The sequence below is a fragment of the Lotus japonicus genome, chromosome 1 (assembly GCF_012489685.1).
Source record: "Lotus japonicus ecotype B-129 chromosome 1, LjGifu_v1.2".
Taxonomy (NCBI): Eukaryota; Viridiplantae; Streptophyta; class Magnoliopsida; order Fabales; family Fabaceae; genus Lotus; species Lotus japonicus.
This window is the reverse complement of record NC_080041.1, coordinates 24,200,955-24,273,043: the sequence shown is the minus strand read 5'-3', so window position 1 is coordinate 24,273,043 and position 72,089 is coordinate 24,200,955. Positions and strand designations below refer to the sequence as shown.

The 72,089-nt window shown below is 40.8% G+C and overlaps 1 protein-coding gene across 1 annotated transcript; it reads right to left on the bottom strand.

The window, feature by feature from the left end:
- Window positions 1-15,558: 15,558 nt before the first annotated feature.
- On the bottom strand, window positions 15,559-52,995 carry LOC130730614 (uncharacterized). Its single transcript, XM_057582672.1, has 3 exons — window positions 52,784-52,995; window positions 20,747-22,556; window positions 15,559-15,663 (listed from the first exon to the last, which is right to left on the bottom strand). Exons 1-3 carry the CDS (start codon window positions 52,993-52,995, stop codon window positions 15,559-15,561), a joined length of 2,127 nt encoding a protein of 708 aa, XP_057438655.1.
- Between the last annotated feature and the right edge of the window lie 19,094 nt (window positions 52,996-72,089).

Here is a 72,089-nt window from a genome sequence, read left to right as displayed (position 1 = left end):
TCGAAAATATTAAAAATAACATCTATCACCCTATTTAATTTCTTATCCTATTTAATACGTGATTGTATATACTATCTTTTCCTCATTAACATGCAATGACCAAAGGTTTGTTCCTTATATACCTTCATCTTGACAATTGAGATTATTTTTTTCTTCTTTTTTCTAATGCACAATGTTCTATATCTTTTTTTTTCATCAATCTTCTTCAAAAATGTCTTTGGTTCAAAGGTTTGTTATTTCTGATCTTATACCACATGCAATGGTACAATTAGAGTTGTTTTTGTTATATTCACTGTCAATGTTTTTTTTCTTTGGCAATTATATAATATGACTATTTAAAAATTTCTATTGTATATTCATATTCACTTTTTTTTTTTGGAAGAAACACAAGAATTTTAATTTCCATCAATTAAAATTAGTTTTTGCAGGAAAACAAGGATGAATACCACTTGATAATGAAATTTTAACCAATGATAAGTATTCGTTTGCATAGTATTCATACAAATTAGCATTTTTCTTAAAGTTTACAAATGTGAAATCCATGCCGCTACCGGAGAGAACCAAGTGCCAAGGGCAGAGGAAAAATAATAATGAGTGTCCTGGTTCTTTGAGAGAACCAAGTTCCAAGGGGAGATTATCTCATTAAAGTCACCGATAGCATAAAATTCACAAAACATTTTACCATTTATAGTTGAAATTATGACGCCAATAAATACCTAAAGCCAATGCAATTAAAATTTATGTTAATGACTGCAAATAATTACCGTGCTAATCTTTAGTATAAAATTTATATTAGCTTTCCGGAAAATATATATGTTGAAAACCGACACAAGTAACCTGTTTAGCCAAGAAATCAATATGGTTGAGATCGTTGAGCAAGGCAAGGAGCCTCCTTGATGGGGAAAGAACCCACCCTATTGTCAAGGTGAAGTCATTTTCGATTAAAATGTTAGTGACCATGAATTGATGGCAGAACATTAAGGCGTGCATGATTGACTTTACTTCTGCCGCGAATGCCCAGCCATGGCCAATGTTTTTGGAGAAGTAACCCAATATGACATTATTGTGGTTATGAATAACACCTCCAATACCACCAGGCCCCGGATTACCAGAGGAAGCGCCGTCTACGCTGAACTTCAACAACCCAGATGGAGGGGGGACCACGAAACCACTCTTGACGGTTTAATTGATTGACACACAATTATATTGCTGAAGTTGGAGAGGAAATAGGAGGAGTCATAGGGGCAGTCCTTCCAGACTTTCTTGGTCCACCATGAAACCTTCACAAGATGCGAGTCCCACACCTCTAAAGCCTTGAAAACTCTTTTTTTTGAACAACTTTTCATTTCTGCTAATCCAGAGAGACCAAACTCAGGCATAGGGAGATAGGTTCCATAGCAAGGGATCGGAAATAGCAGCAAAATGGTTCCATTCATTAGCCAATGCTTCAAGAGAACCCAAGATAACCCACAACAAGCCTTCTCTATTCATAATGGAACTCCACAATTGCCACACAAGGTAGCAATGAAGAAAAATATGATTGCTAGAAAGAAACCTTCATCATAAATTTTACTATTGATCTTATGAATTCCAAAATAATAAGAAAATAAATTTTGTATAATTTGAAAGATAAATCATTACTAATAAATGTGCATTATATTTTTAATTTAAACTTGGTGGCAATCACTTCTCAAATTTTACCTAAATTGATCATATGTAATTCGAAATGAATTAATATAATTATAATATTTTTTTGGTACAACAGAAAGATAAATTACACCTTCTAATGATTGATCTCTGGACCTCATTCTCTCAACCCATATGTCTTAAGCGCTTACCACTTGAGTTATCCTTCGGGTACTATAATTATGATATATAATATTGAAAACTTAATTTGTTTTATAATTTCAAACAATATCATTAAATTTTGAAAACTTTAAAATTAAACAACCACATTGTCCACCCATCATAAAATTGACTGCGTGATGATAAAAATGTGAATAAAGTATTTTATTTCAATAATGTTATTAGGTTAGATTAGGTTTTCTATCAAAAAAAGAAGGTTAGATTATGTTTATTTTTAAAACACGAACAAAATTATTCACTATCAAACTATATATCTATCTATCTTATATATTAAAAGAAGATTTTTTTTCTAGAAAATCTATGACACGTTGTTCTAAAGAGTTTGATTTGGAGTTAATTGTGGAAGTTTGTGTCTGCACCTTAAATCACAGTTTGAAGATTCTGTGCAGATTTGTTGCTAGTTTGTTTCTGAAACAACTTCCTGTTATTATGTGTGGACTCTGTGTTCTTTCAAGCCCAACGAAGACAAGGCCTGGAAGACTACTACTTATGAAGACCCAATACCTAGTTGCTAGGTGCTGATCGTGTGTTTTTGTATTAGGATTTTATTGAGTTCATACTGAGTGTTCTCTTAGCAGCTTTATGTCATTGTTGTAAGCGAAGAGTGTGTTAGTTGTGTGATCTTGAGATCTGTCTTTGTACTCTTGATTAGAGTTCAATCACTGGCAGTGATTGTGAGTGAGAAAGTGAGAGGGGCTCTTATACTTTGGGGGAGGACTAAGTAATAAGCCACGGGTAGAGATAGGTAGTTGAACTAGGGCAGTTCTGTTTATAGGATTAGGTATTTACTAGGCTAATTTGCGAGCTATGACATTGAGTTTATAGGATTAGGTATTTACCTAGAATTTTTTCAAGATCCTATTATTAAAACTCTCAAAAGATGAAGCGCTTGGAAGTCGACCGAGAAGAAACTCGATTTATTTCGAAAGCAACAAGCTAGAGTTCATAAATAAAATAGGTTCACTATGCTAATTTGAAATTTATGTTGTTGAATTTGTATGATTAGGTAATTACCTAGAATTTCTCTGAGAAATTAATCATAAGATCTTCAAAAGATTATGTACCTGAAAGCCGATTGAGACTGGATGAAATCCTTTTTTCGTTTATAGATCTGATCCTTGTCATTCAGTTATGACAAGGATCAGATCTTTAAACGAAAAAAGGATTCCATCCAGTCTCAATTTCTCAGAGAAATTCTAGGTAAATACCTAATCATACAAATTCAATTACAGAAATCTCAAATTAGCATATTGAACATATTTTGTTTATGAACTCTAGCATGTTGCTTTCGAAATAAATCGAGTTTCTTCTCGATCGGCTTCCAAGCGCTTCATCTTTTGAGAGTTTTAATAACAAGATCTTGAAAAAATTCTAGGTAAATACCTAATCCTATAAACTCAATGTCATAGCTCGCAAATTAGCCTAGTAAGCCCCTTTTATTTGTGATTAAAACCCATTAAATATCAAATTAATTCCGTAGTTATCTTCGAAAAAGTCATAATTGAATTTTGTTGATTATTTTAGTGTCATTAATAACTATTAAATGCAATATTAATGCATTTATTATTTTTGGAAATATGAAATTATTTAATATATAAATTACTAAAAATCATAAAATATATATATAACATCATCTAGCTACTAATTATAGTATGTGAGATAAAGTTAATGATGAAAACCATAGAGTGAGGGGGTGACATTTGTCGGAGTTGTTTGTTTTTTGTTTCGGATATAGTATATAGTATAGGATAGGATTCTAACAATTTTATTTTAATTTACTATAATTTATAATTTAAAATTAATTTAATATTTATGTGTAAATTCAAACTATAATAATTTTAAAAAATATTTTAAATAAACTCATAAGTATTATATTTATATAATATAAGTAAAGTTGACTTGAACAATCAATAATATAATACAATATTTTATACAATAATATATAAATATAATAAAAAATAGAATCAAATATATAAAAGTAAAATATATAAGTAAGAATTACTTGATAAAGTAATAAATTTTGTATTTAATATTCTAATATATTTTTTCAAAAGATGAATGAATATATTAACAAAGTCTGGGTATAAAACAACTCAAGGCAAGGAGTAAGTACCAACTGATACTGCCTGAACTTTAAGAAGAACCCACCTCCAACCCACATAATGACTTAGACAAAATCCCAAGAAAGAGCCTCATTAAAATCTTACTCGGAAAAAACCATTGGGATAAAAACCAAGCAAGGAAAAAGAGTACCACAATCTCGGGATAGCCATTCTGCATCTAAAACACAAACTAAAATATTAAAATTATTCGAGCTCATCACATGGAACGAAACATTGGAAAAAACGAGCCATGTACATCAATAACAGCAAACGTAAAACAACAAGAACATCAAACAACAACAACAGCAACAACAACCACTTATATACAACAGCAATCAGCAACAACAACAGACAACATCGCAATTCATACAGCAGCAACAACAACCAGCAACACATAACAGCAACAACAATGACAACAAAAACAGCAACAACAAAAAACAACAAAGCAAAACTAGCACACCAGCGGACAAGTAGACCATCATCATGGAATTTTTCCAATCATCATAGAGCATAATCATGCCAAGCTTTGACCTGCAAACAAAAATATAAAAGCGAACAACAACTCTTTACGACGATCCCAAACTATTGCCCTGAATAGAACCAAACCGGCTCCACACAAAGGCACCTTTTTTTTGCCAACTCGTCCGCCTCCGCATTTCCCTCCCTCAAGATATGAATTACCCTGATACAAGTCACAAGCGGCATAAAATAATCAATCATATTCAAGTCATTTGTAAGCTTCCGAGGTCTCATTTTTTCACCTCTCACCCAACCAACAACTAGTGTAGAGTCACTTTCAACCTCCACAGAAGACACCATAAATTGTTGACAAAACAAGAGAGCATAGAGGATAGCCAACACCTCCGCCTCATCAGCTCTCTGAACCTCCACTTTTCTGGAAAATTTACCAAGCACTTCCCCCGCCCCATTCCTCAAAATACCACCAATGCCGGCACGCCCCGATTGAAAAGGCCCATCAACATTAAATTTCAGATTCGTACCTTGGGGTGGTTTCCAAGGTACAACAGGACGTACCCTCTCCTTACCCTGAATATCTATTTTGGTAAATCCTTGAGCAAATTGATCCACTCCATATGGACAGTCCTTCCACCAAGCCTTTATCCAAGTAAAAAGCTTCAACATATGAGACTCCCGTACCTCTTCTCCCGCTTAATGACAAAAAACGAGAACTCCATGTACCCAATTTTGTTGTCAACCGCTCCAAAAATGGATTCCAAAAAGCTAACCTTCTGGGATTACCTCCGAGAGGCGAGCCAAGGTATATGAAAGGTAATGAGCCCACCTTGAAATTCCACCAGTTTGCAGCTTCCTGGATCACCACCAACGGCGCATTCACCCCAAATACTTCAGATTTGCTAAAATTAATTTTTAGGGCTGAAGCAAACAAAAAAGCTTCAACCGCCAAGGCCAAGTTCTCATACTGATACTGAACACAATCTGCAAATAGCAAAGAATCATCAGCAAATTGTAAATGATTTAAATAAATGCCTGGAGCCACTTCCACCCCACATGGATTATCCTGATCTAGCAACTGATTCAGCATACACGACATTTCATTCGCCACTATGTTAAAGAGAAGAGAGGATAATGGATCACCCTGCCTCAACGCCTTTTAAATAGAAAAGAAATCAGACGGGGACCCATTAACCAAAATCGCCAAAGAAGCTGAGGAAATGCAACACTACATCCATTTGATCCATCTGTCTCCAAAACCCATCTCCTACAAAAGCTCCAAAAGAAAACCCCATTCAACGCTATCATAAGCTTTTGAAAAATCAATTTTAAAAAGCAAACCTCCCTGTGGTCTTACAGACATAGAATGGACAATTTCAGTTACAATCAAAGAGCAGTCAGCAATCTGTCTCCCGGCTGTAAAAGCAAATTGATTCTGAGTTAGAAACCTTTGAAGTACCAGACTTAGGCGGACAGATAAAACCTTGGATAACAGTTTGGACACGCTCCCAATCAAACTTATGGGTCTGTAATATGATATCTCTTTCTGATGAAATCCCTTGGGAATAAGTGCAATGAAAGTAGAGTTCAACCCCTTCACCAGTCGACCTGTATGATAGAAGTCATCAAAAAATTTAAGCAGATCATCCTTCACCAGGTTCCAAATTTTTTTAAAAAAATCCATGCTGAAACCATCAGGACCAGGTGCTCTATTTCCATCAAAATTCTTAACTTCCCAAATCTAATCCTGTGAAAAAGCTGCTTCTAATAATTGATTTTCAGATTCTGATACCTTCTGCAAGTTCTCATTCTAAAACCGAGGCCTAGCTACTTCTACCACCCGGAAATTTTTTGAAAGTGATGCCGCATAGCCTCTTTAATCTCTGCTGGAGCTGTTAACTCTCTACCCTGATATCTTAACTGAGTAATGTTCTTTCTCACAACTCATGCCTTACAAATACGATGGAAGTACTTTGTATTCCTATCCCCCTCCTTGAGCCAATGCACCCTTGATTTCTGTCTCCAAATGCGTTCCTCCTCACGGTATGCTTTCCATAAATCCTCCAGAATGCCCCTCCGCTCCTTTGATAAAGTGTGTGACCCCCCTGCTCTTCCATATCCCCCATTAACTTTTGCAATCTTTCCTCTAACGACACTTTTTTCCGCCCCTCATGCTCCCCTACCCCTTCGCCACTCCCTTATTTTTCCCCTCAACCCCTTCAATTTTTGTTGCAAAACATAACCCGACTAGCCTTGGTATACTGAAGAACGCCACCAAGACTCCACCACCTCATTAAAATCGTCCTCCTCCACCCAATGATTGAAATAATGAAAAGGTTTTGGACCAGCATCATGCATACCAAACAACAAAGACACTGCCCTGTGATCAAACACATTCCAGTCTCGAACATATTGAGAAATATTTGAAAAGGATAAAATCACCTCATCACACACCATCCATTTGTCCAGTCGACTCCATAAGCCATCGTTTCGACTCGAGAACCAGGTATACTCCCCATTCATAAGTGGTAAATCTGTTAAGTTTCTATCCTGCACAAACTGTTGAAAAATAGCATCTCCTGCATCCAGAATTCCACCTGAGGACTGTTCTGCAGCCAACAACACTGCATTAAAATCACCACCCAGGAATACCATACCAGAATGACCCAAAACATGAGTCTTTAGTGCCTCAAAAAATACTCTACGCTCCGCTAATGTATGTGGTCCATAGACATTCCCCACCAACACTGTATGTTCAGAGTTCAGTATCTTCAATGTCAGCAATATAAAGCTGTTATCAGTCACAACTGTCAAGACTTGGCAACTGTTTTCCTTCCACAGGCACAAGAGCCCTCCTGCTGCTCCTACTGAATAAACCACCACATGACGCATATGCAAACTTTGCGCCCACTTTTCTATTGTTTTCTGTCGCTGTTCATTTAGTTTAGTTTCTTGAAGAAAAAGTAATTTTGGTTTCGGCTGCTGAATTGCTTTTTTCACAATCTCCCTCTTCGTTGTTCCTCCTAGCCCACGTACATTCCATGTGAGCCATGGTCCCGACATATCAATTAAGATGAGGGTGGTTGTCGCGAATTTGAGCTTCCAAACCTCTTAAAATTAGTGCTTCAGAACCGTGTGGTTTTAAACCAAGCTGCTGTCCAATCAACCAAACTCGTTGAGCGCGATTTGTTACGCCATCTTCTCCTGTCACTGGCTCTAAATAATCATCTGGAAAAGCTATGGGTTTGTTTTTGCTGCCCTTCGGCCGTCCTCGCTGTGAGCTTTTCTTGGATGAGTTTGTGTTTGGGGAATTGTGGGGCGTTGGAGTTATTGGATCAGACGGCATAAGATCAAGCCCTTTCAGAGGCGTCAGTGGCACTTGGGGAACGCACAGTTGAGGTAGAAGGGCGATGCCGGGAACGTTTTGCCTCACTATTTGATGTGGCGAAGTCCGGACGTAGTTTCCAAGGGATTCAGAACCGTGTACGTGAAACGCAGAGGTGTAGGATGACGACAAATAAGCTGGAGACCTCAAACAGTCGTTATTTTTGTGAGAATCCTGAGGCAAACACTGCCTTATCAATTGTTGAACTTGAAACCGGTCCCAGTAAGTTGAGTAAAGTGGCCATCTATATTTTTGAGTCATATCCTGAGTGTTAAATGAATATTCTGTAACAGAAAACTGATTATTTGAAATAAAATCAAGATATTTAAAATCAAAAGGGAATATATGATTTTGAATTATCTTTATATCTCCAGCTTTTATATTTCTCTTCCAAGCCTCAATTTCCTCCACCGTATACCCCGTTTCCTCCAAAACGTGTAACTGTTCCATGAAATCCGCTCCTGCGCTGATGGCTCCATTGATGATGGTAGGATTTGAAAAAAAATTCCGATCACCCATCTGGTCTGCTTCCAGCCGTTCATGGCTTTCCGTCGCCGCTGGTGAGACATGCTCGACCTGACCTAGGTGTTGCTCGCGCCCTGTATCGAGGAGGTCAGCCCCTAGATCGTCGGTTGAGTCTGTTACCTATTGAGAATCTGCCACCTCCGCCATAGTTTGAAACCCTTCTAATTTTTCATTCCGAAAGACTTCATCCTCTTCTCATGAGTCTACCTCAACAACAACGTCATAGACTTTGTCAAAAATATGATCTGGTTCACCTTCATCCTCAACGTTGATGTCGTCGTTATTTTCCGAATCCTCACCGAAGTCAGTAGCATCCTCAGAGTTTTATATCTTCACCGGCGTTGATGGCATGGTTTCCATCTTTCTTCAGACTCATCTTTCTCTACCAGAATCACACATGTTATGCCCTCCATATCTACTGACATAGTAAAACACTAGAGAAGCGGATGATGCATACAGACAAGTATGCGAGCAAAATCTGCCCGATGACGTTGTTTGGTTGCAACATCCAGGTTCACATATCTCCCAAGTCTATTTCAAACGGATGTAATGAAAGAGTACGACCATAAACCCATTGGAACCTCCCATAGACGAATCCACACCAATTGTGCAACCCCAAAGGTAAGCGGTGTACATGGAGTCAACTTCGTTAACTTCTGTTCTAGAAAAAAGCTACATTCTGCTAAAGTATCCTCCATCTCTTCTTTACTCTCAAACTCCAACAGAACCTCATCTGCCCCAATTGGGATGAACCGAAAATTATACATGCCGATCCGGGCAAGCTCATCCTGAATCACATCAACTGGCTTAACTTCAAGAGTACGAGCCTGAGCACATCGTTGGTACAAAAGATGATCCAAATCAGTCGTTGAGAAGCTCAAATGTTCTATTCCTGACTGGCGTGCATCCTCATATATATGACCACGAGGCTCTTCCTTTGTTGGCATCTCTTTTTTGTCGGGACATGTAGGAATATGCTGGATCTTTGGCCGCCATATTTTTCCACGTACCGGAGTTTGTACAGGTTTTCTCTCCGGTGTTCCCCTCTTCTCCTTTGTGGTGGCTTGTTTAATGTTTTCCTGTTTCACGACATGATAATTTCCCTCCGGCCGCAGCCCATTGAACATTTGAATGGCTTGCCATGCCTCATCATCCCATTCTGAAATCAAGCGAATCCGTAGCGTAAACGTCGCTGGATTTTTTTCTTGAATTGAATAAAGACATCTCTCACTCTCCCTGCCTTTCCAAAAATTGATTTTAGTTTTAACAAGGTGATCCTATCACTCAAGCCATCAACATAAACCGAGAATGACATCCCCTGTGATTTCAAATTCTGTTGATCCTGAGATACCTGCTGACGTTTATTGTTTTCCTGTTCCAGGACCTTTGGTGTGCCTTATTGTCTCCGTTGATCACGGCGAACATAACCTGGCTGTGACCACCGCTCACGTTGAGAGCTTCCAGCCTCCCTCGTCCGACGCCATGGCCATGTTGGTCGCTGGAAACTTGTTGGGAACCTATACCTCCCATGATGTGCGTTGCGGATATGGCCTGTCGAAGCATGCCCCAGTCGCTGCCATTCTAGATCTGGCCGCTAGGAATGCCATTGTCCATTCCCCCAATTCGACTGTCGTTGCTGTGATCGGAGCCACCGTGACTAGGGCTCCCATACAAAGCTTCTCTCTCTACTCCCTCTCTCTCTCATCTCTTTGTGTGCTAATATTCTAATATATAAATATAGTATAGAAATAGGTAAAATTGAATTTACCGAGTAAAACATCCTATATTTATTATACAAATATAATTTAAAATTAATGAATAAAATTAATATTTTATAAATATGGTTATATATTAATGATTAAAAAATATGTAAATGATGGTTATACATTCATTTAAAAGAAAAAAAAATGGTATCATTAATTTTTTTTAATTCCACTTAAGTAAGAATTGTTGTAAATAGAATGACCATCATGGGTCAATGGGCCAAGCCCATGTATTTTGTCTCTCTATGTTAACCTAACTCTATAAATAAAGGAGGCTACATCAAGTAGCTACTCTCCTCATTCGCACTATTCTCTCTTATTTTGCTCTCTTCTCTCTTTACTTGCTTCTCCTCTCTATGCTTATGTTAGTTTCAACTACCATTCGCGCCCTTTCGTTTCTAGACACCTACTGTTGAGTCAGAACAATCCTCTAACCAGGAGTCGCAGTTGGAGTCAGATCCATCTGAAGAGACATCGACAGAGACGAGTGGACCTCTAGTGGAACCCAAGGGCTTACCGAAGAACGTGGTGAAGGAGGAGGAACTTCCACCACTACAAGGAGAGCCCTGGAACACGAAGGACCCAGATGAAGATGAGGTGAAGGCCTAGAGCTTCTTTCGACTGGCAGTTGATCAGTACTTTCAGGAGAAGGGCCAACTCTATCGAGGTCTGAGGAATCATAAGCTGAGGGAGTTCACCAATGAGCCATTGCCAGATGACGACTACTCTACGGAAGAAGAAGAGGCAGAGGAAGAGGCTAAGGAGTAGGGTTGGGTGGGAGTCATTCACTTTCTTTTGGGTTTGAGAGCACCGAGTTTGGGCATTGAACTATTTCTTTTGCTTTCGTTTCAAATATTTAAATTTGATGTAAGTTTACCGTGCTTTTTTCAGACACATGTTTCATACTCTTCCAGATGATTATTTAATTCAGAAGTTTTGCGTTATTAATTATTTCCGTGAGTTTAAAATGGTTAAGTTTCAAGAATTTCGTAAAATTGGTCTCTTGTTATTAATTCAAGATTAATTAATTAACCGACGAAAATTCCTTGCGAAATCTATAATGTTTGGTAATTGTGTAACACTCGAGAAATTGGGGCGTTACATATAACATCAAGGAGAAATTCATGAGTTCATGTGCTTAGAATGATATGCTTGAATTGACTAGTTGAACAAGAACCCAAAGCATGTTATTTTCTGAATTGTATTTTTATTTTCCTTTTTCCTTATTACTACTTCGACATATCTCTTTTTTCAATAAAAAAACCTTCATACTTGTAATTCAGGTTCCCTGTAGTACGAATGTCCTGCACGATGCTGGGACAATAGGTTCGACAATCGCTAGACAATAAAACAGAACTTAAAACAGAAACAACAAAACACGGGAATTGTTAACCCAGTTCAGTGAAAAACTTTCACCTACGTCTGGAGGGTTTGCACCCAAAGAAAGGAAATCCACTATCTCAAGATTCAGGAATTACAGACACTCATGAACACAACAGTTCATAGTTCACTTCCTAATCTACCCAGTGTATTTCTACTTAGAATCTCAACCTAAGTATGAGAGCCCCTCTCACTTTCTCTCAATAACTGCCACAGTGATTGGTGAACACAATCAACAATCAGAGTTTGAAAGCAATCAAACACACAGAACCCTTCTTTGCTTTATAGAATCAGTGAGCAAAGAGGATTCACAAATCCTAAAACACTTGATCTCTCTCTTTATAGCTTCGATAATCTTCAAGTTTTAGGTCTTCATCCTTTTATAGACTTCAGAAGCGGTGGCATGGGCTCTAGGGTTAGCATGGGCTGAAGTAACATATTGCAGCAACAACAATTCAAAACGCAATCTTGATAGATCTTGTTACTTATTGCACAAGTAAAGATAGAAACCAATCTTTCAACAAAGATTGTTTCAACAAATAACAACCCATAAATAAAACCCTTATGAAATAGCTACTTGTTCTTCAAGTAACACGGAAAAACATATCTTCAAAGGGCCCACAACAGAAACTCAAGTTGAGGACTGATGCCCTAGCTTCACAGAATCAAATGCCACAACATCTGCTTTGACAATCGGCTGTTTTGACAAAATGCAAGATAACATGTACCAACAATCTCCCCCTTTGTCAAATTTTGTCTAAAACAACACACAAACCAGAGAGGATAAAAATAGAGAATCAATTCTCCCCCTTAAGCAGAGCCCCCTCAAATGATGCATCCATACCAACAACTAGCATAGTTGAGACAAAACACTTAGCAGCAAAAACACACAAACATAAGTACTATCAGAAGCTACTTGCACATAAGCTATCCACATAAAACCCGAAGAAGCAACTTGAAACAAAACATAGCCATTGTCCTGAACTTGTCTTCAAATTAAACAGACCAAAGCTAACAGTAGCAAAACACATAGTCTTCACAGCAAAACACATAGTCTTCACAGTAGCAACATAGGTCTTCTCAGTAGCAACACAAATTATTACAAACCATAGCATAAAGAATCTTCAAACTTCAAACTACTCCCCTTTTTTAGCAAAAATTTGGCAAAGAGGCACAAATACAGCCAAAAACAAAAGAAAGTAGCAAAAGAACATAACAATCTAGTATTCAGAACTGGATTACTCTCCAGACTCTTCTGCACTTTCCTCTACACTCTCATCAGACACTTCCTCCTCTGCATTGCTCCCATCATGAGCAACAGCAGCACTTTGCTCACCTCCTTGGCGTTCTTCTTCTTGTAGCTTGAGAAGCAAATCATCAACCTTTAGCTTCCTGGCAGTGCTCACCCTAATTGTCTCCCGCAAAGCCTTGGAGACTTCCTGTAATTCAGCAATGATGGTCTGAGTGCCAGATTCAGTCACAGGAGGGGCAGATGTCCTGTTGGTTGGCATAGCAATGTCTAGGACATGTGGCTCCATAAACAAGCATTGATCCAAGGTGATTGGAACTCCACGAGACATAGCCACTTCATCAGCCCTGAGAATCTGAGGATGCTGCTTGAGAATGATCTCAGTAAGAAGTGAGGGAAATGAAACAGACAGCTTCACAGCACAAGTATCAGCATGCTTCAATGTCTGCTAAAAAACAAAAGCACCAAAATCAAATGCAATAGACTTGCCAATCCTATAGATCAATTTGGCAAGGGTTGCAGAAACACCAGAGGTAAGCTGAGTAGGAACCCAATTCACAACACCAATCTTGTTAAGGATTACATACTTCACACTGAGATTTCCAGTGGACAACAATCTCTTGCTGGGCCACTTCTTCACATGTCCAGCAGTAAGTTCCTTGGCAACATCATCCATGGACACTTCTTCACCAGCAAAATTCAATAGCACTTCTTCCAAGTGCTTGATTGATCACATCAGGTGAGAACACAACACATTCAGCCCTCACATAGACTTTCCTGAATTCATCACTCTCAGGAAGTCCAACATCCACAAAGAGATTCACCAAGAACTCTCTCACAAGCTTCTCATAGCATCTTCCAACATTCTCAATAGTCTTCATCATACCTGCTTTCTCAATAAGAACAATAACATCCTTACACTCAAGAACATCAGGACCAACTTCCCTTTCCTTGGTCATTCTTCTCTTGCACACAAACTTCCACTTCTGAACACTCTCTTATAAGTGAAAAGATACCCTATCAATGGGAACAGCAGGAACATTTTGAGGAATACGCTTACCAGAATATTTCTTTTTCTCAGAAGGTCGAATGTCCTGGACATCGGCTTCAGCATCTGACTCAGAGTCTTCAACATCAACTGGAACCTTACTTTTCTTTTTCTCACTTGGAGTCTTAACAACCTTTTGCTTTCCCTTACCTTTCACAGTCGCTTGTCTAGACTTGTAAGTCACAGGAGAGGATTTGGATCTCTTTGGTGGAGTAGGAGTGACTTCAGGAGTAGAGACCCTTCTTTTTCTTTTCATTCTGGCAGCAACGCTATCAGGAATGGACTTAGCCAGGGGAACATCATCAGAATCATCATCAGAGATGTCCTGAACAGGGGCTGGAGCCTGGGTTGGCTCTGTAGAATTGGTATCCTCAGAATTGCCATTCTTTGGATCAGCATCCTTTGAAGAAGGCAACACAGAGACATCAGGATGGGTTGCATTGCTTGAATCTTCAAGAGAAGTGGAATCCTTTCCAGGATTTTCTTGATCAGAAATTTCCTGAGACACATATGTCTCAACATCGGGCACAACATCAGGAGGCGATTTCACAGGAGAATCTTCATCAGTAACATCCTCATAGAGAGGGACATTGGTGGGTTCTTTGTTCTGAACCTTGGACATGTAGGTCTTTCTTGCTGGGTTTCTTGTCTTCGTCTTTCCAGGAGCTTTCTTTGACACAGAAGATGGTTGAGAAGAACCACTCTTCAAACCCATGCATTTAACTCCTTTAGCAGTTCTTTCAATCCTTGCCTTAACAGAATCATTCTTTCCTGAACTTTGAGACATGATGAAATGAGAGCAAAAACAAACAGAGCACAGAATGATGAAGAAGAATTGAAAATTAGAGACAATGAGACTAGAAGAAGATAGATGCACAAGCGGTTGAGGAAACACAATTTGCCTGTTGGAGGTAGTTATAGGATGAGTGAACCATAAAGTAACCTTCTCTCTGCTGATGTCACAACGGCAGTTAATGATGATCAAGAATAAACTAGTCGTTAACACAATGTGGCACGCTAATTGCTATGCCTCAAAAAGGTAAATCCCTAGATTTCCTCTTAATTTTTCAAAGATGATTGCATCAAGGGGTTTTGTGAAAATATCAGCCAATTGTTTGTCAGCTGTAACAAGCTCCAAATTGACAATTTTATCCTCCACCAAGTCTCTAATAAAATGATGTCTAATATCAATATGCTTGGTCCTGCTATGCTGTATGGGATTCTTGGAAATATTGATTGCACTGAGATTGTCGCAGTACAATGTCATGACATCCCGTTCCACATCATACTCCTTCAGCATTTGCTTCATCCACATGAGTTGAGTACAACTACTTCCTGCTGCAATATACTCTGCTTTTTCTTGCTAAACCATGAAATCAAATTATTCCCTAAGAAGAAACAACCACCAGATGTGCTCTTTCTATCATCTGCACTACCTGCCCAATCTGCATCACAGAATCCAACTAAAGAGGAATTTGTATCATGAGTATAGAGAATACCATAGTCACTTGTCCCATTGATGTACTTGATAATTCTCTTGACTTGTAGCAGATGATGTAACGCCCCGATTTCTCGAGTGTCACACAGTAACCAACCTTCACAATTAATTTTCGCCGATTTCATTACTTATCTTGATTAGGTGATAAAAGATCATTTTCTCTTTAGAAAACTCTTGAATACCACGTTTTAGAAACCTCATTAATGTTCCTCCGATTTACAACTTTAACCAGAAACAGCGGATTAATGAAAAACGGTTTGAATTAAATTCATGAACGGATTCGAACATAATCTATCACTGTCATAAAACCAACTGTAAATAAAAGAAATGCCGTGTCCACACCCAAGTGTGGAAAAACCACGGTGAAAGTAAACTGTGTACATCAAATAATCAAAGTTTCCATAAAGCTTAACAAAAATTAAAGTAAGGTTCTAAAATGAATGCTCGCTCTCATAGGGTCCCCCAGTCATGCCATCACTGTCCCGGTCGCTCTGCAGGGTCGTCCTTTGGTTTCTCGTCCTCAACAGCCTGTCTTCTCTTTCTTGGTGTTGGTCCAACCAAGTTGTTGTGTATCCACCGTGCGCCTCCACCATATCGACGTGGTCCCGTAACTTGAAGCATCAGACTCGTCACAGGGCACGAACTCAGCTGGCGACTCCCCGAATCCCTCGTTCTCAAGTTGGTGGAATCTAGCAGGCGGATAAGGCATATCAATGACTCCCCCTTCAATCGTTCGGACCTCCACCAAGTTTCCGTCCCTGTCCATCCCCATGAAGCTCACATCCCCGACATAGACTTTTCGAGTCCCGGAGGAGTCGGCTCTCCAGGCCCGATCGTCAAGCTGACTATCAAGTCTCAGTGTCCAGTGATGGACGTGCATCGTCGTCGTGGACGTCATCTACCCCCCCCCCCCCAAATAACACATAACACAAAAAGCAGGGTCAAGTCTAAAAGAAAAACACATAGCAAGATAAATATAATGTTTCAACTTCCAAATTAAATAATTAATCCTTTCACATTAGGGTTCCTATAGTTAGTAGATCATCGAACGGAACCTCACTTCACACAACCCACCAAAACTTCCATGGCCATCTTCGTGCTTTCGTAGAGGCACGGTTATCACGGTGACCGCAGTCAACCAATTCACGTGGAGCCGGAATGATCCACAAAAGTTCACGGTGACCGCAATCAACCAAATCACGTGAAGCCACACCGGCCCACAAGGTTCACGGGAGACCGCAGTCAACCCAAATAACTCCCTCGCGTGCAAGCCCATCGTTCTCATGGACCATAGTCTACCTGACCTATGTCCGCTAATTAATTTCACTTGCAAATGAGTTACAACATTATTAATTCTCTTTCTCTTTGTTCTTAAGGCTGTAAAGTCAAACCTAGAGTCTTAATTTCATGTCGCAGAAATAAAACAACAATCCAAGCGCCCAAGGGAATTACAGCTGGATGAGCGACCCTTGAACACTTATTCAATAAACAATATAGTTTGCTAAGGAACGCATAACCATCAACGCATAATCATTCACTCAAGCATAGCATATCATGGCAAGTTCATCGGCAAGGTACCATGCGACTCACATCATCAAGACGGAAGGAAAATCCACCGAACCCCCAAGAATTAGGGTTCGGCCGAACCCTCCCATGGCTCTATGGTTTTCAAAATAATTTTCCTTCCTTCCCCCTTGATCATGGCAATCATGGTACAGCCCCAACAACCCAAATATCCACTCAAAATTTCAGAACCAAACATTTAACAAGGATCATGTTATAACAAGTGTAAAACAGCACAAAACTTAACAAATACCATGGCAACTCGCATAGAATCATAGACTCAGATCATAAACCACGTTGGGGATCATATTCAAGGCTGTTCAAGAGAAAAATTCCAGCAAGCAAGCATGTACAAGATATCATGCAAAAACAGTACAAACTCAAGTTGTTTCTCATGGCAATTCATGGCATACTCCCTAAAGAACCTACCCATTCCTAGGACCAGCCCTTACCTTGGGTTCTTGGTCTGAAAAAGAGAAAAGATGCAGGTTCAGAGCTCAGTTGCTTGCTGACCACGTCCCTCTCTTCCCTCCTACTCGAGCTCTCTCTCTCGCAGGTCTCCCTCTCTCTCTCTCGCGCGCGCACAAGGTGGCGGTGGTGGCTTGGTCGGCGGCGGCTAAGGGTGCAAGGGGTGGTTCTCTCACTCTTTTCTCTTCTGTTTTCTTTACGTAAGGAGTGCAAGGGTTTCTGTTTCAGAACTGAATGGAAAAGAAACTAGTTTCCCCCCCTTTACCCCTCTTGAACCCGCAACACACACAACCTAGTGGGCTAGGGTTTCAATTTTCTTTTCAAGCCCGAACCATGCCCAAACCCTTGACCCATCAATTTAGCTCTTAATCTGGTCTAAACTCAATTAAAAACCAAGTCCTTTTATGTAAAAACAGAAGCAAAATCGGAATTAAAATAAAAACACCTCAATTAGTTCGCTGGTACTGTACAGCCTGACGACAATCACTAGAATGCAAATATCTCGAGCTACAGAGGTCGGAATGATCTGATTCCACTTCGAGAATTTTCTAGACTTAAAGGGCTACAACCCTCATGAAGGAAGGTTTCCCAAATGAAGTCGGTAAGACCCTCTAAAAATTCGCACAAGTTGACAGTTCTAATCTGCCAGTTATCAAACATTAGCTAAAACTCCAATTTTATTCAAACTTTCATAAAATTGTTCCCAATTGAACTTAGGGCCTTACAATACCACCCCCCTTAAAATAGTTTCGCCCTCGAAACTTAAGGGTTTACAAATAAATCGGGATGTGACTCCCTCATCTTATCCTCTAACTCCCAGGTCGCATCACCGGTTTCTTGGTTCCACACGACCTTCACTAAAGGTACCCCCTTGTTTCTTAAGCGCTTTATGCTTCGGTCGACGATCTTGATGGGTGGCACCTCCATTGTCAGATCATCTCTCAGCTGTATATCGTCTGGCGTAATCACATGCGAATCATCTGCCATGTACTTCCGCAACTGCGACACATGAAGAACGTCATGGATGTTGGATAGAAACGGTGGTAGGGCGATCCTGTACGCCACCGGTCCAACTGGTACGTGATCTGGTACGGCCCAATAAACTTCGGAGTAAGCTTCTTGGACTTGATTGCCCTTCCGACACCTGTCATCGGGGTAACCCGCAAGAAGACATGGTCTCCGGCTTGAAATTCCAACTCCTTTCGTCGGTTGTCGGCGTAACTCTTTTGGCGACTCTGTGCGGTTCTCATCTTTTCCTGAATTCTCCTGACTTCCTCGGTGGTCTGTTGCACCAATCCCGGGCCAATCACCAAATTTTCTCCATCTTGATGCCAGCATAAGGGCGTACGACACCTCCGACCGTACAAAGCTTCGTAAGGTGCCATGCCGATGCTCGCATGGAAACTATTGTTGTAAGTGAATTCGATCAATGACAGCATCTCATCCCAACTGCCCTTGTGATCCAACACACAGGCCCGTAGCAAATCTTCCAGCGACTGGATTGTCCTCTCTGTCTGCCCATCGGTTTGCGGATGATAGGCAGAACTCAATCTTAACTTAGTTCTAAGGGCTTGCTGCAAGGCTCCCCAAAAGTGAGAGGTAAACCTCGGATCTCTGTCTGACACGATGCTGGTCGGCACACCATGCAGACGCACAACCTCAGCCACATAAATCTCCGCCAATTTCTCCACCTTGTACTTCAGGTTGATCGGGATAAAATGAGCGGTCTTTGTTAAACGATCAACAACAACCCAAATTGCATCGAATTTCCTCCGAGTTAAAGGTAAAGCCGTCACGAAGTCCATGGAAATACTGTCCCACTTCCACTCTGGGACATCTAGTGGTTGCAGCTTCCCTGCGGGCTCATGATGCTCTACCTTCGCTTTCTGACATGTCAAGCAAGTAGAAACATACTCAGCAACCTGCTTCTTCATCCCAGGCCACCAGAAGTGAAGTTTCAAGTCCTGATACATCTTGTTCATTCCGGGATGGATACTCAACCTACTCTTGTGCCCTTCATCCAGGATCAATCTTCTCATTTCTGCATCGTTAGGCACACATATCCGTCCCTTGCATCGCAAAATATTGTCATTTCCAATAGAGAACTCTGGTGCCTTTCCCTGAGTCACACGGTTTCGCTACTCAGCTATCCCTTCATCAGTCTCTTGTCTAGACTTGATCTCTTCCAAGAGTCTACTTGACACCGTCACCATTCCGAAACTCAGTTTTCCTGGTGCGAGCTTAACGTCCAAGCTTAGATCTCGGAAAGCCTCCAACTGTTCTAACTCCTTGACCATCATTGAGGACACATGTATAGCCTTCCGGCTGAGAGCGTCGGCTACGACATTGCTTTTCCCCGGATGGTACTGTAGAGTGAACTCATAGTCCTGCAGGAACTCCATCCACCTCCGCTGCCTCATGTTCAGATCCTTCTGATCAAATAAGTACTTTAAGCTCTTATGATCGCTGTAGATCGTGAACGTACTGCCATAGAGGTAGTGTCTCCAAATCTTGAGAGCATAAACTATGGCAGCCAACTCCAAGTCATGTGTGGGGTAGTTCTTCTCATGAGTCTTCAACTGCCTTGAAGCATAGGCAATTGCTTTCTTATCTTGCATCATTACACACCCCAAACCATTGTGCGACGCATCACAATACACGTCATAAGGTTTTCCTTCCTTAGGTAGAGCTAGTATGGGTGCGGTGGTCAGCCGCTTCTTCAACTCCTGGAAACTAGCCCCACACTTCTCCGTCCACGCAAACGGTTGATTCTTCTTTGTCAACTGGGTCAACGGCGAAGTCAACTTTGCGTAATCTTTGACGAATCGTCTATAGTAGCCAGCAAGCCCAACAAAGCTTCTGATGTCGCTTGCTGTCTTTGGTTGCTCCCATGACAGAATCGTCTCGATCTTGCTAGGATCCACTGCCACACCCTGACTTGATATGACATGCCCCAAAAATTTCACCTTCTCCATCCAAAACTCACAGTTTGAGCCATTCGCATACAACTGTTTCCCTCGCAACACGCCCAACACCTGGCGCAGATGCTCCTCATGTTCCTCTCTACTCTTCGAGTAGATTAGGATGTCATCGATGAATACTACCACGAACTTGTCCAAGAATGGTCTGAACACTCTGTTCATGTAGTCCATGAACACTGCGGGTGCATTAGTAACTCCAAACGGCATCACAAGATATTCATAATGCCCGTATCGGGTCCTGAATGCGGTTTTCTGGATGTCAGATTCCTTAACTCGGATCTGATGGTATCCTGACTTAAGATCTATCTTCGAGAAAATCACCGCTCCTCTAAGTTGATCCATTAAGTCGTCTATCCGAGGCATCGGATAACGGTTCTTCACTGTCACCTTATTCAGCTGCCGGTAATCCACACACAATCTGGACTTCCCATCCTTCTTCTTTACCAATAGCACAGGTGCACCCCATGGCGATACGCTAGGTCGAATGAATCCCTTTGAGGATAGATCATCCAACTGCTTTGCCAATTCTGCCAACTCCGCTGGGGCCATACGATAAGGTGCCATTGATATTGGTCCAGCACCGGGCACAATGTCAATAGAGAACTCCGTCTCTCTGACTGGTGGTAAGCCGGGTACATCTTCTGGGAACACATCGACATACTCCTGTACCACCAAGATATTGCGCACATCACCATCATGTTTTGCTTCGGCAACGATAGAGTTCACATACGCCGGTGAACCCTTTCCCAAGTTGTACGAGTTTAAGTAATCCGTAACGCCAGGATCTGGGAATACTACCGCCTTGTTAGCACAATCTAAGAGCACGTGATATTGCGCTAACCAATCCATTCCCAAGATCACATCCAGCTCTTTGAGCCCTAAACAGACGAGGTTCGCAAAGAACTTCCGATCCTCGTAAACCAACGAACATTGTAAGCATGCCGTGCGTGTAACTAATCGATCAGCGGCAGGGGTTGTCACCACCAGATCGAAGGGTAGGTCAGCAGTCAGTAACCCTAACCTCTTCACACAATCCTCAGCAATGAATGAGTGCGTAGCACCCGAATCAAATAAAACCATTAGTGATGTTCCAGCAATAAGACACGTACCCTGGATAAGGTCATCAGTAACGGCGGCCTGTTCGCCAGAAATAGCAAAGAAACGACCTGGAGCAGATGGTCGTCTCCCCCTGGCAATATTCAACACTGGCTCAGCTCTAGCAGCACTCGGGCAATTTCTCTCCACATGTCCTGGTTTTCGGCATCTCCAGCATACAATCTCCTTGCCACATTCATTAGCAAAGTGTCCTTTCTCATTGCACTTGTAGCAGGTCACATCTTCCTTTGAAACAGGGGCTGCTCCCCTCACAGCATTTGGCACTTGGGCAGCTGGGCGCTGGTAAGGCTTTCTCATTGGCGCCTTGCCCTTATCGAACTTCCCCACTGATCTCTGTCCATTGAATCTTCCCGGTTGATTCTGTCCCGGGCGCACTGTTCCTCTGCTCTCTGTACGGCCTCTTTGCCTGTTCTCCATAGCCTCGACTTCACGAGCCTTCTCAACCAGCTGTTGATAGACCCTGATTCCCAAAGGCCTAACAGCCTTCTCAATCTCATTCCTCAATCCGCGCATAAACCTGTTGCACAGATAAGCCTCATCCACCTGGTTCTGGAAGAAACGAAAGTGTTTGGATAAGGCTTCCAAACGTGCAGCATATTCCCCCACGGACGTAGGTCCTTGCCTCAAACTGAGGAACTTGTTCTCCATTTCTTCCCTTGCTGTCTCCGGGAAGTACTTGTCCATGAAAGCCTTTCTGAAAGACTCCCAGGTGATGGCCTCATGATTGGCCGTCATCAGCTGTCTGGCACTACGCCACCAATACTCGGCATCGCCCTTCAGCATGAAAGTTGCCAAGTTGACCTTCTCGGCATCCGGGGTATGAAGTGCCTCAAAGATCTTCTCCATCTCCTGAACCCATAAGTCAGCCTTCTCGGGTTCAGCTTCGCCCTGAAACTTGGGCGGTGCGTGCCGGTTGAAATCTGTTCTCATGCGAATCTGATCTTGAGCCAATTCCCTCTCGGCTCGCAGAGCTCTCCGAGCTTCTTCCTCAGCTCTCCTATTATTCTCTTCAGCCTCTCGCTGAGCCTGGGCTGCAGTCTGGGCAGTAGCAACGGCGACCTGCTGGGCGACGACTTGCGCCAGTTGGGCCATAGCCTGGGCCAACTGAGCATTAGTGGGGTCCTGTCTTGGAGGCATCCTGCTTGAAATAGAACCACAATCTAATGTCAGTGCCCACAATATTAATCAACTCCAAAAGTAAAATTTAAACTACCTTACCCCAAGTACCACGGCAATGGTACTAACTTCAGACAATCTCAACCAAGCAACCATCTTAGCACACAATTCTACCCAACCTCACCGCGGAAAACATAGAACTTTTCAATACAAACAACAACGAGTTCCAACTCGTGTGCCCAAAACCCTTAGTGCTCTGGTTTCTCAACCGGAGCTCTGATACCACAATGTAACGCCCCGATTTCTCGAGTGTCACACAGTAACCAACCTTCACAATTAATTTTCGCTGATTTCATTACTTATCTTGATTAGGTGATAAAAGATCATTTTCTCTTTAGAAAACTCTTGAATACCACGTTTTAGAAACCTCATTAATGTTCCTCCGATTTACAACTTTAACCAGAAACAGCGGATTAATGAAAAACGGTTTGAAATAAATTCATGAACGGATTCGAACATAATCTATCACTGTCATAAAACCAAATGTAAATAAAAGAAATGCCGTGTCCACACCCAAGTGTGGAAAAACAACGGTGAAAGTAAACTGTGTACATCAAATAATCAAAGTTTCCATAAAGCTTAACAAAAATTAAAGTAAGGTTCTAAAATGAATGCTCGCTCTAATAGGGTCCCCCAGTCATGCCATCACTGTCCCGGTCGCTCTGCAGGGTCGTCCTTTGGTTTCTCGTCCTCAACAGCCTGTCTTCTCTTTCTTGGTGTTGGTCCAACCAAGTTGTTGTGTATCCACCGTGCGCCTCCACCATATCGACGTGGTCCCGTAACTGAAGCATCAGACTCGTCACAGGGCACGAATTCAGCTGGCGACTCACCGAATCCCTCGTTCTCAAGTTGGTGGAATCTAGCAGGTGGATAGGGCATATCAATGACTCCCCCTTCAATCGTTCGGACCTCCACCAAGTTTCCGTCCCTGTCCATCCCCATGAAGCTCACATCCCCGACATAGACTTTTCGAGTCCCGAAGGAGTCGGCTCTCCAGGCCCGATCGTCAAGCTGACTATCAAGTCTCAGTGTCCAGTGATGGACGTGCGTCGTCGTCGTGGACGTCATCTACCCCCCCCCCCCCAAATAACACATAACACAAAAAAGAGGGTCAGGTCTAAAAGAAAAACACATAGCAAGATAAATATAATGTTTCAACTTCTAAATTAAATAATTAATCCTTTCACATTAGGGTTCCTATAGTTAGTAGATCATCGAACGGAACCTCACTTCACACAACCCACCAAAACTTCCATGGCCATCTTCGTGCTTCCGTAGAGGCACGGATATCACGGTAACCGCAGTCAACCAGTTCACGTGGAGCCGCAATGATCCACAAAAGTTCACGGTGACCGCAGTCAACCAAATCACGTGAAGCCACACCGGCCCACAAGGTTCACGGGAGACCGCAGTTAACCCAAATAACTCCCTCGCGTGCAAGCCCATCGTTCTCATGGACCATAGTCTACCTGACCTATGTCCGCTAATTAATTTCACTTGCAAACGAGTTACAACATTATTAATTCTCTTTCTCTTTGTTCTTAAGGCTCTAAAGTCAAACCTAGAGTCTTAATTTCATGTCGCAGAAATAAAACAACAATCCTAGCGCCCAAGGGAATTTCAGCTGGATGAGCGACCCTTGAACACTTATTCAATAAACAATATAGTTTGCTAAGGAACGCATAACCATCAACGCATAATCATTCACTCAAGCATAGCATATCATGGCAAGTTCATCGGCAAGGTACCATGCGACTCACATCATCAAGACGGAAGGAAAATCCACCGAACCCCCAAGAATTAGGGTTCGGCCGAACCCTCCTATGGCTCTATGGTTTTCAAAATAATTTTCCTTCCTTCCCCCTTGATCATGGCAATCATGGTACAGCCCCAACAACCCAAATATCCACTCAAAATTTCAGAACCAAACATTTAACAAGGATCATGTTATAACAAGTGTAAAACAGCACAAAACTTAACAAATACCATGGCAACTCGCATAGAATCATAGACTCAGATCATAAACCACGTTGGGGATCATATTCGTGGCTGTTCAAGAGAAAAATTCCAGCAAGCAAGCATGTACAAGAAATCATGCAAAAACAGTACAAACTCAAGTTGTTTCTCATGGCAATTCATGGCATACTCCCTAAAGAACCTACCCATTCCTAGGACCAGCCCTTACCTTGGGTTCTTGGTCTGAAAAAGAGAAAAGATGCAGGTTCAGAGCTCAGTTGCTTGCTGTCCACGTCCCTCTCTTCCCTCCTACTCGAGCTCTCTCTCTCGCAGGTCTCCCTCTCTCTCTCTCGCGCGCGCACAAGGTGGCGGTGGTGGCTTGGTCGGCGGCGGCTAAGGGTGCAAGGGGTGGTTCTCTCACTCTTTTCTCTTCTGTTTTCTTTACGTAAGGAGTGCAAGGGTTTCTGTTTCAGAACTGAATGGAAAAGAAACTAGTTTCCCCCCCCCCCTTTACCCCTCTTGAACCCGCAACACACACAACCTAGTGGGCTAGGGTTTCAATTTTCTTTTCAAGCCTGAACCATGCCCAAACCCTTGACCCATCAATTTAGCTCTTAATCTGGTCTAAACTCAATTAAAAACCAAGTCTTTTTATGTAAAAACAGAAGCAAAATCGGAATTAAAATAAAAACACCTCAATTAGTTCGCTTGTACTGTACAGCCTGGACGACAATCACTAAAATGCGAATATCTCGAGCTACAGAGGTCGGAATGACCAGATTCCACTTCGAGAATTTTCTAGACTTAAAGGGCTACAACTCTCATGAAAGAAGTTTTCCCAAATGAAGTCGTTAAGACCCTCTAAAAATTCGCACAAGTTGACAGTTCTAATCTGTCAGTTATCAAACATTAGCTAAAACTCCAATTTTATTCAAACTTTCATAAAATTGTTCCAAATTGAACTTAGGGCCTTACAGATGACTTGCCTTAGGAGCTTCTTGATATCTTGCACATACACCAACAACAAAGGTGATGTCTGGTCTGCTAGCTGTAAGGTACAATAAGCTACCAATCATGCTTCTATAGAGACTTTGATCAACATCTTCTCCTTGCTCATCCTTGGACAGTTTGATGTGTGTAGCAGCAGGAGTTCTCTTGTGCCCAGCCTTTTCAAGGCCAAACTTCTTGACTAAGCATGAATTATGTGATTTAATTAGATGATAAGGTGATTAAGTGATTTAATTAGATGAGAAGGTGATTATGTGATTTTATTAGATAATTAAGTGATTATGTGATATAGATAAATAAAGGTTTTAGGTTTTAAGTGAGTAGTTGGGAGTGGGGCCCATGTAAGACTATTTAAGGGTTAGGAGTAGAAAGGGAGAAATCAGAATTTGAGAAATGGAGAAGTTAGCAGAGCAGAAGAAAAGAAGCGTGAAAGAGAGAAGGGGAGAAAAGAGAAGACAAAACCTAGAATTTGATCTTCAAGAGGTAAGGGTTTGGATTCATGTTCTATGGATTAGTATGATAGTGGGTAATGATAGGAAGCATGATTTAGGAACCCTAGGATGCATAAATTCTCAAATTGAAATAGTTAGGGTTTGATTTTAAGATGAATTTTGGAGGTAGAAGATAGGCGCCCATGATGCGCGGGTTGTGCGCGGGAAATTTACAAGCTCTTGAACCCTATTTGGAGCTGTGTTAATGACCACATTTGAAGAAGTAGTCTTCATAAAAGTTGTAGCCCTTTCTGTTATGAAACTTTTTCCGCTGGTTTCACGTCATTTCGACGTCTGTAGCTCGAGTTATATGCGTTTTAGTGAGTATAGGTTAAACTGTCTCGTTTCTCACGAACTATAGTTAGTGTTAGATATTTCCTGAATTTTGTACTTCGAATTTCGACTTGAAAATTTACAGGGATTTACAAAACGTGTATAGGGAACCATGATAAAAATATTGAATTTTTCTGAGTGTATTTGAGGTATTTAAAAATTCGCCTAGGTTGTTGTACAGTTTATAACCGTTTTGAATAAAATAAGTCATTTTAGGTGCAAATGTTGTTTTCGAAAGAAAATGTGGTGCGCGCGCGAGGTGATGCGCAAGTCACGGTGGCGTGCGGCCATGGCGAGGGTTGCGCGCGAGGGAGGTGGCGCATGTAGGTAGTGGTGCGCGCGGTAGTGCGCGCTTGAGGGGGTAGTGCAGGGAGATGACGAGTTTTGGGGGAAAATTAGGAGGAATCCAGTTTTTGTATAATAGTTGCAAAACCTGTGATATATGAATTATATTTAATTTATATATGTTTAATAGTTCATTATATGATGTTGTTTCTGAATTGATGTTATGTGTTAAGTAGCTAAGTTACTGTGATTGCAAGTTGTGTGATTGATAACATGTGAGTGTGTGTTTTGTGAAATTGGAGATGATGTGAATTGTTGAACTGGTGATGAATATGCTAAAATAATTAAGACTTGGAGATGGTCTAAATATCCATATGTTAGTTGAGTTTTGCACAATACACTGCATAGTTGTCAAGAGGCAATGTTTGCTAGTTCTCGTGGAGGCTAGTGACTTGTCCCAAAACTGGAGTGGTTTTGAAGCCTAGAGCGAGGACTTTATTGGTGGTTATCTGTCTGGAGTGGACGCGGTGATACCGCTAAGGATAACAACTTTGGTACCAAAGACATTTGCACTGAGTCACACTTGAGTCATATATGTTACCATATGGAGTTGCTGATGTTAAATAATGTTAACTGTGATATCTTTGGTGTGTGTTGTTGTTGTGATATTTGGATATATTTATATTTGTTTTATATGAGCTATAATTATGGAGTATTGGCATATTGTGAAATTAATTCATTATATTAAATTTCATGAATTATCTTCTTAATCATGTATAGGGAATTATGGATAATTTTTATAAGCTTTTACATTATTTATTATTATATTTATCCATATGATATGAGTTCTCACCCTTCTGTTGGAATGATGTTCTATGCGACATCGCTCAGGTACTGAGGATAGTGGAGCTTCTCGCGAGGGTTAATTGGAGGAGCTAGCCTTTCATTTATGGTTTAGTTAGGGGAGTCATGCTCTATTATGTAACACCGGGGAAACGCTTAGTTTGTAACTTGATGTTAAGAGTTATTTTGTACTCTCTTATTAATTTTTGGATTATCTTTTATTTTGGAGTTGAAAAATAAATCCGTTGTGCTATGCATAAGATGTTATGACATTAAAGTTGAAAATTTATATCTAAATTATTAGCATGACAGGTGTTTATGTTTTGGAGAATAAGTGTGACACCCTCTGTGTTATGCATTTTACTCTGATTTATGCTATAATAATTTTGCGGGGTTTAGAGGGTGTTACATTTAGCATACTTACTCTGTGATATGAACATAGAGTCCTCCATTTGTTTGACTTGTAGCCCTAGGAAATAATTCAATTCACCAACTAAGCTCATCTCAAATTCAGATTTCATTTGTCGGACGAAATGCTCCACCATCGAGTTCGACATTCCTCCAAAAACAATGTCATCAACATAAATCTGTGCTATCATGAGCTTACCTTTGTCATTCTTCACAAACAGAGTCTTATCAATTCCACCCTTACAGTAACCATTGCTTACAAGAAACTCAGTTAACCTTTCGTACCAAGCCATAGGTGCTTGCTTCAACCCATACAAGGTTTTCCTCAGTTTGTACACATGGTCTGGATGATGTGGATCTATGAATCATTTAGGTTGCTCAACATAAACTTCTTCACTCAAATAGCCATTCAGGAAAGCACTCTTCACATCCATCTGATAGAGTCTGAACTTCAAAAGATAAGCAACACCTAACAAGAGTCTTATAGATTCCAGTCTAGCTACTGGAGCAAAGGTCTCATCAAAATCAACCCCTTCTATCTGAGTATATCCTTGAGCAACTAGCCTTGCTTTGTTCCTTGTGACTGTTCCACTTTCATCAGATTTGTTCTTGAAGATCAACTTGGTGCCAATGATGTTTACTTCTTTAGGTCTAGGCACTAACTCCCACACTTCATTTCTCCTGAACTGCTCTAGCTCTTCTTGCATAGCATTTATCCAGTATTCATCAGTGAGACCTTCATTGACATTCTTGGGTTTTATCTTAGAGATGAAACAACCATGAGCAATAAGACTTCTGGATCTGGTAGTCACCCCTTCTTGAAGATTACCAATGATGTTTTCTTGAGGATGATTCTTCTGAACCCTGATTGATGGAGCTTTGTTTGATGGGATCTCCTTGTCTTCTTGTTCATCTGCACTTGTCTCAGACTCATTGTCGAGGACAGTTGTCGGAGCATCAGCTAGAACATCTGCACCATCATCATCTTCATTCAAATTTGTTTCTTCCTTCTTACTTGGTTCATCATCCACAGTCACATTCACAGATTCCATCATGGTCTTTGTGTGTGAATTAAATACTCTATAAGCTTTGTTGTTCATAGAATACCCCATGAAAATCCCTTCATCACTTCTTGGATCAAGCTTCCTCCTAGGATCACGATCTGCAAGAATATAGCATTTACTTCCAAATATGTGAAAGTATTTAACAGAAGGCTTTCTTCCTTTCCAGAGCTCATACTGTGTAGAGGATGTCCCTGCTCTAATGGTGACCCTATTGTGTATGTAACAGGCAGTACTCATAGCTTCAGCCTAGAACTGGTGTGGAATCTTCTTAGCATGTAACATTACTCTAGCTGATTCCTGGAGAGTTCTATTTTTCCTTTCAACAATTTCATTATGCTGTGGAGTGATAGGGGAAGAAAACTCATGACTGATACCTTCTGTTCCACGAAACTCCAAAAATTTTGAGTTCTCAAACTCCCTTCCATGATCACTTTTGATTCTCACAATCACACAGTTCTTCTCATTCTGAAGTCTCAAACATAGGTTCTTGAATATTTCAAAAGTTTCTGATTTTTCTCTCATAAATTCAACCCATGTATACCTTGAAAAATCATCTACACAGACAAACACATATCTTTTTCCTCCCAAGCTTTCAACCTGCATGGGACCCATAAGATCCATGTGAAGCAATTCCAGTTGTCGTGGTCTGATGCTGGAGCATCTTGTGTGACACTTTGGTTTGTTTTCCAATCTGACATTCTACACAAAGCTTTCCTTCTCCCAAGCTTAATTTGGGAAACCCTCTTATTGCTTCATCAACAATAACCTTTTGCATGCTCTTGTAGTTAAGATGTCCTAGTCTTTGATGCCATACATCCATCTCATCTTCCTTGGTGATCAAACATCTAGAAACATGAGTCTTTTCCTCTGATGTCCATATATAACAATTGTCTTTTGATATGACTCCTCTCATTACAATTTTGTCATCATCAGTGGTCACAACACATTCTATTTTATTGAACTTCACATCAAACCCTTGGTCACAAAGTTGGCTTATGGTGATCAGATTTGCAGTTAAACCATTGACAAGTAACACATTATTCAAATTAGGAGATTCTGTGCTGATAAGCTTTCCTACTCCCTTGATCTTTCCTTTAGCTCCATCTCCAAAAGTAACATATTTGGTGGAGTGACTTCTGATGTCTTGTAAGAAGCTCTTGTTCCCTGTCATGTGCTTTGAGCAACCACTATCAAAATACCAATCTTCCTTTGATGATGCTCTGAAAGATGTGTAGGCTACCTGACATCTGACTTCACCCTTGGGCTTCCATTGCTTCCTCATCTGAAAAGGCTTTGTAGACTTGATATTATTGTGCATATGAGGATAGCCATATAACTTGAAGCAGTAGGGCTTTATATGACCATTCCTACCACAGTAGTGACACTTCCAAGGTACAATTTTGCCAAACTTAAGCTGGGGGTTCACATGCTGAGGCACATGTCGGGGCAATGGGTCTGACAACTGATAATTCCTGGGCTTCTTGAATTCAGTTTGTTTTGTAGCAGAAAAAAATTTCTTTGATCCTATATGATCTTCTTTGTTAGATGTCCTGTATTCAAAGCCAATTCCCTTCAAACTCCCTCCTTCCTTGCTAGTTTCTTTCAGAATTTCATCAAGCATATCAGAACCACTGTTCAGCATTCTAACAGATTTGTGAGTAACTTCAAGCTTTCTTGTCAGAGTTGCCACTTCCTCTTGAAGTCCTGCATTAATCAACATTAGGTTAGCCTTCTCCATAACATCAGCATTATTAAACGTACTTTGCCATTCCTCCAGATCTTCCTTCAGCTTTGTGCTGAGCTCTTTCATCCTTTCATTCTGAGAGACAAGTTGTTCTATCTCACTTTTCTTTTCTCTCACAAGTTTACATGCTTCTTCCCACTTGTTATGTAGCAGCTTGTAAGTCTCAGAAGTTCCTCATCTGAAATGTCCTCATCACTTGTATCAGACTCATAGATGGTTCCAGGGAAAGCATTGACTTTGTTTGCAGATATCTCCTCCTCATCTTCAGTGTCTTCATCTGACCAAGTTACCATAATACCTTTCTTCTGCTTCTTTAGATAGGTGGCACATTCAGATCTGATGTGACCATATCCTTCACATTCATGACACTGCACTCCTTTGTTCTGACCAGATCTTTCTTCTTCCTTGGTCTTCCTCTGTGAATTAGAAAACTTGGGTTTGTTGTCGAACTTCATGTCCTAGACATTAGGCCTGGTTCTTTTGTCAATCTTTCTCAATGCTCTGTTGAATTTTTTTGCTAGCATAGCCAGAGCCTCAGAAAGGTTTTCACCCTCACAGTCTTCATCATCACCTTCATCAGTGTTAGACACAAAAGCAATACTCTTATTCTTCTTTTCAGACTTTCCACTCAGTTTCAACTCAAATGTCTACAAAGATCCCATAAGTTCATCAACCTTCATGTTCTCAATGTCTTGAGCCTCCTCAATTGCAGTGACTTTCATAGCAAATTTCTGAGGAAGAGATCTCAAAATCTTCCTTACAAGCTTCTCATCTGACATAGGTTCTTCCAAAGAAAATGAAGCATTAGACAAGTCACGGACACGCATGTGGAATTCTGAGATAATCTCTTCTTCAGTCATCATCAAATTTTCAAATTGAGTAGTAAGCATCTGAAGCCTTGACATCCTTACTCGAGTAGTTCCTTCATGTGCAGTTTTCAGAATTTCCCAAGCATCCTTTGCCACAGTACACGTATTGATCAGCCTAAACATATTCTTCTCAACTCCATTAAAGATCGCATTTAGAGCCTTTGAGTTTCCAAGAGCAGCTTCATCTTCAACACTGGTTCATTCCTCTTCAGGTTTCTCCACAACAGTGGTAGAGGTGCCTTCAACCTGAGGCTTAGTGGGGTGCTTCCAACCCTTGACAATAGCTTTCCAAGTCTTGTTGTCAATTGACTTGAGAAAGGATGTCATGCGAACCTTCCAGTAGTCATAGTTAGTACCATCCAGAATGGGTGGCCTATTGACTGATCATCCCTCCTTGTTATCGATGAGAACTTGAATCAAACTCCTTGGAGTTCACCCAACCAGAACAGGGTGCTTGCTCTAATGCCAATTGTAATTCAGGTTCCTTGTAGCACGAATGTCCTGCACGACGCTGGGATAATAGGTTCGACAATCGCTAGACAGTAAAACAGAACTTTAAACAGAAACAACAAAACACAGGAATTGTTAACCCAGTTCAGTGAAAAACTTTCACCTACGTCTGGAGGGTTTGTACCCAAAGAAAGGAAATCCAATATCTCAAAATTTAGGAATTACAGACACTCATGAACACAACAGTTCATAGTTCACTTCCTAATCTACCCAGTGTATTTCTACTTAGAATCTCAACCTAAGTATGAGAGCCCCTCTCACTTTCTCTCAATAACTGCCACAGTGATTGGTGAACACAATCAACAATCAGAGTTTGAAAGCAATCAAACACACAGAACCCTCCTTTGCTTTATAGAATCAGTGAGCAAAGAGGATTCACAAATCCTAAAACACTTGATCTCTCTCTATAGCTTCGATAATCTTCAAGTTTTAGATCTTCATCCTTTTATAGACTTCAGTAGCGGTGGCATGGGCACTAGGGTTAGCATGGGCTGAAGTAACATATTACAGCAACAACAATTCAAAACGCAATCTTGATAGATCTTGTTACTTATTGCACAAGTAAAGATAGAAACCAATCTTTCAACAAAGATTGTTTCAACAAATAACAACCCATAAATAAAACCCTTGTGAAATAGCTACTTGTTCCTCAAGTAACACGGAAAAACATATCTTCAAAGGGCCCACAACAAAAACTCAAGCTGGGGACTGATGCCCTAGCTTCACAGAATCAGATGCCACGACATCTGCTCCGACAATCGGTTGTTTTGAAAAATGCAAGACAACATGTACCAACAATACTCAAGACTTGAACCGAATACATTCACTCACAATCCGTGTGGTTCGATAATTAAAACTGGGTGGATTCGTACACTTGCGGATTTACCAACAACTTAGAATCAAATTTATGCAATCTATCCTTAGTATTCAACATATAGCCAACACAACCAAAATGATGAAAATAAGAAGGCTTAATACATCAGAAGGCCCCTGTAATTATAAAGGGAATCAAATCCAGGGCCTAGAAAATTTTCGCATCAAATTGGGTCCCTAAAAAATATTTTTTAATCTAATTAAGGTCAAAGTGTGTCTGGGTCTAATGTGGCTTAATTTTAACACAGATGGCATTTCCACGTGGCTTTTATCTTTTTTTTTAATACCAACTAATTCCAACTCATATAATTAATTGAAAATCAAAATTAAACTCAATTAATCTTATTAACTAATCTCAGTCCTAATTAACTAATCTCTTGAGTTAAAAAAAAAACTGATCTCTTGACCTAGAAACTCATCCTCATCTAACAACCCACAAATTCAACAACACCACACTCTGATCCACAAAACCCAGTTCTATCTGGTGGCTATCATGAGGTAAACATTGTTGTGCTGCACGAAAATGTAGCTGATACATCGTGCACAACCGGATCTTGAGATTGCGCATCAGCCTGTGCAATGAGAAAGGGAAAATCAAAAATTAGATTCTGTGAAAAACGGGATCGGAATGAATGGATGGAAGTGAAGAAGATGAAGGAGTGGAACCTGTTTTTCGATGAGCTTGGTGAAGAAGCGTTCGGCGTCGAGGGCGGAGACGTCGCCGCGGTAGTCACGTCAGATGAGGACGCGACCTTTGATGTCGAGGAGGAACATAGCAGAAGTTGCCCCTGCGAACAACAATCCTGTGGATTTCTTGCTTTCTGGTGTGTGCGTGTGTTGAATTTCGTTGGTTGATCTAGGTATCTGCATTAGGCGTTAAGAACTATGTTAGATCTGAGATTTTTAGATTTTTCTTTGGAAGTTGTAAGTGAAGAATTTGGATCTGGGATTTTTAAATTTGTGTTGCATTCTATGCGGTGCTGTCGTTGGGAATGCTTGTCTTCGTTTTATTTCTCTTCTTGCTGTTTTGTTTCTTTATCAGTCTTTAGTATTTTCAATTTCCATTGCTTTATAGCTTGTTAGTTTTCTTTCCTTCCTGGATTTGTATCTTCAGTATGGGTTTTTAACTCCAGCCCTTTTTAATATATCAAGAATTCGGATCTGCTCGATTTGTGTATGGAATTAGTTTGATGATGGTACATGACTTTCTATGAACTGATGCTATGGATTAAATGTTTGATAAAAAAAAGAGGGTGCTTCAATGGGTCTTCATGTCTTGCCCCAATTTGTTATGGTGTGGGATGTTTTGTTGGTGATGGAGAAGGAAGAAGGGGAATTGGGGGTGGTGGTGGAGGATTTTTCATGAGTTGAGTTCTGGGTTTTTTAGGGGTTGAGTTGCTGGGTTTCTTCTTGATGGATGAAAGTGGAAGATGAAAATGTTGATGATGAAAGATTTAAAATTATTTCAATTTTTTAATTTTTTTAATTCTCCATTTATGTTTTAGAATTTTTTAATTAAAAAAAATTCCAAATGCCACGTGGAAAAGCTGAGTAGGATAAAATTGAAGCCACTTCAGCATCAGATACACTTTGTCCTTAATTGAATTAAAAAAAAATTCTTAGGGACCCAATTTGATGCGAAAATTTTACAGGCCCTGGAACTGATTCCCTTTACAATTTCAGGGGCCTTCTGATATATTAAGCCAAATAAGAAATGTTGGACTTTGTATTCTTCCACAATTCATAAGGAGTCTTATTTAGAATTGGTCTTATGGAGATTCTGTCCTGAATATAACACGTTGTGTTTACTGCCTCGGCCCATAAGTGCTTTGCCATGTCAGTTTCTTGGATCATGGTTCTAGCCATCTCTTGAAGGGTCATGTTCTTCCTTTCCACTACTTCATTCTGTTGAGGAGTTCTGGGACAAGAGAAATCATGTGATATCCCATTGGTATCAAAGAGGTTCTCAAAATCCTCATTCTCAAATTCTCCACCATGATCACTTCTGACACGGATAATCCTGCAACCCTTCTCGTTTTGCACTTGGGCAACAAAGGTAGAGAACACAGAATGCGACTCATCCTTGCGTCTTAAGAATTTTACCCATGTCCAGTGGTTATAGTCGTCAACAATGACCATCCCATATTTCTTGCCACCTATAGACTCAATTTTCACCGGTCCAAATAGGTCAATATGCAGAAGTTCCAACGACCTTGAGGTGGAAACAACATTCTTTGCCTTAAACGAGACTTTTGGAAATTTTCCTTTCTGACATGCTTCACAAAGAGCATCTGAAGAATACTTCAGAATGGGTAAGCCCCTGACAAGGTCAAGCTTACTTAGCCGAGAGATCTTTCTCATGCTAGCATGCCCTAACCGTCTATGACATACCCATTGCTCCTCATTAACAGAAAGAAGACACTTTACTTTCTAAGTTTCCAACTCAGATAATCTGATCTTATAGATGTTGTTGCGGCCTCTTGCTGTTAAACAGAACAGAGCCATCAATCTGACTTACATCCCTGCAAGACTTTTGATTGAAAATAATGTCATGACCCTTGTCAGCTAATTGACTTATTGACAATAAATTATGCATTAAACCGTCAATTAAGAGAACATTATCAATGCATGGACTCTTACCAACACCTATGGTCCCAGAACCAACAATCTTACCCTTCTCTTTGCCACCAAAACCAACTTCACCTCCAGGTTTAAGTTTTAGGTCTTGGAACATACACTTTTCTCCCGTCATGTGTCGCGAGTACCCATTGTCAAGATACCATGATGGGAGTTTCAGTAGAGCTATCAAGGATATCTGCAACATGTACAATATTTTCCTTAGGTACCCACTTTTTGGGTCCTTTCTTGTTAGTTACCCAAGAAGTTCTGACAACTTTGCATCTTTCAACAGGATAATACAAAGGAATCTAAGTATGATATCTTGACATAGAGAATGTTCCTTTCTTAATAGGTAAAGAAATTTCAGAAGATAATGGTTCAGGTATAATGGTACCAGAAGGAACAAAATGTTCATAAAGAGATTTAGGTTTAAGCACAGGAGGCTCATTTCTACTAGGTCTAGAATAGCCAATACCATTTATTCAATTTCTGCTAACGCCATAGATCATTGAAGCCATTAAGCTTGTGTCTACTCTTTTAGATAGGAACCTCTGAAAAGATTTTTCATATTTGGTTTCATTCTTATCATCAGAAGTACTAGATGCAATAACTTCTTCTAACTTAGAGATTTGATTTTTAAGAACAGAGTTAGAATTAACTAAATAGAAGTTGTTTTCATTCATATGAGAAATGGTTTTCTCATTCTTAGCAGTGACTTCAGAAGTGTAACGCCCCGATTTCTCGAGTGTCACACAGTAACCAATTTTTCACAAAAATTTCCGCCGGTTCATTTATTACTCTTGAATAGGTGATAAAGATCATTTTCACTTTTGAAAGCTCTTGAATACCATTGTTAGAAATCACATTAGTGTTTTCCGATTCATAACATAACCATAAACAACGGGTTAGTGAAATACGTTTTGCGCTACTCTCATAAACGGATAGAACATCAACTGTTATAAAATCAACTGCAAGTAAATAAAGAAAACCGTGTCCACACCCACGTATGGAAAAACCACAGCGGAAGTAAACAGTTTAGAACAGTTACTCAAGTTCTCATAAAACTCAACAAAATAAAATGAAGTTCCAAAAGAACGCTCGCTCATAGGGTTCCCAGTTCAGTCATCAGTGTCACGGTCGCTCGGCAGGTTCATCCTTTGGCTTCTCATCTTCTACCACCTGTCTTCTCTTTTTGGGTCTCGGCCCCACCAAGTTGTTGTGTATAAATCTGGCGCCTCCACCATAGCGTCGTCGTCCCGTAACCGAAGCGTCAGACCCGTCTTGGGGCACGAACTCAGCAGGTGTCTCGGGCTTAGTCTCAGCAGGTGCCTCCCCGACTCCCTCGACCTTAGGTAGAAGGAACCTAGGAGGTGGATAGGGCATGTCAAGGATACCCCCTTCAACCGTGCGAACCTCCACTATATTGCCGTCCCGGTCCATCCCTATAAAGCTAACATCCCCGACATAAACTCTTCGGATCCCGGAGGAGTCGGCTCTCCAGGCCCGATCGTCTAGCTCCCCATCAAGTCTCAACATCCAGCGATGCACGAACATCGTTGTCGTCGACGCCATCTACCCCCCCCCAAATAAAGACATAAACAAACAGCAAGGGTCAGGTCTAAAAGGAAACACATAATACAATAGATATAATGAAGCAACTTCCACAATTAAAATAATTATCTCTTTCACATTAGGGTTTAAGATGTTAGTTAGTCATCTATCGGTTCCTCACTTCACACAACCCACCAAATCTTCCATGGCCATCTTCGTGCTTCCGCAGAGGCACGGTTATCACGGTGACCGCAGTCAACCAAATCACGTGGAGCCGCAATGATCCACAAAAGTTCACGGTGACCGCAGTCAACCAAATCACGTGAGCCACACCGACCCACGAAGTTCACGGGTGACCGCAGTCGACCCAAAAAAAATCTCCCTCGCGTGCAAGGTACCATCGTTCTCATGGTCCATAGTCTCACTAGACCTATGTCCAAAAGTTTATTCACAACATCTTGCAAGCGAGTCAAATCACTTCTTAAGATTAAGGCTCTAGGTCAAGTCAACTTATGTCTTTTACTTACTCATCTCAAGGTTTACACTTCCACAAACACAATTAAATTCTCAAGGGTAACATGGGAATTACGGCTAGGTGAGCGACCCATATCACTAAACAATCACAACCACACATAACTTACTTAACAAGTTACCTAGGAACGTTCACCATGGCTTGTGTAACAAACAAAGGAAAGGAATCACCAAAACCCCCACGAAATAGGGCTTGGCCGAGGCCTTCAAAGGCCCCTAGGGTTTTCAAGTAAAATTTTTCTTCCATTCCCTTTATTCACACATCCATGGGACATTCCCAAATAACCAATCATTCCATAAAAACTCAGCACTTTTCACCACAGCTCATATCCATAATATAATAAGAACTCTTCAAGACAACTTGACAAAGTGCACATCATCATGGCATCAAGATCTCAACACCTAATCAACACAAATATCATTTAGAAATTAGGAAACAAGGCGTCATGAGGCTTATGCATCGAAACAAAGGAAAACAAGGCCCCAAGACCCTCAAGTAGGGCTCGGCCAACCAAGGGAGAGTCCTTGGGGTTTTCAAAAATTTTCTTTTCCTTTCCTTTGATCATAAACATCATAGAACAGCCCCCAAAGGTACTTTGCTCACATGAAAATTCAGAATTCAATCACATCTCCAACAACATGTTATAGCAATGTAATTCGCATAGCAATTTTGGCAAGTAAGCATGTGATTATCTCAAGGCACCAAGAACCATATCACATATGATGATTAGAGTGTAGCAAAGCATAGTATCACGCATGAAAAATACAGCAACAACCTCTTAACAAACTTCTCAGCAAACCAAACATAACCATAATTTCCTTCATAGCAAAGTTCATAGATTTTCAAGAAAACTCATGAAATCATTCCTAATCTACCCAAAGGATCCTAAGACCAGCCCTTACCTTGGGTTAATGGTCTGAAAAGGAAGAAAAGATGAAGATTCAAGATCAAAAGGCTTGCTGTCCACGTCCTTCTTCTCCCCCTCTACGCGGCTCCCTTTCCTCTCGCAGCTCCTCCTTCACGCGCAAGGTGTTATGGGTGGTGATGGTGGCCGGCGGTGGCTTGGATGGTGGTGGTGCTTGGAGCAAGATAGTAGAAGGAGATGATGGTGTGTTTACGTGAAAAGTATGAGACTTAGCTTCTGTTTTTCTGAAGTATGAAAGAAAGAAAGAAAAATTGGTTTTTCTCTCCCTTTTACTTACAAAACCGGCGGCCAAGGGGAAAAAGTGGGTTAGGGTTGTGGTTTTTGGGTTTAATGCTGGTTTAGGTCAGAGGGAACAGGGTTTAATTGGTATTAATCACTCATTACTTCAGAAAAGTCAAAATCTTCCTCCCTTTTCTCCTTGCAAGGCCGCGGCATCACCACTAATGGGCTAGGGTTTTCATAACCCTAGCTCCTTCTTTCTCATCCAAGTCACTTGGCCCACTTAGCCTCTTCTTAATCTCCTGATCATGATCTCATAAGCCCACTAACCAACCCAAATAACACATTAAACAAGGCTTTAGCCCAAAGTTTTAAGTTAGAGCTCGTAAGGTCTGGACAGCTGGACCTTTGCTCATTAAAACGGGGATATCTGAAGCTACAGATGTCGGATTGACTCGAAACCACTTGGAGAATTTTCTAGACTTGAAGGGCTACAACTCTCATGAAGGAAGTTTTCCTACATGAAGTCGTTAAGACCCTCTAAAAATTCACACAAGTTGACAGTTCTAATCTGCCAGTTATCAAACATTAGCTAAAACTTTAATTTTATTCAAACTTTCATAAAATTGTTCCAAATTGAACTTAGGGCCTTACAAGAAGCAGCAAGAAAATCATTTTTCAACTTTTTATGCTTAGTCAGAAGAGGATCATATTTACCCATGATTTCAGCTAAAGCAGTTTTAAGTTCAGATAATGAAAAGGATGCGAATACCTCATTTTCATCTTCAGAGTCTGACTCAGCTTCTGATGTTGATTCAACATCTGACTCAGCTTTTGACTCAGCTTCTGATGTTGATTCACAATCAGAGTCCACTTCTTTTGAATCTGATTCATCAAAAGTTACCATGAGACCTTTCTTAGCCTTGTGATGCTTCTTAGGCTTCTTGTCTTTCTTCAGCTTAGGACAATCACTTTTGTAATGTCCTTGCTCCTTGCATTCAAAGTAGATGACTTCTTTTGATGAGGACTTGCGTTGACCAGATGAAGATTCTTGTTTTCCTTTAGCCTTTGTTGAACTTGTAAGATCAAGTTTTGATCTAGTAGTACAATTCTATGTTTTGATGATTACAAGTTAACCTTTTGATATGAACAATTGTGGTACTCTAACGTGTTTTTTTGAGTGTGCTATTTACAGGCTCTGACCTCAACTCAATCTCACACAAATCAGAAGCACTGTGTATAAAGGGTAACCCAAGCAACGCTTTCGCATTCACCATGTTCAGTATGAACAGTGGAAAAGCTTCAGAAGTTCTGAAGCTATACAAACTCTGATGTGGACTCAGTCGCTAGAAGCTCTGAAGATCCAGAAGTTCTGATAACCAAGAAACACTGAAGGTTCAGATGTTCTGATGGTGTAGAAGACTCTGAAGATCCAGAAGCTGAATAGTGGAAACTCTGAAGTCCAGAAGCAAGAAACTCTGAAGGCCATGTTCTTCCCTCTGAGTTCAGAATCAGAAGATACAATGGTCAGAGGATCTGTGCTTTCCCTCTGACTCTGATCAACCGGCTTCACAAGTTCCAATATGAAGTATTCCCCTAATCAGAAGTCTCCTAGGTTAAAAGGTCAAGTCGCTATCCAAGTACAAAAGCAAGTGTACCTTCCTGACGACCTACCTAACGTTCTCAGCCACAGCAGAAGCTGGATTTTCCAGAACTGCCCTCCAACGGTAGCATTTCCCATGCAACGCTCAACCCTAATCCTTGGAGTATATATAGAGGCTGAAGATTGAAAGAAGCGGCTAGAGAGAAAGAAATACACACGCGCAAGACATATTCAAAATATTCTAAGCCTTCTTTCATCTGAAATTCATTGAGTTTACAATTAGCTTTTTAGAAGCAAATCTCTTGTAAACAATTCTTTGATAAACAGTTTGTTTAGTTCCTTTAGGAGATCAAGGTTGATCGGATCCTAGAGAAGACTAAGAGAGTGAATCTTAGTGTGAGCTAAGTCAGTGTAATTGTTAGTCACTTGTAGGTTTCAAGTGCAGTTGTAACTCTTACTTGATTAGTGGATTGCCTTCATTCTAAGAAGGAAGAAATCACCTTAACGGGTGGACTGGAGTAGCTTGAGTGATTTATCAAGTGAACCAGGATAAAATCCTTGTGTGCTTTTCTATCTCTTATCTTTAGCACTTAAGTTCTCGAAAGATTTGTCAAAATCTTTAAGGTGGAAGTTTTGTTCTGAAAACGTTATTCAAACCCCCCCTTTCTACCGTTTTTCATACCTTCAATTGGTATCAGAGCGCAAGTTCTGATTACCACACCTAACAGTGTTCAGTGATCCGGGCCGGTGTGAAAAACAATGGCTGCCACCACCAGTGAAACTCAAAGAGATGGTTACAACGCAAAGCCTCCTATGTTCGATGGTCAAAGGTTCGAATATTGGAAAGATAGACTGGAAAGTTTCTTTCTGGGTTTCGATGCAGATCTCTGGGATATTATTGTGGATGGCTATGAGCGTCCAGTTGATGCAGATGGCAAGAAGATCCCAAGGTCAGAGATGACTGCAGATCAAAAGAAGCTGTACTCACAACATCACAAAGCAAGAGCAATTCTTCTAAGTGCTATTTCCTATGAGGAGAACCAGAAGATTACAGATCGTGAGTTTGCTAAAGGCATTTTTGAATCTCTGAAGATGTCTCATGAAGGAAACAAGAAAGTCAAAGAATCAAAGGCATTGTCTTTGATCCAAAAGTATGAATCCTTCATCATGGAGCCAAATGAGTCCATTGAAGAAATGTTCTCTAGATTTCAATTGCTTGTAGCTGGCATACGACCTCTCAACAAGAGCTACACAACAAAAGATCATGTCATAAGGGTCATCAGGTGTCTTCCTGAAAGTTGGATGCCTTTGGTGACTTCAATAGAGCTCACGAGAGACGTTGAGAATATGAGTTTAGAAGAACTCATCAGCATTTTGAAATGCCATGAGCTGAAACGCTCAGAGATGCAAGATCTGAGGAAAAAGTCCATAGCCTTGAAATCCAAATCTGAAAAGGCTAAGGTTGAGAAGTCAAAGGCTCTTCAAGCTGAAGAAGAAGAATCTGAAGAAGCATCAGAAGATTCTGATGAAGATGAGCTGACTCTGATCTCCAAGAGACTCAACCGCATCTGGAAGCACAGGCAGAGCAAGTTCAAAGGCTCTGGAAAGGCAAAAGGAAAGTATGAGTCCTCAGGCCAGAAGAAGTCTTCAATCAAGGAAGTCACATGTTTTGAGTGCAAAGAATCTAGGCACTACAAAAGTGATTGTCCAAAGTTGAAGAAAGACAAGAAGCCAAAGAAGCACTTCAAGACGAAGAAGAGTCTGATGGTGACATTTGATGAATCAGAGTCAGAGGATGTTGACTCTGATGGTGAAGTCCAAGGACTCATGGCAATTGTCAAAGACAAGGAAGCAGAGTCAAAGGAAGCTGTTGACTCTGACTCAGAATCAGAAGGAGATCCTAACTCAGACGATGAAAATGAGATATCCTTGATAGCTCCACTGAAACACCAATCATGGTATCTGGACAGTGGATGCTCGCGTCACATGACGGGAGAAAAGCGTATGTTCCGAGTGCTGAAACTTAAGCCTGGAGGCGAAGTTGGCTTCGGAGGAAATGAAAAGGGTAAAATTGTTGGTAGTGGTACTATTTGTGTAGATAGTAGTCCATGCATTGATAATGTTTTATTGGTAGACGGCTTAACACATAACTTATTGTCTATAAGTCAATTAGCTGACAAGGGTTATGATGTTATATTCAATCAAAAGTCCTGCCGGGCTGTAAGTCAGATCGATGGCTCTGTTCTGTTTAACAGCAAGAGGAAGAACAACATTTATAAGATCAGATTATCTGAGTTGGAGGCTCAGAATGTGAAGTGCCTTCTGTCTGTTGATGAAGAGCAGTGGGTATGGCATAGACGGTTAGGGCATGCCAGTATGAGAAAGATTTCTCAGCTGAGCAAGCTAAATCTTGTCAGGGGCTTACCCAATCTGAAGTTCGCTTCAGACGCTCTTTGTGAAGCATGTCAGAAAGGCAAATTCACAAAAGTCCCTTTCAAGGCAAAGAATGTTGTCTCAACCTCAAGGCCGTTGGAACTTCTGCATATAGACCTTTTTGGACCAGTGAAAACTGAGTCTATAGGTGGCAAGAGATATGGGATGGTTATCGTTGATGACTATAGCCGCTGGACATGGGTAAAGTTTCTAACCCGCAAGGATGAGTCTCATGCTGTGTTCTCTACCTTCATTGCTCAAGTGCAAAACGAGAAGGCTTGTAGGATTGTGCGTGTCAGAAGTGACCATGGTGGAGAGTTTGAGAATGACAAGTTTGAGAGTCTGTTTGATTCCTATGGAATTGCACATGATTTCTCTTGTCCCAGAACTCCTCAACAAAATGGTGTTGTTGAGAGGAAGAACAGAACTCTTCAGGAGATGGCTAGAACCATGCTCCAAGAAACTGGCATGGCTAAGCACTTTTGGGCAGAGGCAGTAAATACAGCATGTTACATTCAGAACAGAATCTCTGTGAGACCAATTCTGAATAAGACTCCTTATGAATTGTGGAAGAACATAAAACCCAACATTTCTTATTTTCATCCTTTTGGCTGTGTTTGTTATGTTCTCAATACTAAGGATAGATTGCATAAATTTGATGCTAAGTCTTCTAAGTGTCTATTACTTGGTTATTCTGATAGATCTAAAGGTTTTAGATTTTATAATACTGATGCTAAGACTATTGAAGAATCTATTCATGTTAGATTTGATGATAAGCTTGACTCTGACCAGTCAAAGCTAGTTGAAAAGTTTGCAGATTTAAGCATTAATGTTTCTGACAAAGGCAAAGCTCCAGAGGAAGTTGAGCCAGAGGAAGATGAACCAGAGGAAGAAGCTGGTCCCTCTAACTCACAAACTCTGAAGAAGAGCAGAATCACTGCAGCTCACCCTAAGGAATTGATTCTGGGCAACAAAGATGAACCAGTCAGAACCAGATCTGCCTTCAGACCCTCTGAAGAGACCTTGCTGAGTCTGAAAGGATTGGTGTCCTTAATTGAACCCAAGTCCATAGATGAAGCTCTTCAGGACAAGGATTGGGTTCTGGCCATGGAAGAAGAATTAAATCAATTCTCCAAGAACGATGTTTGGAGCTTAGTGAAGAAGCCTGAGAATGTCCATGTTATTGGAACGAAATGGGTATTCAGAAACAAGCTAAATGAGAAAGGAGATGTAGTCAGAAACAAGGCAAGGCTAGTTGCTCAAGGCTACAGCCAGCAGGAAGGAATAGACTACACTGAAACATTTGCTCCGGTAGCAAGACTGGAGGCAATCAGACTGTTGATCTCCTTCTCAGTAAATCACAACATAGTTCTACATCAGATGGACGTAAAGAGTGCCTTCCTAAATGGTTATATCTTAGAGGAAGTCTATGTTCATCAACCCCCAGGTTTTGAAGATGAAAAGAAACCAGACCATGTATTCAAATTGAAGAAATCACTCTACGGTCTGAAGCAAGCTCCCAGAGCATGGTATGAGAGACTTAGTTCATTCCTTCTGGAGAATGAGTTTGTAAGGGGTAAAGTAGATACAACTCTTTTTTGCAAGACTTATAAAGATGATATCTTAATTGTGCAAATTTATGTTGATGATATTATATTTGGTTCTGCTAATCAATCTCTATGCAAAGAATTTTCTGAGATGATGCAGGCTGAATTTGAGATGAGTATGATGGGAGAATTAAAGTACTTTCTGGGAATACAAGTTGATCAAACACCAGAAGGAACATATATCCATCAGAGCAATTACACTAAAGAACTTCTGAAGAAGTTCAATATGCTGGAATCTACAGTGGCCAAGACTCCAATGCATCCTACATGCATTTTGGAGAAAGAAGATAAAAGTGGTAAAGTATGTCAGAAGCTCTATCGTGGAATGATAGGTTCACTTCTATACTTAACTGCATCTAGGCCAGACATATTATTTAGTGTTCACTTATGTGCTCGTTTCCAATCAGATCCAAGGGAAACCCACTTAACTGCTGTTAAGAGGATCCTAAGGTATCTGAAAGGCACCACTAACCTTGGCTTGATGTATAAGAAAACATCAGAGTATAAGCTTTCAGGTTATTGTGATGCTGATTATGCTGGAGATAGAACAGAGAGAAAAAGTACTTCTGGAAATTGTCAATTTCTGGGAAGCAATCTAGTCTCATGGGCAAGCAAGAGGCAATCAACCATTGCACTATCAACTGCAGAGGCAGAATATATCTCAGCAGCAATATGCAGCACTCAGATGCTCTGGATGAAACATCAGCTGGAGGATTATCAGATCCTTGAGAGCAATATCCCAATCTATTGTGATAACACTGCTGCAATCTCATTGAGTAAGAATCCTATCTTGCATTCAAGGGCAAAGCACATTGAGGTAAAGTATCACTTTATTAGAGATTATGTACAGAAGGGCGTACTTCTTCTGAAGTTTGTTGATACTGACCATCAATGGGCAGATATCTTTACAAAGCCCTTAGCAGAGGATAGATTTAATTTTATTCTGAAAAATCTAAACATGGACTTTTGTCCAGAGTGAAGATGGATCAGAACCTCTGACTATGATACTTCTTGATCAGAAGATGTCTAGTCCAGAAGGTAACTCAATCAGAGTGTGTGTGCCCACTGGTACTGACTCTGAAGCTGAGACAACAACACGTGTGTCAGAATTTCTGATGCATAATTCCTTGTGCCCGTGTGACAGTCTGTTATGATTGCGTGTAGATATGCTTATCTCCTGTGTGTGATTGTGTATTTTACTGTTACTATCTATCTTTAATTTTCAACCGTTGATCTTAAAGTGCTTTTTGAATCAACAACGGTTATTTGATAAAACCCACTATACACACACGTTCTCGTTCACTTCCGGTTTTCACTCTCGCACTCTCTGCTTTTCAAAACCGCCTCTTTCTTGATTTCTCTCTCGATCTCTCTTCATCCTTCAAACTTCATCTTCTACCTCAAACCTTCAACCTCTTCAAAATGGTGAGACAAACCAGAAGATCTACTGCAGATGCACCTCAGTTCCCTCACATGGTAGTTGGTTTGGCAACGGGTCAAAGGGGCTCTGAGAACCCGGCACAAGAACAAGTTCAAGCTCAAGAGCAGATTGTTCCAATTGCAGAACGGGGCTGTGCCGTTCACTGCGTATTTGCTCCTGAGGAACTCCAAGTCCTGGCAGAATGGAGATTCGACCTCGACAACCTGGCTGCAAATGGGTTTGATCTTCGTCCTGAAGTCCAAGCTCAAGGTTGGGGAAACTACTTCAACCGACTTCGAGGACCGGTGTATGAGAAGTTGGTCAAGGAATTCTGGAAGCACGCCGACTGCGATGATACTCAAGTGGTATCTCATATTCTTGGCAGGAAGATCATCATCACGGAGAAGTCATTCGTGAATCTGCTAGGTGCAGACACTGCTTATGGGTTTCGATTCCAATTCACTGAGTCGAAGCTGAAACCCAGCACCAAAGACAAAACCAACCAGGCCCTGTACACCACTTTCAAACCGGGCAAGACAAGTTACAAGGTGATGGACCTTCACCCCAAACTCAGGATCTGGCACAAGATCCTGCTCAACTGCATCAATCAGAGACCGAAGGGCAGTTCCCCAGATTACATCAACTTCAACCAGAAGGCGATGCTGTTTTTCATTCAAGACAAGAGGAAGATCTGCCTTCCCTACTTCCTGTTCTCCTACTTGAAGGAGTGTATCCGGAAGTCTAGGACTACTGCCTCAATCAAGTCAGCAATCAAGTATATCCCCTTTGGGAGACTGCTGTCTGATCTCTTCATTGAGAGTGGCCTCATTCAAGACCTGATCAATGCTGGTTGCACAGAGGACTTGAGCACAATTGTCAGCGATGTCTTCACTGCCAACTCTCTGAAGAAGATGGGTTTGGTCCAGAAGAAGATTGCTCCTGCTCATGAAGACACATCTTCTGAGATCAGAGGAAGAAGGATGCCTCTGAATGACTACCCACTGTGGACTCAAGCAGACAATCCTGAAGCCATCAGATGCTATGTTGAAGACCTCAGGGCTCAAGGATTCGAGATTGATCTTGATGATTTCTTCAGCAGACTGCCGCCAGCTCCAGAGTTTCCTTCTCCTCCCAAGAAGAAAGCTCAGAGGAAGATGGTTCTGGAAGAATCCTCTGAAGAATCTGATGTCCCTCTGGTCAAGAAGACAAAGAGAAAGCCTGATGATGGTGATGATAGTGATAGTGAGGATGGTCCTCCAAAGAAGAAGCAGAAGAAGGTCAGAATCGTGGTGAAGCCTACTCGGGTGGAACCAGCTGCTGCAGTGGTCAGAAGGACTGAACCTCCTGCCAGAGTGACTCGATCATCAGCACATTCAAGTAAGCCTGCACTTGCTTCTGATGATGATTTGAATTTATTTGATGCACTTCCTATTTCTGCCTTGCTTCAACACTCCTCAAATCCCCTCACTCCTATTCCTGAATCCCAACCAGCCGCACAAACCACCTCTCCACCACATTCCCCACGATCCTCCTTCTTTCAACCTTCTCCTACCGAAGCACCTCTCTGGAATTTGCTTCAGAACCCAACCTCTAGGTCAGAAGATCCAACCTCTCTCCTTACCATTCCGTACGACCCATTAACTTCTGAACCCATCATCCATGACCAACCAGAGCCCAACCAAACAGAACCACAACCCAGAACGTCTGATCACTCTGCTCCCAGAGCATCAGCACGTCCTGCTGCCAGAACCACGGATACAGACTCTTCAACAGCCTTTACACCTGTATCCTTCCCAATCAATGTTGTTGATTCTTCTCCCTCCAATAACTCTGAATCAATTAGAAAATTCATGGAGGTTAGAAAAGAGAAGGTGTCTGCCTTGGAAGAGTATTACCTTACCTGTCCAAGCCCTAGGAGATATCCTAGCCCTAGACCTAAACGTCTAGTTGACCCAGATGAACCTATCTTGGCCAATCCTATCCAAGAGGCAGACCCCTTAGTTCAACAAGCTCACCCTGTCCCTGACCAACAAGAGCCCATTCAACCAGACCCTGAACCCGAACAATCAGGGTCTAACCAATCCTCGGTTAGATCACCTCACCCTCTGGTTGAAACTTCAGACCCTCACCTTGGAACCTCTGAACCCAATGCTCCCATGATTAACATTGGTTCTCCACAAGGTGCCTCTGAAGCTCATAGCAGCAATCACCCAGCCTCTCCTGCACCCAACCTCTCCATAATTCCCTATACTCACCTTCAACCCACATCTCTCTCTGAGTGCATCAATATCTTCTATCATGAAGCCTCCTTGAGGCTCCGCAATGTGCACGGTCAGACTGATCTCAGTGAGAATGCTGAAAATGTGGCTGATGAGTGGAACAATCTGAGCACTTGGCTAGTGGCTCAAGTTCCGATTATGATGCAGCTCCTGCATGCAGAGGGCAGTCAGAGCATTGAGGCTGCAAAGCAAAGGTTTGCTAGAAGGGTGGCTCTTCATGAACTAGAACAGAGAAATAAGCTTCTTGAAGCTATTGAAGAAGCCAAGAGAAAGAAAGAACAAGCAGAAGAAGCTGCACGTCAAGCAGCAGCTCAAGCTGAACAAGCCAGACTTGAGGCAGAGCGACTTGAAGCTGAGGCTGAAGCTCTTAGATGCCAAGCACTTGCACCAGTTGTGTTTACTCCTGCTGCTTCTGCTTCCATTCCAGATCCTCAAGCTGCTCAGAATGTTCCTTCCAGTTCTACTCAGACAAGCTCATCCAGACTCGACATCATGGAACAACGTCTTGACACTCATGAATCCATGCTGATTGAGATGAAGCACATGATGATGGAACTTCTGCGACGCACTGACAAACCTTAGTTTTAGGATCTCTTCTTTTTCTTCTTTTTCGTTACCTTTGTTTTCCTTTGTTAAACTCTGTTTCTTTTTATTTATTTATTCTCTTTTGTTCGTTTGTGATTATATATGCATAACTATATACTTATGTCACATATGTTTGCTAAACTCGTTTTATTCATAATTGTTTTGTGTTTACATCATATTTCTTTCCATCATATAATCTAGAATGGAGGATCTCTCCTCATTCTTCTGCACTCCTAGCGCTGCTCTGACCTATCCTTCTCCAGACGCTCCAGTACATGCTGGATGTTGCTGAGCCTGATCTTTAGCTCATCCCTCTCCAGAATCTCTTCTGAAGTCTTGAGCTTCTCTTCCAAACTCTCTTTCTCTTCCAGCAGCTTGAGTTCAAGCCGGCTGAGTTCTTGCACCTCCTCCACGAAGGCAAGAAATTCCTTCAGGTCTCTCTCCAACTCTGGACGCAGGTCCTCTTCCAGCAGTGTCCGTGTCAGCTCCGCGATGGTAGTTGCACCCTCTGGATGCCTGATGTTCAGGAACAAGTCCTCTTCAAAGGCCTTCTTCCTCAGCTCTTCTAGTGCTACGTTGTATGATGCCATTTTTTTTTACTGAAAATTATTCGAGGTGTGAAGCTTACCTTTCTCTCCAACGCTTTTTATAGGCTTCACTTTCTCTCTGAAAGTTAATGCTCTTACAGTTTCTCGAGGTTAAGTTCTTGGTAACTGACCCTTCTATTTACTCACTTGACCGGTGGTAAACGTTCATCCCTTGCATTAACTCTTCTATTTATTTTCGCCTAACTCTGATTCTTACATCGTTTTCATTTTCTTTTAAACTTATACCTTCTCTAAGGGGGCGTACCTTGTACTTCAAGCTAAGTTTTTCACACCCCAAGCTTTTTGCTTATGACAAAAAGGGGGAGTAAACCCAGTTTTTGATTTGTAAGATGTGTTAGTGTGACTTATTTTTCTTTTGGAGATTTTAAGAGTTCCACCTTCATGACCATAGATGTGTCACTGGGCAAATACAAGGAATACATTTCACTTCTTCTAAAGTGATTCTAAGTTGACTCTGATACCCAAGACTCTGATACCTTGTCCATGACTCTGATCACTTATGCGCTCTGATTATTCGTTTTTCATCTATGTCATAAGCTTTTCACTCTGAACTCTTATATTTTTTAGCTCAGAATCTAGACTTTACTAACGTTTTCATCAAGTATTAGATTCAGGGGGAGCTAAGCTCAGAATCAAGCAGTGACTTGAATTCAGAATGAGCAAGATAAACTATTCACATCAGGATAAGTCTTATTCTATATCTCTAAACTCTGAGTGAATTCAGTTTAATGTTTAAGAATTGTTCATCAAAAATCTTAGTTTTGTCATCATCAAAAAGGGGGAGATTGTAAGATCAAGTTTTGATCTAGTAGTACAATTCTATGTTTTGATGATTACAAGTTAACCTTTTGATATGAACAATTGTGGTACTCTAACGTGTTTTTCTGAGTGTGCTATTTACAGGCTCTGACCTCAACTCAATCTCACACAAATCAGAAGCACTGTGTATAAAGGGTAACCCAAGCAACGCTTTCGCATTCACCATGTTCAGTATGAACAGTGGAAAAGCTTCAGAAGTTCTGAAGCTATACAAACTCTGATGTGGACTCAGTCGCTAGAAGCTCTGAAGATCCAGAAGTTCTGATAACCAAGAAACACTGAAGGTTCAGATGTTCTGATGGTGTAGAAGACTCTGAAGATCCAGAAGCTGAATAGTGGAAACTCTGAAGTCCAGAAGCAAGAAACTCTGAAGGCCATGTTCTTCCCTCTGAGTTCAGAATCAGAAGATACAATGGTCAGAGGATCTGTGCTTTCCCTCTGACTCTGATCAACCGGCTTCACAAGTTCCAATATGAAGTATTCCCCTGATCAGAAGTCTCCTAGGTTAAAAGGTCAAGTCGCTATCCAAGTACAAAAGCAAGTGTACCTTCCTGACGACCTACCTAACGTTCTCAGCCACAGCAGAAGCTGGATTTTCCAGAACTGCCCTCCAACGGTAGCATTTCCCATGCAACGCTCAACCCTAATCCTTGGAGTATATATAGAGGCTGAAGATTGAAAGAAGCGGCTAAAAGAAAGAAACACATATACACGCAAGACATATTCAAAATATTCTAAGCCTTCTTTCATCTGAAATTCATTGTGTTTACTATTAGCTTTTTAGAAGCAAATCTCTTGTAAACAATTCTTTGATAAACAGTTTGTTTAGTTCCTTTAGGAGATCAAGGTTGATCGGATCCTAGAGAAGACTAAGAGAGTGAATCTTAGTGTGAGCTAAGTCAGTGTAATTGTTAGTCACTTGTAGGTTTCAAGTGCAGTTGTAACTCTTACCTGATTAGTGGATTGCTTTCATTCTATGAAGGAAGAAATCACCTTAACGGGTGGACTGGAGTAGCTTGAGTGATTTATCAAGTGAACCAGGATAAAATCCTTGTGTGCTTTTCTATCTCTTATCTTTAGCACTTAAGTTCTCGAAAGATTTGTCAAAATCTTTAAGGTGGAAGTTTTGTTCTGAAAACGTTATTCAAACCCCCCCTTTCTACCGTTTTTCATACCTTCAGAACTTTTGTACTTGTTCTGCCTGTGCTTCCAGATGCGGTTGAGCCTTCTGGAAATCAGGGAGAGCTCATCTTCAGAAGATTCTTCTAATTCTAGTATGTGGATAAAGTTTATGAAGAAAACCATAGAATGAGGGGGTGACACTTGTCGGAGCTGTTTGTTTTTTGTTTCGGATATAGTATATTGTATAGGATAGGATTCAAACAATTTTATTTTAATTTATTGTAATTTATAATTTAAAATTAATTTAATATTTATGTGTAAATTCAAACTTTAATAATTTTTAAATAATTTTAAAAAATATTTTAAATAAACTCATGAGTATAATATAAGTAAACTTGACTTGAACAATCAGTAATAAAATACTATATTTTATACAATAATATATAAATATAATAAAAAATAGAATCAAATATATAAAAATAAAATATATAAGTAAGAATTACTTTATCAAGTAATAAATTTTGTATTTAATATTCTAATATATAAATATAGTATAGAAATAGAATAAAGTATATAAATAAGGAAAATTGAATTTACCGAGTAAAAAATCCTATATTTATTATACAAATATAATTGAAAATTAATGAATAAAATAAATGTTTTATATATATGGTTATATATTAATGATTAAAAAAATGTAAATGATGGTTATACATTCATTTAAAAGAAAAAAATGGTATCATTAAATTTATTTTAATTCCACTTAAGTAAGAATTGTTGTAAATAGAATCCAACCAATCGAAAAGTACGAGTTCAAAAACTCGACGAGTCTAGTATCGGGAAAGATAACTATCTTATTGGCGCAATCAAGAAGGACATGATAATGGGACAACCAATCCATGCCTATGATCACATCCAAACCCTTGAGAGGTAAACAGATCAAGTTTGCTACAAACTTCTTATCTAGGTACGTCCAAGGACACTCCAAACATGCAGTGTTGGTTACTAGACTCTTAGATGCAGGGATATATACTACCAAGTCAAACGGTAGCTTTGACACTTCTAGCTTTAACCTCGTCGCACAAGCTAAGTCTATAAATGAATGTGTAGCACCATAATCAAATAGCGCGGTAAAGGAATTACCCGCAATCTCGCAGGTACTGCGGATCAGACCATCGTCTTCATCAGCTTCAGTTCCAGTAATCGAGTAGACCCTTCCACCAGCAGTAGGCCTCCTTGCCCCAGCAACGTTTGCAGCAACCTCAACCTTAGGAATTCTGCAATCCCTAGCAAGATGACCTGGCTTGTTGCAGTTCCAGCACATCAGAGGAGTCTTAGGGCAGTGTGTAGCGAAATGCCCCTTTTTGTTACACCTGAAGCAAGTAATATCTGCCAGATTCACGTGTGGTCTTGGTGCGATAGCATTCCCGCCTGAAGGATAAAAGGAACCAGAAGTTGCCCATTGCCTTGAGGACGAACATACAGCTTCTTCTGGTAATGCCTACCCTTGTCATTTCTTCCCTCATTGGCCCTAGTCGGACCTCCACTCCCTTGGTGAGACTTGCTCAGACCTTGGTACTTGCCCCTTGCGTTATCAATAGCCTCAATCCCCTTGGTCTTCTCCATCAGCACTTGGTAGCGATTCAGCCCTAGCAGTTGCACCGACCTCTGCAGCTCATAGTTCAGCCCATCCATGAAGCGCTCACACATATAGCTTTCGTCCACTAGTCCTCGAAAGTAGCGAAAGTGTTTCGCTAACGACTACAACTTAGAAGCATACTCAGCTACAGACATGCCTCCTTGACGAAGTCTCAGAAATTGTGCCTCCTTAGCAACTCTAGCACTATTAGGAAAGTACTTGTCCATAAAAGCTCCACGTAAACACTCCCAAGTGATAGCTTGATTGTCAGCCTCCATCATAGCCCTAGCCCCACGCCACCAGTACTCAGCTTCACCAGTCAACAAATAAGCTGCATAATTCACTTTCATCTCTGCAGCAGTACGCAGGAAGGTAAAGATCTTCTCCAATTCTTGGATCCATAGGTCAGCTTCCTCGGGATCAAAGCCTCTAGAGAACTTCGGTGGATCCTGACGCTTGAAATCATTCAGAACTCTGGTCTGAGCAGCAGCTAGTTCACGTTCCTCAGGCTGCACACGACGAGCATTCTCTTCAGCTTGGTTTTGAACAACCACCAAAGCAGCAGTAGCAGCATGTTGAGCTTCAGCTTCCTCCCTTGCAGCAGTGTTAATAACATGTTGTGTCATAAGGGCAGTCAGATTAGCAATAGCTTGCTCCATCGGATTCATGTTGTCTGGACCTTGAGTCTCGTTCAGTTGTGGACACCTCCTGTTCCTATTTTCATGAACAGTCAAATACCACAACAGATACTCAGGTCATAACAACACGAAGTTCTATAATAAATAACTATGTATATATATACATATCTACATACTTATATCAAATGTATAATTAACACTAACTAACATAAGGTTATTCAGTCACGAACAACCTTCAAATACTATCAAAATAAGAAGTAATCAAGCACACTCTTCCTCCGATTTACACCCCATCATTCGGTCTCAGAGTTTAAACATATTAAGCAAATAGTCTACCCCAAAGCTCTGATAAGACAAATGTAACGCCCCAATTTCTCAATTGAGGAGTCGCATTAGTAACCTATCAAGTCTAAGGACTAATTTGAAATCCTAAAGAAACAGGGTATATTTTTTTTTTAAAACAACAAAACAAAGTTGAAAACATAACATAACCTTAATTAAACAACCCGTTCCTGACATATAATAATAGTGACTTACAATAACATAAGCAGGGTTCCAAAATAAGTACGTACACTTAAACAGTGGAGAAAACAAGATTTTAGTAATAGAGTTTTCAGATGATGAAGAAGACTCAAAGTATAAACTACTAAGAGAAAACTAAACAGCTTCTTCCATCTCTACTCCGCCACTTACTATCCCTCCTCCATCTCATGCATGGCTAAGCATCTCCGGAAGGCTCTTCGTCGCCTAATAGCGTTAAGCGCTAAAACAACAAATAGCAAACAGAAAGGGTTAACTCCATGCAATTACCACATATAAAGAGAAAACATGTTATTCACATTTAATTATATAACATGATAGTTAAACTAACAACGTACATCAAGTTACAATGACAATCATTGCACAATATAACATTAAACCAAATATCAATATAATCGAACGTTAGTTCCCTACAATGCAACTAGATTCTGCTATCAAAATGGATCGATCAGTAACGTTTCACAAGATGGGACAATCACGTGGGACATAACCACCTCATTGCCACTTAACGCCACAACAGACGGGATAATCGTGCGGGACACAACCACCTCATTGCCTCTTTAGGACATCTCGAAAGATGGGAGGATCCCGTGGGACATAACCACCTCATCGCCACTTTATAAAGCCTCGAAAGACGGGACAATCACGTGGGACATAACCACCTCATTGTCACTTAAGGACATCTCGAAAGATGGGATGATCACGGGGACATAACAACCTCATCGCCACTTCCACCCCTATATGCCACAGTCAGTCAAAAACTCATCATCAATCTCAGTAGTCACTCAATCAACTATTTCAGCTCAGTAATCAAGTCAGAACAATTATGTGTTATTCATATTCTCAAACAGGAATAAATTTATTCAATTATGCATATATGCTCCTCAAATCAACATTAAGAAGCGAACGATGGCCTAAGCCTTATCAAACATTCAACATAAGCAAGCATACTACATTGCAAGCATACCAATATCTCAATCAAACGCCAATCAAATTAAACACTTTCATCTCAAACACAAGCAGTGCGAATAAAGCATGCTAGACTCAAAGACGCTCTAAAACTGAGTTACCCTTACCTTCGTAAGTAGAAGTAGTGCATAAACGTTGTGAACCTAAAACACAGAAATACAGTCTTATCAACACAAGCTCCACAAGAAGCAATCAATCTAAGAACACTAATCAAAACCGGAAAGAAAGCCACTTTATAACGCCTCGAAAGACGGGACAATCACGTGGGACATAACCACCTCATTGCCACTTAGGGACATCTCGAAAGATGGGACGATGACGTGGACATAACCACCTCATCGCCACTTCCACCCCTATATGCCGCAGTCAGACAAAAACTCATCATCAATCTCATTAGTCACTCAATCAACAATTTCAACTCAGTAATCAAGTCAGAACAATCATATGTTATTCATATTCTCAAACAGGAATAGGTTAATTCAATTATGCATATATGCTCCTCAAATCAACATTAAGAAGCGAACGATGGCCTAAGCCTTATCAAACATTCAACATAAGCAAGCATACTACATTGTAAGCATACCAATATCTCAATCAAACACCAATCAAATTAAACACTTTCATCTCAAACACAAGCAGTGCGAATAAAGCATGCAAGACTCAAAGACGCTCTAAACTGAGTTACCCTTACCTTCGTTAGTAGAAGTAGTGCATAAACGGTGTGAACCTAAAACACAGAAATACAGTCTTCTCAACACAAGCTCCACAAGAAGCAATCAATCTAAGAACACTAATCAAAACCGGAAAGAAAGCCACTTTATAACGCCTCGAAAGACGGGACAATCACGTGGGACATAACCACCTCATTGCCACTTAGGGACATCTCGAAAGATGGGACGATCACGTGGACATAACCACCTCACGCCACTTCCACCCCTATATGCCACAGTCAGTCAAAAACTCATCATCAATCTCAGTAGTCACTCAATCAACAATTTCAGCTTAGTAATCAAGTCAGAACAATCATATGTTATTCATATTCTCAAACAGGAATAGGTTAATTCAATTATGCATATATGCTCCTCAAAACAACATTAAGAAGCGAACGATGGCCTAAGCCTTATCAAACATTCAACATAAGCAAGCATACTACATTGTAAGCATACCAATATCTCAATCAAACGCCAATCAAATTAAACACTTTCATCTCAAACACAAGCAGTGCGAATAAAGCATGCAAGACTCAAAGACGCTCTAAAACTGAGTTACCCTTACCTTCGTTAGTAGAAGTAGTGCATAAACGGTGTGAACCTAAAACACAGAAATACAGTCTTATCAACACAAGCTCCACAAGAAGCAATCAATCTAAGAACACTAATCAAAACCGGAAAGAAAGCCACTTTATAACGCCTCGAAAGACGGGACAATCACATGGGACATAACCACCTCATTGCCACTTAGGGACATCTCGAAAGATGGGACGATCACGTGGACATAACCACCTCACGCCACTTCCACCCCTATATGCCATAGTCAGTCAAAAACTCATCATCAATCTCAGTAGTCACTCAATCAACAATTTCAGCTTAGTAATCAAGTCAGAACAATCATATGTTATTCATATTCTCAAACAGGAATAGGTTAATTCAATTATGCATATATGCTCCTCAAAACAACATTAAGAAGCGAACGATGGCCTAAGCCTTATCAAACATTCAACATAAGCAAGCATACTACATTGTAAGCATACCAATATCTCAATCAAACGCCAATCAAATTAAACACTTTCATCTCAAACACAAGCAGTGCGAATAAAGCATGCAAGACTCAAAGACGCTCTAAAACTGAGTTACCCTTACCTTCGTTAGTAGAAGTAGTGCATAAACGGTGTGAACCTAAAACACAGAAATACAGTCTTATCAACACAAGCTCCACAAGAAGCAATCAATCTAAGAACACTAATCAAAACCGGAAAGAAAGCCACTTTATAACGCCTCGAAAGACGGGACAATCACATGGGACATAACCACCTCATTGCCACTTAGGGACATCTCGAAAGATGGGACGATCACGTGGACATAACCACCTCACGCCACTTCCACCCCTATATGCCACAGTCAGTCAAAAACTCATCATCAATCTCAGTAGTCACTCAATCAACAATTTCAGCTTAGTAATCAAGTCAGAACAATCATATGTTATTCATATTCTCAAACAGGAATAGGTTAATTCAATTATGCATATATGCTCCTCAAAACAACATTAAGAAGCGAACGATGGCCTAAGCCTTATCAAACATTCAACATAAGCAAGCATACTACATTGTAAGCATACCAATATCTCAATCAAACGCCAATCAAATTAAACACTTTCATCTCAAACACAAGCAGTGCGAATAAAGCATGCAAGACTCAAAGACGCTCTAAAACTGAGTTACCCTTATCTTCGTTAGTAGAAGTAGTGCATAAACGGTGTGAACCTAAAACACAGAAATATAGTCTTATCAACACAAGCTCCACAAGAAGCAATCAATCTAAGAACACTAATCAAAACCGGAAAAAAAGCCACTTTATAACGCCTCGAAAGACGGGACAATCACGTGTGACATAACCACCTCATTGCCACTTAGGGACATCTCGAAAGATGGGACGATCACGTGGACATAACCACCTCACGCCACTTCCACCCCTATATGCCACAGTCAGTCAAAAACTCATCATCAATCTCAGTAGTCACTCAATCAACAATTTCAGCTTAGTAATCAAGTCAGAACAATCATATGTTATTCATATTCTCAAACAGGAATAGGTTAATTCAATTATGCATATATGCTCCTCAAAACAACATTAAGAAGCGATCGATGGCCTAAGCCTTATCAAACATTCAACATAAGCAAGCATACTACATTGCAAGCATACCAATATCTCCATCAAACACCAATCAAATTAAACACTTTCATCTCAAACACAAGCAGTGCGAATAAAGCATGCAAGACTCAAAGACGCTCTAAAACTGAGTTACCCTTACCTTCGTTAGTAGAAGTAGTGCATAAACGTTGTGAACCTAAAACACAGAAATACAGTCTTATCAACACAAGCTCCACAAGAAGCAATCAATCTAAGATCACTAATCAAAACCGGAAAGAAAGCCACTTTATAACGCCTCGAAAGACGGGACAATCACGTGGGACATAACCACCTCATTGCCCCTTAGGGACATCTCGAAAGATGGGACGATCACGTGGACATAACCACCTCATCGCCACTTCCACCCCTATATGCCACAGTCAGTCAAAAACTCATCATCAATCTCAGTAGTCACTCAATCAACAATTTCAGCTCAGTAATCAAGTCAGAACATTCATATGTTATTCATATTCTCAAACAGGAATAGGTTAATTCAATTATGCATATACGCTCCTCAAAACAACATTAAGTAGCGAACGATGGCCTAAGCCTTATCAAACATTCAACATAAGCAAGCATACTACATTGCAAGCATACCAATATCTCCATCAAACCCCAATCAAATTAATCACTTTCATCTCAAACACAAGCAGTGCGAATAAAGCATGCAAGACTCAAAGACGCTCTAAAACTGAGTTACCCTTACCTTCGTTAGTAGAGGTAGTGCATTAACGTTGTGAAGCTAAAACACAGAAATACAGTCTTATCAACATAAGCTCCACAAGAAGCAATCAATCTAAGAACTCTAATCAAAACCGGAAAGAAAGCCACTTTATAACGCCTCGAAAAACGCAGTGCGAATAAAGCATGCAAGACTCAAAGATGCTCTAAAACTGAGTTACCCTTACCTTCGTTAGTAGAGGTAGTGCATTAACGTTGTGAAGCTAAAACACAGAAATACAGTCTTATCAACATAAGCTCCACAAGAAGCAATCAATCTAAGAACTCTAATCAAAACCGGAAAGAAAGCCACTTTATAACGCCTCGAAAGACGGGACAATCACGTGGGACATAACCACCTCATTGTCCCTTAGGGACATCTCGAAAGATGGGACGATCACGTGGACATAACCACCTCATCGCCACTTCCACCCCTATATGCCACAGTCAGTCAAAAACTCATCATCAATATCAGTAGTCACTCAATCAACAATTTCAGCTCAGTAATCAAGTCAGAACATTCATATGTTATTCATATTCTCAAACAGGAACAGGTTAATTCAATTATGTATATATGCTCCTCAAATCAACATTACGAAGAGAACGATGGCCTAAGCCTTATCAAACATTCAACATAAGCAAGCATACTACATTGCAAGCATACCAATATCTCAATCAAACGCCAATCAAATTAATAACTTTCATCTCAAACACAAGCAGTGCGAATAAAGCATGCAAGACTCAAAGACGCTCTAAAACTGAGTTACCCTTACCTTCGTTAGTAGAGGTAGTGCATAAACGTTGTGAAGTTAAAACACAGAAATACAGTCTTATCAACACAAGCTCCACAAGAAGCAATCAATCTAAAAACACTAATCAAAATCGGAAAGAAAGCCACTTTATAACGCCTCGAAAGACGGGACAATCACGTGGGACATAACCACCTCATTGCCACTTAGGGACATCTCGAAATATGGGACGATCACGTGCACATAACCACCTCATCGCCACTTAGGTTCCACCTCTATATGCCACAGTCAGTCAAAAACTCATCATCAATATCAGTAGTCACTCAATCAACAATTTCAGCTCAGTAATCAAGTCAGAACAATCATATGTTATTCATATTCTCAAACAGGAATAGGTTAATTCAATTATGCATATATGCTCCTCAAATCAACATTAAGAAGCGAACGATGGCCTAAGCCTTATCAAACATTCAACATAATCAAGCATACTACATTGCAAGCATACCTATATCTCAATCAAACGCCAATCAAATTAAACACTTTCATCTCAAACACAAGCAGTGCGAATAAAGCATGCAAGACTCAAAGACGCTCTAAAACTGAGTTACTCTTACATTCGTTAGTAGAAGTAGTGCATAAACGTTGCGAACCTAAAACACAGAAATACAGTCTTATCAACACAAGCTCCACAAGAAGCAATCAATCTAAGAACACTAATCAAAACCGGAAAGAAAGCTTTTAAAGCTTCAGAGTTCACATAAAAGCACGAATGGACAACATGACCTTTGTTCGCTAAAACGCGCGTAACTCGAGCTACAGAGCTCGGAAAGACACGAAACCAAAGCCAATATTTCGACAACAGAGAGGGCTACGCTATGGCTCAGGTCATGCTAACCCAAAAATTATTTATTTTTGAACACTGTACAGCTCCAAATAAGTTTCGGCTACTACAAAAATAGGGTTTCCCAAACATTTTCTTCGATCTAATTTAATTCCTAGGTATTCTTAGGCGATATCTAGGGCAGGGAAACACTCGGAACGATTACGGAAGCTAAAACTAGAATAGGGGATTTTTGGTCCAATAAAATTGCCCCAAGACTCAAAGTCGATACTTTTCGAAACAGATTTTGAATAATGATAAACAAGGCATTTAATAACAACTAATCTCAAAGGCACTAAGAAAGATCAGGACTTTTTGGATCAAAAAGTAAACTCACAGAGAAAATGGGTTTTTGGACAGTTTTTTAGATCTACGACGACTCAGAGAAAATCCGAACATACCGACAGCGATTATAGCATGTTGGGTTAGTAAGGAAGGTAGTTGAAAAGAAAAATCGAAGCTATAAGACATTTTGACATTTAGCTCCAAACTTTGAGCATAAAGATATGGAAAACACCCAACATAAAGAAGAAACAGAAGTAAGATCAGACATCCTTACCTCTGCACCTACACGTAGCTTCCGAAATTAGGACGATCGGGCAAGGAATGAAAATGCTTTGCTCCACTCTCTCTCTCTCTCTCTCTCTCTCTCTCTCTCTCTCTAAGTTTCGGCCACTTTGGGGAAGAATGCGATAATTTCTCATTTTCCCCCTTTTTATAGGTGAGAAGAAATTGCGAAAAATTGAGATTTCGCGGTTCCGGATGTTTTTGGTACTTTCATCTGCTGATAAAAATTGAGTATTCGGCGACAGAATGTCGAAACTCAAATCGAGGTTCATTTAATTGAGGAAAACGTCTCAAAGACAGTGTGGGTCGATTTACGCCGAAAAACTACTTTTGGCAGTCGACGTGGGATGAAGAAACTTCATTCTAAAGAAATATCACAAACATCGAAAGGAATGACGCATCACGGATGGAAACTTCGTTAGAAGCTCCGAATAGAAAAACTCTTCATTCAGGGTCTTTATTAAAGTCCCCGAGAAGTTAAAGTCTAGCTTCAGCGAACTTCCGGGAAGCAAAACCAAACAAGCGTACAGTCTAGGGTTTCGTATCGGAATAATACTCATGGGAAAATTACTCAGAGGTTCTTATTCTCCCTTCAATTCTAAAATTCTCTTAAACAGTGCTCTAGGAGCGGATATAGCCTTTTTCGGACACTCTCGACCTTAGTCGGGTGCGAATATGACTCGTGCTGTCAATCAAAATGACTATAGTGTCATCCTTAAACATACTGTGAACTTTCGTCTTCATAAGACTTGTCAAAACGCTAAACACAAGTCAAGTTCCTCTCACGCTTACACAGAATCCTATGCGTGAGTTGGAAATTAATTATTTATTTAATTATAAAATCTTGGGTCTTACAGGTTGCGGTTCCCCCATTTCTCCTTCTACCTCTTGATGGTTCCTCCCTTGGTTCTCTACAACGAAGGTTGTTGTTTGGGTACGCAGATTCATCCTCCAATAATCCACTTATTGTAAGATCCTAACCTTGCTTATGCATTGCTTAAGTGATATATTGAATAAAAGTGAAATTTCTAGTGAAGTTTGATTTAATTGCTAATCTGTCCGTGACCTTGTGTGAATTTTTGAGACGTCTTAAAGACCTAATCTTGAAAAGCTTCCTTCATGAGAGTTGTAGCTCTCTGAGTTAGCTAAATTCTCCCGTTGGTTTCAGGTCATTCCGACCTCTGTAGCCCGAGATAGTCATGCTTTAGTGACGGAAGGTCAGGCTGTATTGTACTAGCAATTTTGCTATAAGAAATTTCTTAAGTCCGAATTTATCTCTTTAAAATCAAGAGAAGGAGTTTGCCTTGATTTATTTGAGCCTCTTAATCAGTAGTTAGGAGAGTATTTAGTTGGACTTGGGCCAAGTTATGAAGGGAGAAGAGAAAAGGAAAACCTAGCCCATGATGCATGCTAGTCGAATTCCATGAGGAAGGAAGGAGGGAAGACTTGTTTGACTTGGTTGTGCTGAATTGGTGGTAATGATTTGGGAGTTATGTCTCCTTAGTCAATGCACATCAGTTTTGTTGAGGGAATAATGAGAAATTGATGAGCATTAACTTCATGTCTCATTTCAAATTGAAAGAAAAGGTTGTGAATGCCCTTGGAGTGCATATAGGCCGCGGGTTTGGGGGCTTTAGGGGAAGAATTTTTCAGCCTTTGAGAGACAAAAGGAGCTGAGTGAGAAACCCAAACACAAACCCTCATTTTCTCATCACACATTCAGCAAAAGAAAGAAAGAAAGAGAGAGTGAGAGAGAAAGAGAGAGAGGCCGTGAGAAGAAGAAGAAGAAGAGGAAGAAGAAGAAGAGGACGTGGAGGAGCAAGAGGGAGAGATTTTGTAAGGCCCGAGTTTTTAAGTTTATGCTAAGTGAATAAACTTCTTATTCACGATTAGGGTTGATGTAATGTGAAGGGAAACCTGAACGAAAGTTTATTAAATGAAATATATTTATGAAGGAGAAAGTTCAGGAAAAGTTCAAGGATTGCATTATGATCGATAAAAGTTATAGCACGATCGTTACACGCTTAAACCTAGGTCAGAAACCCTAGTATATAGCTAATTTTCACTTTTAGGCACGCTGGCAGTTAATTCCAAAAATCTTCAGAGAAATGTTAGAACTTCTCTTTTTCCATATATCACCATCATTTCGAGGCGAAACTCTAGGATCTACGAACGTCCGATTCCAATCATCGGAAGTTTGCCGAAACCGAATCCCTGGTATTTCAAAACCCTAGAATTTCTCGACAATGAAGACTATTTCTATTCAGAGCTTCAAATGAATATTCTACACGCGTACACCCATTTCTCTTGATGATTTCAATCTTTCTTCCGAAGGAAGTTTTCCATTCTGACATTCAATGCAAAAAGCAACTTATCGGGTAAAATAGTTTTATACCGACTATGCTTTAGTTGCCAAAAATACAAAGAGACCTCTTTATAGTTTTGGAATTCTTTTGCCAAAACCTATCTATTAATTCACGGAGAATGACGCCGGAAAAATCAGATTCGCGAAACTTTCATTTTCCCGCGAATTTCCACCTTCTATATATAGCAAAAAAATGAGAAAAAAAAAACAAATATCTTACCCATTTCTTCCCAAGGAGGCCGCGAGTTTGCTAAGGAGAGGAGGAGAAGAGATTTTGTTCAATCCTTGCTTGATCGTCGATCAATCAGTTGCTACTTCAAGGCTTCGAGGTATAGTCACTAATCCTTACCTCCGATCGCTTTTTCCATAGCTTTTCTGTAGAGTTTTCTGAGCGGATAGTTTATGGGTTTTTGCAAAACTATCCTGAATCTTTCATTTCTGATTCTAAACCTCTTCTATATGTGCCCAAGATCACTTCTGCCGGGTTAGATTTTCCGTTATGTCGCCGGAATTCCGCCGGAATCAATTTGAGCCTAAAATACCCATTTTTGGAGTTTTTGGTGTAAAGCTTCAACCTTTAGGCTGAAAACTATCGCCTTAGCTTAGTGCTAGTAGGATTAGTTGTCATAAACGTCGTTGGTGACGTCCCTGCAAAATTTTATTTTTGGGATTTTAGTTTTGAAAATCCTAAGTTAAAAATCATGACCAAAATACCCCTGCGACAGTTTTTGATCCGATAATTTTTCCGAGTTCAGAATACCCTTAGTTACGGCTTATGAAAGCATAGGAACCAAGTTTGATCGAAGAAAAATCGAACCCCACAATTAACCAAAGTGGCCGAGCCCTATAGGGGGGAGGAGGAAAATTTCCTTTTCCGAAAACTTGTCCTTTCGCGCTAGATTATCGTACCTTAGAGTATAGATTACTTCGAGTAACCTTAGTAAGTATCGATGGCTTAGTTTTCGATAGATTCTTATAGTATTCCGTGATTTTGTTGTAAAGGTGCTTTTGAGGATTTCTCTGAGGAACAACACTTTGAGTGCGAGGAAGCGCTTGACGATCATACTGGAGAACCTTCAGGTGAGGGCTTCTCACTGAATCTCTAGTTAATGCTTAGGGTCGATGTTTCGACATTGTTTACTGTTTATGCACTGGAATTGTGTGTGATTGGAAAATGTTTTCTGAGGCTTCGGCTGACAATGTAGATGATTCATCTACTAAATGTTTTTGAGATTGTCTTACATGCTATGTGCTATGTGGGTAATCTAGGATGTGTGGTGCATGCTTTATATGCTAAGTGCTAAGTGTTTATGATGCGATTTATTGTTATATGACATGTTGTTGATTGTGATGATTTAAATATGCTCTGTACTGGAATCTGAGATTCTGAATGGTGAGAATAGCGGGCAGGTCATGCCGATTTTATTTTGAGAGTTTTGAGAAAGTTTGATAGGACGAACGAGGTTCGGGCCTTAATTTTGTTTAGTGGATCGAGACATCCTCTGGAAGCGACTTGGGATTGGGAGATCCTGCAAATGTATAAGACTTGCGATAAGACAAAATGGAATCTATTTTATAAAGAAAATTCATAAGACCTTAAATAACCTCAAAATCTTTAAGTAATGATAATAACCTCGAAGGAAAGCATTGGAAGTCAAATCATAGTTTTGGGAAAACGAGGAGTGTCGTCGGATCCAAGTGTTGAGGAGTTTGGTAAGTTCTGAGTATGTTGGTACTCCTTCGCTCGTTGAGCAGTTTGTTAGCCATCCAAGGGATGAGCCGAGAAGCTTCACTGAGGCGTGAGACCTTGTGAATGCGTGATACTCCACTGAGGCGTGAGACCTTGTGGAAAGCATGGAACTCCACTGAGGCGTGAGACCTTGTGAGAGCATGAAACTTCACTGAAGCGTGAGACTTCGTGAGAGTGTTGATGACCCGAAGAGTCATCGTGAGTGGTTGCACTCGTTTAATGATTATTGTATTTTGTCGCAGAATCGACTTTACCTTAGGGTAAGCTTTTAGAGACATTAATTTAGCTAGAACACGTGGCGACGTGTCGAGTGAGGTCGGAGACGTTGTTTGGCTAATCACTGCATTGCATGCACTCATTAAGTGGTTTAAACACGGCGAGATACCGGACCACGGCGGATTCCAAAATTGGTTATAAGACCAGGATTTCCGCGTAAGAGCGCTGCTAGGTGACTCTTAGTAGCAGACCGAAATGGCAGGCCTTCGGGTTTTATGCTGATCTGGCTACATGATGATGTTGGAGTAAGAGGCATCACGGGCCGAAATTGTAAGACCCAAGTTTTTAAGCTTATGTTAAGCGAATAAACTTCTTATTCACGATTAGGGTTGATGTAATGTGAAGGGAAACCTGAACGAAAGTTTATTAAATGAAATATATTTATGAAGGAGAAAGTTCAGGAAAAGTTCAAGGATTTCATTATGATCGATAAAAGTTATAGCACGAACGTTTTACGCTTAAACCTAGGTCAGAAACCCTAGTATATAGCTAATTTTCACTTTTAGGCACGATGGCAGTTAATTCCAAAAATCTTCAGAGAAATGTTAGAACTTCTCTTTTTCCATATATCACAATCATTTCGAGGCGAAACTCTAGGATCTACGAACGTCCGATTCCAATCATCGGAAGTTTGCCGAAACCGAATCCCTGGTATTTCAAAACCCTAGAATTTCTCGACAATGAAGACTTTATCTATTCAGAGCTTCAAATGAATATTCCACACGCGTACACCCATTTCTCTTGATGATTTCAATCTTTCTTCAGAAGGAAGTTTTCCATTCCGACATTCGAGGCAAAAAGCAACTTATCGGGTAAAATAGTTTTACACCGACTTTGCACCGACTTTGCATTAGTTGCCAAAAATACAAGGAGACATCTTCTTAGCTTGGGAATTCCTTTGCCAAAACCTATCTTAGAATTCATGGTGAATGACGCCGGAAAAATCGGATTCGCGGAACTTTCATTTTCCCGCGAATTTCCACCTTCTATATATAGCAAACAAAGGAAGAAAAAACACAATTTTCCTCCATTTTCTCTCCTCTAAACCGTGGCCAAGAACAAGGAAGAAGGAAGAAGAGTTTTTCTTCATCGTTTGCTTGATCGTCGATCAATCAGTTGCTACTTCAAGGTTTCGAGGTATAGTCGCTAATCCTTACCTCCGATCGCTTTTTCCATAGCTTTTCTGTAGAGTTTTCTGAGCGGATAGTTTATGGGTTTTTGCAAAACTATCCTGAATCTTTCATTTCTGATTCCAAACCTCTTCTATGTATGCCCAAGATCACTTCTGCCGGATTAGATTTTCCGTTATGTCGCCGGAATTCCGCCGGAATCAATTTGAACCTAAAATACCCATTTTATGTAGTTTTTGAGTAAAGTTCCAACCTCTAGGCTGAAAACTATCGCCTTAGCTTAGTGCTAGTAGGATTAGTTGTCATAAACGTCGTTGGTGACGTCCCTGCAAAATTTTATTTTTGGGATTTCAGTTTTGAAAATCCTAAGTTAAAAATCATGACCAAAATACCCCTGCGACAGTTTTTGATCCGATAATTTTTCCGAGTTCAGAATACCCTTAGTTACGGCTTATGAAAGCATAGGAACCAAGTTTGATCGAAGAAAAATCGAACCCTACAATTACCTATAGTGGCCGAGAGCTATAAGGGGGGAGGAGGAAATTTCCTTTTCCGAAAACTTGTCTTTTCACGCTAGATTATCGTACCTTAGAGTATAGATTACTTCGAGTAACCTTAGTAAGTATCGATAGCTTAGTTTCCGATAGATTCTGATTGATTTTTGTGGTTTTGTTCTAAAGGTGATTTTGAGGAATTTCCTGAGGATCAACACCTTGCTTGTGAAGAAGAGTTTGAAGTTTTTGCTGGAGAACCTTCAGGTGAGGGCTTCTCACTGAATCTCTAGTTAATGCTTAGGGTCGATATTTCGACATTGTTTACTGTTTATGCACTGAGATTGTGTGTGATTGAAAATGTTTTCTGAGGCTTCGGCTGACAATGTAGATGATTCATCTACTGAATGTTTTTGAAGATTGACTTACATGCTATGTGCTATGTGGGTAATCTAGGATGTGTGGTGCATGCTTTATATGCTAAGTGCTAAGTGTTTATGATGCGATTTATTGATATATGACATGTTGTTGATTGTGATGATTTAAATATGCTTTACACTGAAAATCTGAGATTCTGAATGGTGAGAATAGCGGGCAGGTCATGCCGATTTTATTTTGAGAGTTTTGAGAAAGTTTGATAGGAAGAACGAGGTTCGGGCCTTGTATAGGGTTTATGGATCGAGACATTCTCTGGAGTCATTTGGGGATTCGAAGATCCCGAGAACTTATAGGAATTGCGATAAGACTAAAAAGGATATTATTTTGAAAAGAAAATTCATAAGACATTAAACAACCTCTAAATCTTTAAGTAAGGGTAATAATCTCGAAAGGAGGCTTTGGATGAAAATCATAGTATGGAAAACGAGAAGTGTCGTTGGATCCAAGTGTTGAGTCTGTTGTTGTTGTGCTGTTGGAGTAGCGTTGGTTGTTGTGCTGTTGGAGCAGCGTTGGTTGTGGTGCTGTTGGAGCAGCGTTGGTTGTTGTGCTGTTGGAGCAGCGATGTTGTTGGGCTATCCTGGGGATAAGTCCGGGGAACCGTTAGTTCCCGAGTATGTGATACTCTTGTGCTGTTGGAGCAGCGATGTGTGTTGTGAAGTGTGTCTTTTGTCGCAGAATCGACTTTACCTTAGGGTAAGCTTTTAGAGACTTTAACTTCCCTAGAACACGTGGCGACGTGTCGAGTGAGGACGGAGACGTTGTTTGACTAATCATTTTGCATACATGCAACATTAATGAGGTATTAACACAGGACGTACTCTGGACCTCGTCGGTTTCCAAAATGGTCATAAGACCCGGAATGCCGTGAAAGAGCGTTTGTAGACGTCTCTTGTAGCAGACCGAAATGGCAGACCTACGGGTTACGACTGATCTGGCTACCTTGGTTTGGTGTAAGAGACACGCGGGCGGAAATGGTCCCACCGTTGCTGGTGCTAGGATTGATCCGTTGATGTCCATCCCAGAGGCACGCGAGCGGAAATGGTCCCACCGTTGCTGGTGCTAGGATTGACTCGTTGTTGTCCATACCTTTGCTTGGTGTAAGAGGCACGCGGGCAGAAATGGTCCCACCGTTGCTGGTGCTAGGATTGATCCGTTGATGTCCATCCCAGAGGCACGCGAGCGGAAATGGTCCCACCGTTGCTGGTGCTAGGATTGACTCGTTGTTGTCCATACCTTTGCTTGGTGTAAGAGGCACGCGGGCAGAAATGGTCCCACCGTTGCTGGTGCTAGGATTGATCCGTTTTGATGCCCATCTGTTTCCGGATTGCATATTGGTTGACTGGGTTAACCTGCATACATATCACGCAACATGCATACTGACTTAGTTGATGAGTGTGGTTGCTATTTGATAAACTTACTTGGAACATGCTAAATGTTATTATTGTCATTATGATTTGGTGGAACATGCAACCCTAGGAATGATATCTTTAGCTATAAGCCTAAGTGGCTATCTATTATTTGTACCTATTGGGTTTATTATCTACATAGTTCTTTAGAGTTGACCCTCGCGTCTTCTGTGTGTGTTTTGGCGGACAACGCCTTTTGTCAGATGAACATTGCGGATTGGTTCGCAATGGTCCACCCTTCGGGGGGGATTAGGTACGAGATGATCGACCAGGACGACCCCGGGTCGTGGGTGGTTGACCCCGCGAGCCACCGAGCGACGTATTCGGGGCGTATCATGGAGGACCACGTGGATAGTGGAGGACTCTTGAGGTCAGGAGTGTTGAGGCGATGCTCTATCAGCTTCAACTTGCCAACGGGCGTTCACTGTGGACCAGGTCTTGGAGGAGCACCGCCGCCACCGTCATCTTCAGAGGAGGAGGATCCCTCAGAGGAGATTCCAGTGGGAGTGCCTTCGGCAGGGTCTAGTGCACCCTCCGTTGCGATCATTGATGATCAGGGTTCGGGCCCTAAGCCCGTGAGTCCAGCATCGGAGAGCGTTGCAGGAGCGAGGGGAGGACGGATAGGGTTGATAGACTTGGTCGTTCTGGATTCTGATTCAGACGACGATCATGCCAGCACATAGTTTTGAGTGTTGGTATGAGCTCCTCGAGTTAGGATTAGTGTAGGAGTAGAGTTTTAGCTCTGACAGTCTTGCTTCATTTGTTACTTAGGGGACAGGGTAGATCCGCCTATAGCTTTTTGTGTGGTTTCCTTACGGGAATCACAGAGAGTTGGTTGGACTTAGGAGGTCTTATTTTCAGGCCATTGGGTCAGCTGATTCTCAGTTTTGAGGGATGGTGTTGCGGGCACTTCACCCTTTTCATTTGGTTTGTATATATTGCCTACGGGCATTGCACTTTTCTTTCCGTCACTGGAGGTTTACTCGTGACGAGGTTAGTACTACAGCGGGGGCTGTTTATATATTGTATATTAGTTTTATTACTTTTCGCATTTGGGTTTTATTTAATTCAGTCTTGTCTTAGTTATTATCAAAAAAAAAATATTCACGTTTTTCCGCATTAAGTTTACTTTTGGTTACTAAAGTGACGCCACCGAAATCGGGGTGTTACATTGTGGTATCAGAGCACGGTCGAGTCTTTCGGGAGTTGTTGGGGAATAGGTCTTCTGTGCTAGGTTGTGTGACTCTGCAAAGAGTGAAAATTGATTGTCTGCAAGCGATTTTTCGCTTAAAAATTGATTGAAGTTATTGCTTACTCATATTGTATAGTTATACTAGATGCTATCTTATGATGAGTACTAACTGTTTGTTTAACTTAACAGAACATGGTGAATACTAATCAGCTAGCTGAGATGATGGCCACTATGGCCCAAGCGGTAACAGCGCAAGCCCAAGCGGTAACAGCACAGGCAAACGATAATGCCATGAGGCGTGCTACTGAAGAAGCACGTGAACAACATCAGCGCCAGAGGGAAATAACTCTGGACCAGAACAAAGGCCTCAATGACTTCAGGAGGCAAAACCCACCAAAGTTCTCTGGTGGTACTAATCCAGACGTAGCGGATCTCTGGATCCAGGAAATCGAGAAAATTTTCGGCGTTCTGCAGACTGTAGAGGGTGCCAAGGTGGGCATGGCGACTTATCTTCTGCTGGGAGATGCTGAATACTGGTGGAAGGGCACCAGGGGAATCATGGAAGCCAACCATGAAGAGATCAACTGGGACTCGTTCCGGACCGCATTCTTGGAAAAGTATTTTCCAACAAGTGCCCGGGATGAGAGGGAGGCGCAGTTTCTGACACTCCGTCAGGGAGGTATGTCTGTACCGGAATTTGCTTCGAAGCTGGAGTCTTTGGCGAAGCATTTCCAATTCTTTAATGATCATGTTGACGAGCGCTACATGTGCAAGCGCTTCGTGAATGGACTGAGGCCCGATATTGAGGACTCAGTGAGGCCACTGGGAATCATGCGATTCCAATCATTGGTGGAGAAAGCCACGGAAGTGGAGCTGATGAAGAACCGGAGGTTGAACCGGGCTGGAACTGGAGGGCCGATGAGATCAGGTTCTCAAAATTTTCAAGACAAGGGGAAGTTTCAGAGCAGGAAACCATATCAGCGTCCTGCTGGAGGAGGGATTACTTCAGGATCTTACAGACCCATGACGGGTACTGCTGGTGGTTCTGGAGATCGGACTTTGAACAGGGAGGTGACCTGTTTCAGATGTGAGAAGCCGGGGCACTATGCTAATGCTTGTCCCGACAAGAGGCCCAAATGCTTTAATTGTAACAGAATGGGGCATAATGCCGATCAGTGTAGAGCACCCAAGACGGAGCCAACCGTGAACACTGCTCGTGGAAAACGTTCTGCTGCTAAAGCAAGAGTTTACACCATGGACGGTGAGAGAGCTAAAGGATTTGTCAGAGGAGAGCGCAAGAACGATGGTAACCTTCTAACCAATCTTTCTTATTTCAGTATAATATTGTTCCATTTCTCTCGTAACGTGTGCAAACACACCTATCTTGCTTACATCGTTTAAGCTTTGACCTTATAGTTAGTACGCCTATTAATACCTTACTTGACCGTAGCTCGTATTTTAACTATAGAAGTACACGAGGTTTAGGATAACATGCTAAGCCTAGGAAGTAGTCTTCCACCGGTGCGTTTAAACGGAAGTATATTGCGGATCTGACACATGCTATCGAGCTGGATGACAGTAAGTTGAAGGATGAGATGACGAGATGACTAGCTAAATTCCTTGAAGTATAGTTATGATTGGATTCCTAGGGGATAAATCTCATTTTATGCGAAGTGTTAGGGATTTCAGTAAGTCTGAGTTGGTTTGAGCGAGGAGGGTTTTGAGGACGAAGACGATAATAATGAATTGTAGATATTAAGATGAAGGTTAGCTTATAAGTTATTGATAAGTTAATGTTAAAGGGGATGAGTCTTGTGATGCACAAGGTATTAAGACTCAAGTTGAGCATTCACTCCGGAGCATAGAGATGTACCGAGTTTCTAATCAACATTTTGGACGAACAAAAGCAAAGGAACGAGTGGTTAATGTTGTGCAATTGCACGAATGCCAACAAATATTACTTCAAACGGAGACTCAACGCAAGTGGTCGAACCGGACAACATAGAGTTGGAAGATGATATGTCTTTTGAGACGCCGTCGAATCAACATTGGGACTAGAAGAGTGAAACAATCGAAGGGAAAGTAGAGTGCTTTAGTAAGAGTTATTTGGAACAAAGACACGGACGGTGCTAT

Excerpts from the sequence above, each read along its gene's own strand:
- LOC130730614 (XM_057582672.1), bottom strand. The coding sequence starts at position 52,995 with ATGGATGGGCTGAACTATGAGCTGCAGAGGTCGGTGCAACTGCTAGGG. Across the intron at positions 22,557-52,783 it reads AGGCATTACCAGAAGAAGCT|GATGCCTCCAAGACAGGACC; the intron begins GTATGTTCGTCC and ends TATTTCAAGCAG. Across the intron at positions 15,664-20,746 it reads GGGGTGCACCTGTGCTATTG|TTTACTTTCACCGTGGTTTT; the intron begins GTAAAGAAGAAG and ends TGATGTACACAG.